Source organism: Oncorhynchus keta, chromosome 29 (assembly GCF_023373465.1).
Source record: "Oncorhynchus keta strain PuntledgeMale-10-30-2019 chromosome 29, Oket_V2, whole genome shotgun sequence".
NCBI lineage: Eukaryota > Metazoa > Chordata > Actinopteri > Salmoniformes > Salmonidae > Oncorhynchus > Oncorhynchus keta.
This window is the reverse complement of record NC_068449.1, coordinates 21,169,479-21,241,567: the sequence shown is the minus strand read 5'-3', so window position 1 is coordinate 21,241,567 and position 72,089 is coordinate 21,169,479. Positions and strand designations below refer to the sequence as shown.

General features: G+C 42.1%; 4 protein-coding genes across 6 annotated transcripts; 2 read left to right on the top strand and 2 right to left on the bottom strand.

The window, feature by feature from the left end:
• Window positions 1-19,084: 19,084 nt before the first annotated feature.
• On the bottom strand, window positions 19,085-44,559 carry acp7 (acid phosphatase 7, tartrate resistant (putative)). The gene is made up of 14 exons (XM_035742797.2): window positions 44,398-44,559; window positions 43,465-43,608; window positions 40,772-40,975; window positions 40,459-40,641; window positions 40,248-40,273; window positions 39,067-39,164; window positions 31,371-31,433; window positions 30,364-30,478; window positions 30,048-30,161; window positions 27,958-28,024; window positions 21,965-22,032; window positions 21,805-21,876; window positions 19,985-20,122; window positions 19,085-19,819 (listed from the first exon to the last, which is right to left on the bottom strand). The coding sequence occupies exons 2-14, from the start codon at window positions 43,574-43,576 to the stop codon at window positions 19,754-19,756; spliced, it is 1,326 nt and encodes a 441-aa protein (XP_035598690.1). The 5' UTR covers window positions 43,577-43,608; window positions 44,398-44,559; the 3' UTR covers window positions 19,085-19,753.
• On the top strand, window positions 44,445-48,330 carry LOC118362164 (KATNB1-like protein 1). 3 transcript variants are annotated; one of them, XM_052486187.1, is made up of 6 exons: window positions 44,445-44,578; window positions 45,766-46,030; window positions 46,152-46,235; window positions 46,326-46,339; window positions 46,456-46,551; window positions 46,632-48,330. In XM_052486187.1, exons 2-6 carry the CDS (start codon window positions 45,944-45,946, stop codon window positions 46,648-46,650), a joined length of 300 nt encoding a protein of 99 aa, XP_052342147.1. In that variant the 5' UTR covers window positions 44,445-44,578; window positions 45,766-45,943; the 3' UTR covers window positions 46,651-48,330. The 3 variants fall into 3 exon arrangements, with proteins under 3 accessions (XP_052342147.1, XP_052342148.1, XP_052342149.1); XM_052486188.1 differs by lacking the exon at window positions 44,445-44,578 and adding an exon at window positions 44,985-45,084; XM_052486189.1 differs by lacking the exon at window positions 44,445-44,578 and adding an exon at window positions 45,244-45,307.
• Window positions 48,331-48,766: 436 nt separating this feature from the next.
• Window positions 48,767-51,885, top strand: zgc:194887 (uncharacterized protein LOC571819 homolog). Its single transcript, XM_035742799.2, has 3 exons — window positions 48,767-48,906; window positions 49,113-49,271; window positions 49,885-51,885. The coding sequence occupies exons 2-3, from the start codon at window positions 49,130-49,132 to the stop codon at window positions 50,577-50,579; spliced, it is 837 nt and encodes a 278-aa protein (XP_035598692.1). The 5' UTR covers window positions 48,767-48,906; window positions 49,113-49,129; the 3' UTR covers window positions 50,580-51,885.
• Window positions 51,886-52,017: 132 nt separating this feature from the next.
• On the bottom strand, window positions 52,018-71,207 carry LOC118362455 (muscarinic acetylcholine receptor M5-like). Its single transcript, XM_035742796.2, has 2 exons — window positions 70,691-71,207; window positions 52,018-53,801 (listed from the first exon to the last, which is right to left on the bottom strand). The coding sequence occupies exon 2, from the start codon at window positions 53,706-53,708 to the stop codon at window positions 52,128-52,130; it is 1,581 nt and encodes a 526-aa protein (XP_035598689.1). The 5' UTR covers window positions 53,709-53,801; window positions 70,691-71,207; the 3' UTR covers window positions 52,018-52,127.
• Between the last annotated feature and the right edge of the window lie 882 nt (window positions 71,208-72,089).

The following is a 72,089-nucleotide window of genomic DNA, read 5'->3' as shown; positions in this document are numbered from 1 at the left end:
TATTGTGGATAGTCAGATTTATATAATAGTTTGATTCAAACGTTTACATGCTTTGCAAGAAGAACGATTTCCCAAATAATCCTGTTTTTCACACACATAGCTATGTGTAGCCTACTTGGACACCTCCCACTCTCCCACACCCAATAGTATGAAGCCACAGGGCTCTTCTTGCAGACTCTGAATGTTGCAAACCGTAGGTCGGGATTTTTTTTACAATGAAGACAGATTTTGGACTTCAATGATGACAGATCTGCAATTTGGGCCTGGGATTAGGATTAGTGCTAGGGTTAGGTCAGTGTCAGTGTCACTACGCTCTGTAAATCAAATACACTTACACAAGTGTAGTGCAGTGGACTTCTGTGCAGCACCCTCCATATGTTGCTGCTGGAGAAACCTCTGTAACACTTTACTGTAGGTTTCCTAATGTATGAATTAATAAAGCCTTTATAACACCTATAGACCACATGATAACATTTGTCATAAACTGTCATATTTAGTTTTAAATAGTTATGAGTAACAACATAAGATGTTATAAAACTAGTTATAATGGGTGTTATAAATGACTGTCCATCCTGTTGCCATAATGTCAACTGTTAATAACTACTTGTGTCAAATTTGTAGCAGTTTTACTTTAGTGCCTTATTGCAATCAGGATACATTTTTCTGAATATTTTTATTCCGTACAGGCTTCCTTCTTTTCACTGTGTAACGGTTCTATGTGTAGCTGGTGTAGGGAGTCAGGCACAGGACAGTAGATATGAGTAATTCAAGTACTTTACTCAAAAAATACAAAAGGCAACAATGATAGCCCACAAACACGGACCGAATTACCATAAACAATCACTCACGAACACAACATGGGGAACAGAGGGTTAAATAATAAGCAAGTATTTGGTTGAGTGAATCGTGCAGGTTGTCTTTCTGAGAAAACAATCCTGCAGGAATCATACAGAATATATGTCCTGCAGGAATAGGAAGTCCATCATCAATCTTAAATGGAAGAAGTTTGGAGCCACCAAGACTCTTCCTAGAGCTGGCCGCCCGGCCAAACTGAGCAATCTGGTGTGAAGGGCCTTGGTCAGGAAGGTGAGCAAGAACCCGATGGTCCATCTGACAGACCTCCAGAGCTCCTCTGTGGAGATGCGAGAACCTTTCAGAAGGACAACCATCTCTGCAGCACTACACCAATCAGGCATTTATGGTAGAGTGGCCAGACGAAAGTCACTCCTCAGTAAAAGGCAGATGACAGCCCGCTTGGAGTTTGCCAAAAGGCACCTAAAGACTCTCAGACCATGAGAATCAAGATTCTCTGGTCTGATGAAATCAACATTGAACTCTTTGGTCTGAATGCCAAGGAGGAAACCTGGCATCATTCATTAGGTGAAGCATGGTGGTGGCAGTATTATGCTGGGGGGATGTTTTTCGATGGCAGGGACTGGGAGACTAGTCAGGATCGAGGCAAAGATGAAAAGTACAGGGAGATCCTTGATGAAAACCTGCTCCAGAGCGCTCAGGACCTCAGACTGGGGTGAAGGTTCACCTTCCAAAAGGACAACAACCCTAGGCAAACAGCCAAGACAACATAGGAGTGGCTTCAGGACAAGTCTCTGAACGTCCTTGAGTGTCTGAGCCAGAGCCCGGACTTGAACCCGATCAAACATCTCTGGAGAGGCCTGAAAATAGCTGTGCAGCAACGCTCCCCATCCAACCTGACAGATCTTGAGAGAATCTGCAGAGAAGAATTGGACAAACTCCCCAAATACAGGTGTTCCAAGCTTGTAATGTTCCAGCTTGTAGCATCATACCCAAGAAGACTCGATGCTATAATCGCTGCCAAAGGTGCTTCAACAAAGTACTGAGTAATGGGTCTGAATACTTATGTAAATGTGATATTTTTTTATTTTTTTAAATGAGCAAACAATTCTATGAACCTGTTTTTGATTTGTCATTATGGGGTATTGTGTGTAGATTGAGGGAAAAAAACGATTTAATACATTTTTGAATAAGGCGGTCTGAATACTTTCCGAAGGCACTGTATTTAGTAACAGAGAGTAATGGTGACATCACATGAACAGCTTAGTGTTGGTGAGAAGGGAAACGTCTGTCTGCAATTGTAAACTTGGTGACAGTTGGTTTTTAATATGGCTGGTACACCAACAACATTTGTGAGTATGCATGTGCGTTAGGCTTTGTTTTAAAGGGAGAAATGAGAGACTGAAACTGTGTGTGGTGTTACCTTTGCCTGCATGGCTGTCTAGTGCTGCCTTCTGTGGTAGTTATTCTCAGTTTTGTTTACAGGCTCTGTCTTAACTGAGGAGAACAGGAGAGAGATGAGAGGGAAAAAGTTCTGAATATAACTGCAAAATATTTGTGTGTTACATGAAAAACAGCGACAAATTAGTTCAAATTATATATTGTAGTAGTAAAAGACAACCTACTCACCTTTTACCGTAGCTCCAAATGAGACAAAACATCTGAAAAAGATGAATTAGTACATGTATTGTTTTCTCATGCACTTACCAACTCTAATGTGGTGTGTTGGTATTCTGCTAAACTGTTAGAAATATAAGGTAAAGAATTACAGTGAAATACTGTGTGTGTGTGTGTGTGTGTGTGTGTGTGTGTGTGTGTGTGTGTGTGTGTGTGTGTGTGTGTGTGTGTGTGTGTGTGTGTGTGTGTGTGTGTGTGTGTGTGTGTGTGTGTGTGTTTGTTTCCTGTGCTTCCTATAGTCTAAGCTGTAAGGGAAAACAAGAAAACTCACATGGTGGTGGTAGTGGTGAAACTGTCTGAGCAAGCTAAAAGTAAAAGACAAAGTCATGGTAAAATGATCAATTACTATTTAAATCAAACTATTTGTAAATTAAATTGAGACCTAATATATTTCAGTGAAAATAATGTAATATTTCATAGATAAACGCTCCAAATTGCATATGTTTACTATCTAGAGTCAACTGTCATTTTTCAAGTGGGATTCCAAACCTAAGAAGGTGAAACAGCTAGTACGCTACATGACCAATAGTATGTGGACACCTGCTCATCGAACATCTCATTCCAAAATCATGGGTATTAATATAGAGTTGGTCCCCGCACTCCATGAGGGGCTCCACTAGCTGCTGGCCACCATGCCTCTGAACGTGGCACCCCAAGCCGTCAGAGAGGCATAAACGCACACCAGCGCTCTGCGGTGGACTCTAATCAGGCTCACCCCCAGGAAGGAGCGAGATAGCCACTTCGATAGGGTCCTCAAACATGAACTAATCACCAACAATTGACGGTGTCTGAGAACTCCCTCCCCATAGTAAACGAAAACTGGTAAAGATTTTGTATTGCCTGTGTCTGTGAAAAGTACGTGTCCGTCGCACCAGCAGGGCACAACACACAGGGGTAAGCCCCTAGTTCACCTGCTACATGGAGAGGGGCGTATGTGGACAACTATAATGGCCGGTCAATGTGTCTGTCAGACAGAACCCTTGGCCAGAATGAGGGGTTAGGATGTAAGTCGGCAGTCCTTTCATCTCTTTCTGAAACATTCAGTCAACCAGGATGTCAACACTAAAAGACGTAGCCTTCCATCACTGTATTCAGTACCCATGAGGTACCCATGGGGACTCTACCGCCTCGCTCAGTTTGGCGTTTGGGCCTGTGAGAAGCTGCTAATGCCGGCGGCACCTGACTGCGGAGTGCCACCCTTCTTAGAGGTTCGCTGACTGTGGGCAGGGACACCTTGCATTTCCCAAGGTGAAACACCATACTGGAAATGGTAGTTTATCTCTGTGGGAAGAAGAGAAGGGTAGTGTATACCCTGCAGTGTAACATCCCCAGCTACACACTGCATAAGACAAGCAGTGTAATCTAGCTGTTATGTGAGTTTCTAAGGGAAGCTAGGATAGATACTATCTGTACTGTAAAGTAGTATAACATGATTATAGTAAACCCAGCTATACCCTGAACCCTTCAGTGTAATAGAGTTGAGTTGTGAGTTTCCAAAGGAAACTAGCTATGATAGTTACTCTTTGTACTGTAAAGTAGTGTAACAGAAAATCTATCGAGCACTAACCCAGCAACACACTGTGAAAAACAGCAGTGAAATAGAGCTGTAATGTGAGTTTCCAAAGGAAACTAGTATAGTTACTGTCTGTACTGTAAAGTAGTGCAACAGAACTATAGTAAACACAACTACATACGGAAACCCTCAGTGTTTTAGAGCTGAGACGTGAGTTTCCAAGGGAAACTAAGATAGTTACTGTTTTCCTGTAAAGTAGTTCAGCAGAAAACAATAGTAAACCCAGCTACACACTGTGTGAAAACAGCAGTGTAATAGAGCTGTAATGTGAGTTTCCAGGAGAAACTAGGATAGTCACTGTCTTAACTGTAAGTACAACAGAAAAATAGTGACCTCGGCTACACACTGTGCAAAGTGACTTTCCAAAGGAAAACTAGGATAGCCAATGGAAACTAGCATAGTTACTGTATGTAGCCTAGTAGTGCAACAGAAAAAACATAGTAAACCCAGCCACAAACTGTGTGAAAAAAACAGTAGTGTAATAGAGCTGTCAGTTTCCAATTAAGGGAGAGTTATTGTCTGTACAGTAAAGTAGTGCAACAGTTTAGAGTGTGACTGTTTGAGGTTGTGGACAGGGGTCTTTTATACTGATAACAAGTTCAAACAGGTGCCATTAATACAGGTAACGAGTGGAAGATAGAGGAGCCTCTTAAAGAAGTTACAAGTCTGTGAGTGCCAGAAATCTTGCAGTCCAAACATGTTATTTCTATCCCCTCAGCCATTGAGCTAGCCTCTTTCCCTCGGGGATGCAGCTTGATTGCCAGCTTAAGTGAAGATCCAATTCACTATTGTTGCCTCCTCGGCCCTCAAATTAGCTCGAGGGAGCAAGTGAACATCTTTGGTTACTTCCAGGGTCAAATTTAATCAACAAGGCTGCATTATCTGTAATTATCTGTAATATGTACTATCTGTAAAACTGTAATATCTTATGCTTCCCGGAGTCGTGGCTGAACGACGACACTATCAACATACAGCTGTCTGGTTATACGCTGTACTGGCAGGATAAAACAGTGGCATCTATTGCTCGCCTGAGGTAGAGTATCTCAGGATAAGCAAAAGACTACAATATCTACCTAGAGAGTGTTCATCTGTATTCATCTGTTCGTAGCTGTTTACATACCACCACAGACTGAGGCTGGCACAAAGATCACATTGAATGAGCTGTATTCCGTCATAAGCAAACAAGGAAACGCTCACACAGAGGCGGCGCTCCTAGTAGCCAGGGACATTAATGCAGGGAAACTTAAATCCGTTTAACCAAATTTCTATCAGCATGTTAAATATGCAACCAGAGGGGAAAAAACCTCTGGGCCACCGTTACTCCACACAGATACGTGTACAAAGCTCTCTTTCGCACTCCATTTGGCAAATCTAACCATAATTCTATCCTCCTGATTCCTACTAACAAGCAAAAACTAAGCAGTAAAACCAGTGATTTGATTAATAAAAAAGTGGTCAGATAAAGCAGATGCTAAGCTCCAGGACTGTTTTGCTAGCACAGACTGGAATATGTTCCGGGATTCCTCCAATGGAATTGAGGAGTACACCACATTAGTCACTGGCTTCATCAATAAGTGCATCGATGACATCTTCCCCACAGTGACTGTACGTACATACCCCAACCAGAAGCCATGCATCACAGGCAACATCCACACTGAGCTAAAGGTTACAAGCTGCCACTTTCAAGGTGCAGGACTCTAACCCGGAAGGTTATAAGAAATCCCGCTATGCCCTCTGACGAACCATCAAACAGGCAAAGCGTCAATACAGGACTAAGATCAAATCGTATCAAACCGGCTCTGATGCTCGTCAGATGTGGCAAGGCTTGCAAACCATTACAGACTACAAAGGGAAGCACACCCAAGAGCTGCCCAGTGACACAAGCTTACCAGACGAGCGAAATAACTTATATGCTCGCTTCGAGGCAAATAACACAGAAACATGCATGTTCACTGAAACAGCTGTTCCCGAAAGACTGTGTGATCATGCTCTCCGCAGCCGATGTGAGTAAGACCTTTAAACAGGTCAACATTCACAAGGCCACAGGGCCAGACGGATTACCAGGACGTGTACTGCGAGCATGGGGTGACCAACTGGCAAGTGTCTTCAATGACATTTTCAACCTCTCCCTGTCCGAGTCTGTAATACAACCATAATTTACAAATAAATTCATTAAAAATGTGATTTTCTGGATTTTTTTTCTCATTTTGTCCATCATAGTTGAAGTGTACCTATGATGAAAATGACAGGCCTCTCTCATCTTTTTAAGTGGGAGAAGTTACACAATTGGTGCCTGACTAAATACTTTTTTGACCCACTGTATATACTGTATTCTATACTATTCTACTGTATCTTAGTCTATGCCGCTCTGACATTGCTCGTCCATACATTTATATATTCTTAATTACATTCCTTTACTCTGATTTTTGTGTAATTGGGTATATGTTGTGAAATTGTTAGATATTACTTGGTAGATATTACTGCACTGTCGGAGCTAGAAACACAAGCATTTCGCGACACCCGCAATAACATCTGCTAAACACATGTATGTGACGAATAACATTTGATTTGATCCATTTTTTGTTTCACCCCTTTATATTAATTTATTCATGCATGCATATATACACCCAGTGGATATATCCAAATGAGGGACATCGAATGGAAGGCACTGTGATGCCGAAATGTTTGTGGTTTACTCAGTAAATTACTGGAAGCTTATATGTAGAGTGTGCAATTCTCTCTATTTCAATAGCAGCTCATGCTTTTCACTAGACTGAATAAACCTCAGCCAGAGAAATTGATGAAGGCTTCAACACAGGACTCCTCAGTCCAAACTTTGGATTCGCTTTCCCTATTTTAATCAAGAAATGGGAACATCCCGTACCCCAGCATAACATATAATGAATGGGTGGCGAAACAATTATGTGCAAGACCTGAAAAAAAATCACTTGTTTTTGTAAAGTGGAAAGGTGATTTGTGTCTTCAGATTTGAAGGGTTTATTAATGCAGTTTAACGTTCTGTTTTCTTGTGCTGGAGTCAAATCCAAAATAACTTTGACACAAAGTTTATGCACACAAACAAATGAAATAATCTCCATTATTTATTACAATAATATCTGAAATAATACCATCAACTACACCTATTTATGTTTGAACTGGGATCATAATTGTTTTATGAGGATGTGTCATGCATGGAAATATTTCATTCCTTTTACGCTTTGATTCATAACATTAACAACCTGTTGTCAAGAAAAGTCTAGGTGACGAATAGTTTTAATGCTCCATAGAAATAAGAAAATGTGTTTGGTTAAAGCATGAACAACAGATGTGAGGTCATGAGGGAGGGAGTTACAGTAACTGACTAGCAGTCCCCCTGACCCTCTGCACTGCTTCGGCCTGGTCCTGTTGTGTGCGATCAAAACACAGCACCAGACCAGATCCAGTCTCTATCAGATAAAGTATCCCGGGCCAGCTGGAGAACATTCCAGAGGTGCTGTTCCCTTAATGATCAACACGTGGGCTCTTTAGAGAAAGAGCTGCATGGAAACGCCTGCATGGGGAGAGCTGCGTTGGACTGATAATAAGATTTACCCAGAGGGCTCCTGGGCAGGCCAGTGGAACCTCTCTAGCTCAGGCCACATCCGGCCTGGCCAGGACAATCCCAATCTATCCCTCCCATGGCATGCCATCAGGATGCCATCAATATCTGATAAGCTGTACAAATATATTGATTTGATAAGAAAGGTATTTGGTTGGATTCATTAGAGGCGTGATATTGCATATTGTTAGGTCCGGAAGGTATTTCAGTTCTGTTTCTTTTTACCCTGGTCAGCAGCAGCCAATCCATTGTCCTTTACCGTAGCCAAAGAAGTCTATCAAGCCAGTATTGGTGTATTCATAATAACTGCTCTGGAGTTCCTCCTGTCCATTTGTATGAAGCTCAGGTAGTCTTCCAACTCAGGTGGTCAGCACATGTACAATAACGCTTGTTACTCTTGGAGGGGCAAATACGTCAAACTTGCAAATGAATTCCCCCAAAATAATTCTAGTAATTTCAGGCCCAGCTCTTGATTGTACGGTATCTGCTCTCCCACACAGAATTGAGATGATATGAGAGAAAACAAGCACAGGTTGAGGTGACAGAGAAAACACTTCTACGTGCATACCTGTTGGTTTTGGTTTACTGGTAGAACAAGTAGTGAAGTTTGGTACTGTCCTTTAGAGCCATCTTACAGACCCCCTTTCTGCTAGTCCTGAGCTTCAATAAGCAACGGGCAGCCACAAAATTCCCCCTCCACTCTGCCCAGCAGGACCCGTCTAATCGTTGGATAAATGTGCTTATTGTGAAGTGCAAAAACACCCCGAGATATGATTATGTAGGGTTCTCTCCCTCTCATGGTGAAACAGGTGAGAAACTACAAACACCTGTTCCTCTTATCATGAGAAGGGCCTAATAGGTGAGCCGTTTTTCTGGGGTTTCATGAATTCTGTAAGATTAGAATATGGTTACATAATGAATGTTTATTGGTGTAACAATTTATGGTTACATAGTTTATTCATTGGAGATAACTAATAGTAAGGGCTCTCTTCAAACTTTAAAGCTGAAGAATTGCAGATTCCGCGCTAGAAATTTAAAGGTAACTTCCAATTGAGCCGGCATAAGCAGTGTTACCGTGAATGCAGTCTCCTGTAAAGCAGGAACATTGCCTTTAAATTTCAATCACGCTGTAAAGCTGAATTTCCACAATGTGGATTGAATAGAGCCTGAAGACTCACACATTATTTGGGACAAATAATAACTAATAGAAATAACTAAACATTTGGTATTTTTGTCAGCTGTCATTAATACATTTTTTAAGGTTTTGAGACGTTTCAGTAGACAGATCCAATGTCAGCAGTACAGGTCTAGACAGACAGAGAGCGAGCGGACAGCAGCATACCACCAGACCTGTCTGTGTCTGGTCCTTACTATGTCACAAGGCCAAGGACATCAGGTACTGTAATGACAAAAACGCCTGCTGTTGCTCAACATATTTTTCAAATACTTATTCAGTCGTGGCACATCTGTGTTTTTGCAGTTAGAGCGGGCTGGTGAGGGCTATTTGAGGTCCCTCAGAGGGAGACAGTGGGAAACACAAAACCACAACTAAATATCCTTTTCCAGTAGAATATTACCTTAGAAGCCCCAACTGTGGCATGGAAGTTTAGAAGGCAATTCAATCCAGCCTATAGGCCTCAGACTCCCCTGTGAACTGTGAGAAGCTGCCAGGCCTACAGAGCCAACACAGCCCTCTCTATGTAAGTGTCACTCTGAGTGCTCATCACCATAATCTCCAACCAGCAGAGAGCAGCCCTGTAGACATGGTCAGTTGTCAATGGGTTTGAGATGACAGACAGTGTAATGTGACCTCAGGGGGAACGGTGGGGGCTTAGAGCAGCTAATAGCTCTCCTGTTTGACATGGCAGTGCCGCTGTGCGCCAAGAGTGATCCCTCTGAGAGTCTGAAGCTGCCAGAGAATGGGCCCAGTCATATTCCCCCCATGAGGAATAAGGTGTTGAAACACTCTTTAATGTCTGCTTAACAGGCTGGTGTCATGTTGTTTCTTGTCATAACATTCCCATGGTACTAAGCGGTTTCTAGCCCATTTAGCAAAAGATGAGTACACTGTCAGATGCAGGCAGGCAGGAAGCAGAGCTTCACTACTAAATCCCAAACAGCACAGGGCCTGTGGTTTCTTTTAACCACTAAATGCCCCACAAGGGTTCTCTATGTATAACTCTTTTACAGTATAGTGTCAATTAAGACTGTTTATAGAGTCCATCCTATCTAGATAGTTTTAAAATGGGAGACTTACAAGGCTCCTCATGTTACCCTGTATCACTGTGTAAACCTCACAGGGGCCTTTAGATGGGGAATGTTCAGATATGAAATGGAGTTAAAGTGAGGTTTTATACCTGACACCTCAGCAGTGGACCGTTCACCTCCACATAGCCCTGTACTCTACGACAGTAATGCCCAATCTGACTGTGACAAGTATCAACAGCCTTATTGTCCTGTTTGTAAGGGTTTTCCCCATTAAAAGTTATCGCTGATGCCTTAAGCCCTATGTGGGAACATTACCTCAACCAATGGTACGGGAGACGGAGTGACTGCCTGGCATGGAGAAACCGGGACAGGGAGAAGGCATAAGAAGCTGGGCATTGTTCTCCGTGGCAGTTTTCTGTGAACGCACTGGTCAGCTGTGCCAAACCTAGAGTTGTGCCAGCCATGCCATGCTGTTTCTCTTACTGATGTTCATATTACAGTGTCTGACACAGCACTGAAAAGAGTAGCAGTAGAATGAATAGGCGAGCTGTCTCCAGCATCGATTGTACATTTCGCTGGGTTGGAGAAGAACATCAGGCACAGACTACTCTTACTGGAAATGAGAAGGCTGTTAAACAAGAATCGTTTGGAGTTAAATGGACCCAAATGGAGACCTCTTATGCCAAAAGGCATGCCCCAGTACTGTCTGCCAACAACAGCCAGTTTTCTAGTATACCCTGTTGTCACACAGCCCCCTATGCCTTTTAGTGTCGAGGCTCAAAGTTAATAAATTGAATCCATGCTCCTTGGCACAAGCACTCTCTTCCTGTCGGCTCTTGGTGTATTCTCAGACCTGCACCTCATTAATCTGTGATTTTAGTTCCAAATTAAATTGTATTGGTCACATACACAGATTTAGCATATGTTGTTACAGGTGTAGCGAAATGCTTGTGTTCCTAGCTCCAACACTGCAGTAGTATCTAACAATTCACAACAATACACACAAGTCTAAAAGTAAAATAATTGAAATAAGAAATATATAAATATTAGGATGAGCCAGGGGTGCAACTTTGGTTTTAGAAGTGGGGGGGGGCAAAATTCTAATAATACTGTGCCAGTAGTTTAGACAGACAGCTCCCGTGCATTCAACATGTCAATACCTCTCATAAATAAAAGTAGTTTTGTATCAATCTCTCCTCCACTTTCAGCCAGGAGAGATTGACATGCATATTACTAATATTACCACTCTGTGTACATTCAAGTGCCAGCCGTGCTGCCCTGTTCTGTTTTTTTGTGGCATCTGACCACACAACTGAACAGTAGTCAAGATGCGACGAAACTAGGGCCTGTAGGACCTGCCTTGTTGATAGTGTTGTTAAGGCAGAGTATCGCTTTATTATAGACAAGACTTCTGTTTTGACCATGACAGTTTACAATATAGGGTTACTCCAAGCAGTTTAGTCATCTCAACTTGCACAATTTCCACATGATTTATTACAAGATTTAGTTGAGGTTTGGGGTTTAGTGAGTGTTTTGTTCCAAATACAATGCTGGTTGTCTCGTCATGCTAGGCTGTCTCGTCATTGTTGGTAATCAGGCCTACTACTGTTGAGTTTGAGGTGTGCATGGCCATGCAATCATGGGTGAACTGGGAGTATAGGAGGGGGCTGAGCACACACCCTTGTGGGGCCCCTGTGTTGAGGATCAGCGTAGTGGATGTGTTGTTTCCTACCTTCACCACCTGGGTGCAGCCCGTCAGGAAATCCAGGACCCAGCTGCACAGGGCGGGTTCAGACCTAGGGCCCAGAACTTAAGGTCTCGAACAGTATAAAGTTTGACCTTTGTGGCCAATATTGGGCCCTTTGTGGTCTCTATATCAGAGGAGAACAAGGGGAATAGGAGTCAGAGACTTCAAAATGAGAGGGCCATCCCCTTACTGTGTTAAATTGCCTGTAAGCAAATTATAATTTGGCTGTACTAATTGTTCTTGACGCATGGGTTGAATCTTATTGTCCAACAATTAAACTAATGTCTCACTGATCCATCACTGAACAGGGGAAATAATTACACCAGTACTGCCTCTCAGATTGTTGCAGATTTCATTGTCAAAGCTCAGAGAAGCCGGCTCTTGCCGTTGTCTAAACTCCATGAAATGTCTATTTTTATTTCACCTTTATTTAACCAGGCAGGCTAGTTAAGAACAAGTTCTCATTTGCAACTGCGACCTGGCCAAGATAAAGCATAGCAATTCGACACATACAACAACATAGAGTTACACATGGAATAAACAAAATATAGTCAATAATACAGTAGAACAAAAGAAAACAAAACGTCTATATACAGTGAGTGCAAATGAGGCAAGATAAGGGAGTTAAGGCAATAAATAGGCCATGGTGGCGAAGTAATTAGAATATAGCAATTAAACACTGGAATGGTAGATGTGCAGAAGATGAATGACCAAGTAGAGATACTGGGGTGCAAGATAAATAAATAAATACAGTATGGGGATGATGTAGGTAGATAGATGGGCTGTTTACAGATGGGCTATGTACAGGTGCAGTGATCTGTGAGCTGCTCTGACAGCTGATTTTTGCAGTTCGTTCTAGTCATTGGCAGCAGAGAACTGGAAGGAAAGGTGGAATTGGCTTTGGGGGTGACCAGTGAGATATACCTGCTGGAGAACGTACTACGGGTGGGTGCTGCTATGGTGACCAGTGAACTGAGACAAGGCGGGGCTTTACCTAGCAGAGACTTGAAGATGACCTGTAGCCAGTGGGTTTGGCAACGAGTATGAAGCGAGGGCCAACAAACGAGAGCGTACAGGTCACAATGGTGGCTAGTGTATGGGGCTTTGGTGACAAAACGGATGGCTCTGTGATAGACTGCATCCAGTTTGTTGAGTAGAGTGTCAGAGGCTATTTTATAGATGACATCACCGAAGTCAAGGATCGGTAGGATGGTCAGTTTTACGAGGGTATGTTTGGCAGCATGAATGAAGGATGCTTTGGCACACCCATAGAGACTGCCAGATGTCCGGACAACAGGCCCTCTGATTTGACACACTGAACTCTATCAGAGAAGTAGTTGGTAAACCAGGCGAGGCAATAATTTGAGAAAACAAGGCTGCAGAGTCTACAAATAAGAATGTGGTGATTGACAGAGTCGAAAGCCTTGGCCAGGTCGATGAAGGCGGCTGCACAGTAATGTTTCTTATCGATGGCGGTTATGATGTCGTTTAGGACCTTGAGCGTGGCTGAGGTGCACTTTTCTGTTTGAAAAAGCTAGCCTTAGCCTGTTTATATTTGTTCCTAACTTCCCTGAAAAGTTGCATATCACGGGGGCTATTCGATGCTAATGCAGAACGCCACAGGATGTTTTTGTGCTGGTCAAGGGCAGACAGGTTTGGAGTGAACCAAGGACTATATCTATTCCTAGTTCTAAATGTTTTGAATGGGGCATGCTTATTTAAGATGGCGAGGAAGGCATTTTTAAAGAATAGCCAGGCATCATCTACTGACGGGATGAGGTCAATGTCATTCCAGGATACCCCGGCGAGGTCGATTAGAAAGGCCTGCTCACAGAAGTTTTTAAAGGAGCGTTTGACAGTGATGAGGGGTAGTCGTTTGGTCGCAGGCCCATTACGGATGCAGGCAATGAGGCAGTGATCACTGAGATCTTGATTGAAAACAGCAGAGGTGTATTTGGAGGGCGAGTTAGTTCGGATGACATCTATGAGGGTGCCCGTGTTTACGGATTTGGAGTTGTACCTGGTAGGTTCATTGATAATTTGTGTGAGATTGAGCGCATCAAGCTTGGATTGTAGGATGGCCGGGGTGTTAAGCATGTCCCAGTTTAGGTCACCTAGTAGCACGAGCTCAGAAGATAGATGGGGGGCAATCAATTCACATATGGTATCGAGGGCACAGCTAGGGGCAGAGGGAGGTCTATAGCAAGCGGCAACAGTGAGAGACTTGTTTCTGGAAAGGAGAATTTTTAGAAGTTGAAGCTCGAATTGTTTGGGTACAGACTTGGATAGCCTGCAGAGTTCTGTATTACTATCTTTGCAGTAGATTGCAACACCGCCCCCTTTGGCAGTTCTATCTTGGCGGAAAATTGTATAGTTAGCGATGGAGATTTCAGGGTTGTTGGTGGTTTTCCTAAGCCAGGATTCAGACATGGCTAAGAAATCCAGGTTGGCAGAGTGTGCTAAAGCAGTGAATAAAGCAAACTCAGAGAGTAGGTTTCTAATGTTAACATGCATGAAACCAAGGTTTTTACGGTTACAGAAGTCAACAAATGAGAGCACCTAGGGAGTGGGAGTGGAGCTAGGCACTGCAGGACCTGGATTAACCTCTACATCACCAGAGGAACAGAGGAGGAATAGGATAAGGGTACGGCTAAATGCTATACAAACTGGCCGTCTAGCACGTTCGGAACAGAGAGTTAAAGGAGCAGGTTTCTGGGCACGATAGTATAGATTCAAGCCATAGTGTACAGACAAAGGTAAGGTAGGATGTGAATACATTGGAGGTAAACCTAGGCATTGAGTAATGATGAGAGATATATAGTCTCTAGAGACGCTTAAACCAGGTGATGTCATCGCATATGTAGGAGGTGGGACAACATGGTTGGTTAAGGCATATTGAGCAGGGCCAGAGGCTCTACCGTGAAATAAGACAGTAATCACTAACCAGGACAGTAATGGACAAGGCATATTGATATTAGAGAGGCATGCGTAGCCAAGTGAACATATGGGTCCAGTGAGTGGTTGGGCTGACTGGGTACACGGCGATTCAGACAGTTAGCAGGCCGATGCTAACACGCTAACAGTTAGTAGGCCGGGGCTAAACAAGCTAGCAGTTAGCAGACCGGGGCATGCAAGCTAGCGGTTAGCAGTTAGCAATCTGCAAGGGATCATACACAGTACATGTGTATTATGTGTTCCGGTCTTGCCAACATGTGTGTTTACAACAAAGGTCAATTCTAATATATGCATGGTCTCATTTGGTATGAAATAGCTCAGCAGTAAGCTATGGTAGTCCCTTTTCAGTTAAAATGAGGTGTATTAGTGTATTGACATTGATTCCATCTTAATTGTACACACACTCAAGGTATCTTTCAGTGTAAACAGGGACCTCTACAATGAATTCTGGTGGTGGTAACTACTTATAGTACATGTGTATACAGCAATCGATCAAAGGAGGTCACCTTTTGAAATTGTCCATCTGACACCCCATTCTGATGATGTGAGTTGCAACCAGACAATCTGAGCCCATGTGCTGGAATATGACAATGTGACACTTTGCTTACACATGTTGTGGGAGACGAAAAAACACAGGACTGCCATAGCGTTTTTCCAGCTCTGAGCCCTGTGTTGTGTTTGTTTCAGATTTACTATGGAGGTTCGCTTTTCGTGCTGCACTCCTCCTGTTGACACCACATTCTTGGGTCCTGTAAATCAGTGGTATTGTTATTAAGAGAAGATCTACAGCAGGAATGTGGGGAGATGTGCAGCGCTGCATACCAGCCTGGGCTCTTTATAAGGGGCAGAGGGAAAATATCATACAGATATAGGATCTTAATTTGAGCCAGTTTGCTACAGAAACAGAAAATAATCCTGCAGCAACAGGAAATGTGAATTATGATGTGGATTCTTTGTTGGGGTTGATACAATAACTTCTTTGTAGGGCAAATCAAGTCTTACATTTTAAAGTCAAAATTACAAACTTTAGAAACCTTTTTAAACATTGAATATACTACAAGTTTGCATTTCCTGCTGTGGAGTAAAATTCTCAGCAACAAAAGAGTGATCAAATTAAGATCCTACATCTGTATCTCTTGCATTGTGGTTGTGGAAGCACACTGAGTGTTCTGATTTGATTACATTTCTTCACGGAACATCTGAGAGCTTGAATTCATTAAAAATGTTCAAGTCCAAGTCCACAGAGAGGATGGCAGCAGGCTATCCTTGGATCAAGCAGCTCTCCTCTTGATCTCCTGTGGAGCAAAAATACCACACAGACGTTGACTCTGGAGGGGGAATTTGATGTTGAAGGGACTACTTTACTCTTTTGGAAATAGATAAACAGTGAGGACTAACCGCAGTGCCATTCTGAGGAGAGTTTAGAGTGTTCTACCAGGGATTCTTGACGGCTGTTTTGAATAGAAGATGTTTTCTTTCCATTCTCACGTGAGTCTCTACGTGGTCATCACTCTGGAGACTATTAAACCCATCAGCCTCCAGAGGACAACTATTTGGGTATAGATGTGTCATTACTAATGACCTTGTAGTGGTAAAATGAGTGATGATGGAAGTAGATATGTTACCTTGAAGACTCCAGGAAGGTCATGACCTGGATGGTACAATGGAGGTACTACATCCTGTGCTATATCATCATAACCCAGAGCAAGGCCTGTTAATAGTTCCCAGGGCCATGCAATCTGATTAGGACGAACAAGGTGAATTCCATTGTGTTCATTTGAGACAAGCCAAAGAGCAGGGTCAACCTCTACTTCCTATAGGCTACGTGGAACCGTCAGCCTATCTAGGAAAGGCACTAGGTCTCCTTGACTTCTTACACTGCAGGGCAAAGGAAACAGCAACTTTACTAACACACTATACTAACATGGACTAGGAGTGGTGGATTTAAAAGTGTCTTTAGTGTCTGATCAAAGATTCTGTTATGCCAAACCAGCTTGCTTTTATTTTGCCAAGTAAAAGTGCACATTCCACCAATTTAAAATTATGGCCAGACACACAAGAAAATAACATCTCTGTTCAAGATACAGAAATAATTACTTCGGTCAACAAAGGACTTTTAACCGCAAACCTGCTATCTCTGCCATAGACATTAATAAGCACATCGTATTTCACAAATAGGCATGCGATCTGAAGTGACATGTTATTTTCTCCTTGCTAGTTTTTTCCTAGAAAGGGATACATTTTTCACAAAAACACATGAAGTCAACAACAGACAAACGTGAATACCATGTGATACACTCATTAACAGCATGAACTTTGTGCTTACAAAGCAGCCCCCTCTGCTGAAATGAGATCTATGTATTGTCCTCTCATGTAATATACATTACGGTTAGATGATTGAGAGGGAAAACAGCAGAGCTTTCTAGGATTATAAATGGTGGTCATCAATCATAGTAAACAAACACAATGTCTCAAGATATACATTTACAGCAAGTCAACCAGTCCCCCTCCACCCGACAAATTGTACCCTGTGCACCTCAGCACACACAACAGGGTCTCTGCAATATACTGGATAAAGGGTCAAAGGACAGGAACACAGTGGCATAGGGGTCTTTTATCTTCAGAGTATCTTAAATAATCCCACAGCACCCCCTCAATATATATATGTTTTAACACCTTTACCTTTTGTTAACTAACATGCACACTTATTTTCTTTTCTTACTAGCACTGACTTAAACTAATAGCTACTTTATTGAGGTAAAATGTACTTACTATGACTGAAATACGCTACATTACCAAAAGTATGTGGACACCTGCTCTTCAAACATTCATTAATATGGAGTTTTTACCCCCTATTGTTATAACAGCCTCCACTCTTCTGATAAGGATTTCCACATTGCTGCGGGGACTTGCTTCCATTCAGCCACGAGCATTAGTGAGGTCAGGCACTGATGTTGGGCGATTAGGTCTGGCTCGCAGTCGGTGTTCCAATTCATCCCAAAGGTGTTCGATGGGGTTGAGGTCAGGGTTCTGTGCAGGCCAGTCAAATTATTCCACAGCGATCTTGACAAACCATTTCTGTATGAACTTTGCTTTGTGCAAGGGGGCATTGTCATGTTGAAACAGGAAAGGCCCTTCCACAAACTTTTGGCACAAAGTTGGAAGCACAGAATCATCTAGAATGTCATTGTATGCTGTAATGTTAAGATTTCCCTTCACTGGAACTAAGGGGCCTAGCCCGAACCATGAAAAATATTCCCAGACCATTATTCCTCCTCCACCAAACTTTATGCATTGGGGCAGGAGGCATTCTCCTGGCATCCACCAAATCCAGATTCGTCCATTGAACTGCTAGATAGTGAAGCGTGATTCATCAATCCGGCAGGGTAGCCTAGTGGTTAGAGCGTTGGACTAGTAACCGGAAGGTTGCAAGTTCAAAATTGTACAAATCTGTCATTCTGCCCTTGAACAAGCAGTTAACCCACTGTTCCTAGGCAGTCATTGAAAATAAGAATTTGTTCTTAACTGACTTGCCTAGTTAAATAAAGGTTAAAAAAAATATAATCCAGAGAACACGTTTCCACTGCACGAGTCCAATGGCGGCGAGCTTTACACCACTCCAGCCGACGCTGGGCGATCTTAGGCTTGTGTGCTGCTTGGCCCTATCAGCCCATTTCATGAAGCTCCCGACAAACAGTGCTTCCAGAGGCCGTATGGAACTCGGTAGTGACTGTTGCAACCAAAGACAGATAATGTAAGGCAATTAACAGGAGGCATGCGCGCTAGGCTAGGAAATGGGCACGTACTGTTAAATGACCCAGGCCTCAGACGACCTCTAACTCTCTGAGCTACTGTTAGGCTCAGTAAATTAACAACCTCCTACGTGTACTGACTTCATTAGTGACTGAATACCACCAGTAACGCAGCAGCCACTGCATGTGTGTAATGGGTAACTTCAACTTCCTGTGTAGCTACCTTTTAAAGCCCCATACTGTGATGTTAGCGGCTTCCTTTTTTTAACATTTGGATATTGATCCAGGTGACGAGTTGTAAAACCTTTTTAATTTACAGGGACTTTATTTATTCACTTGGCAGAATGGTTATGTACGGGATATGATACAGTACCTATTTTGTCGTATACTGCATTTTAACAGCTGGAGTCTGTTAGCTCAAACACACATTGAGTTGGGCTAGTGGGCTGCCAGTAACCATCCTAGTCAGCATGCAGCTCCTGACTGTTGTTGTGTTGGACAAGTCAACGGAGGCTGCAGCGTTTTAGATTCGCCAAGTAAGGATCAGTCATCTTGATGGAATGATGAGAGACTTGATCTTTTAAACATATTTCCAGTTCTTGGCCAGTGGAAAACGTGCTTGGTGCAGCAGATAGGATATGGCCTGGTGGTACTATCCCTTAGTGTGCCTGTGAGGACTCAGGGCAGGTTGAGTTAAAGAAGCCAATTTGTTTGAGGTCGCCTGCCAGGTGCCTGCTACTTCTGGAGAAACTGACATACACTTGAAAAGACAGGATTTATTGATATAGTTAAGTCTGATGCCTTGTTTTACAGTACCATTCTTAACAAGACAGTAAAATGAGACGATTTACATTGAATCATAGCATTTTTCTATTGGTGCTTTAAACAACCGTTTGTTTGTTCCTTTCTCACTAACAATATACATTTTTTTATGTTAAACATTTAACAGATACATACAAATCTAGGTAGCAATATGAGTAGACTGTTATAAAATGTAGGCCCCTTACAACCATTTATCATGGGAAACTAACCACATTGTGCCCATTTGAATGAAACTAAGATGTACAGAGATATGATTGTGATCTACTGTATAAAATAACTGTCACCTCAGGTTTGGGCCTCTCTCAATGTGCTCAGCTAATTCACTGATTTCATCTTGATTCTTGAATAACCAACAGAAGACAGCATAAATATGAGCAGACAGTTTGAAATCTGAAGATTCGCTTTTCCTCCCATTCTGAAACATGTGTCTAATCCCTAATGGTCCTCCACGGATGGGCCTGTGTGCAAAGATATCCATTATTTGGAAAATAATAATTTTCCTATGATTGGTTTGATAGCAGTCAACAGTGCAGTTCACCATGATTAGGTTTCAAAGTGCATTTCCTGAGAAGAGATGTTGATTTGATTGGCTGGGTTTCTTGGGGTCTTCAGAACCAGGCTGAGAATCCGTGTTTTTCCTTCACCACCCAGATGCTGTCGATCACCTTACCATACTGAACGACAAAGAGGCATTCTCCTTTATCACTGAGCCAACAAAACTGAATGAACAGGGCAATGACTTGTTTTTTTCCCCATGAAGTGTATTACATATCAGTAAGAGATTGGAGAAGATCATTCACTTCATAGTTATAGAACTGAGGACTTCCCTCTCTGCTCACCTGGTCATCGGAGACCTGCTCCAGGTACAGATGGGTGGTGTTGTGCACCTGCATGCGGGTGTATCCATAATCTGTACTGCGGAAGGCACTCCAGTCCCTCGGATTAGGGACGAACGGATCATGATTCTCACGGCAGCCCTGAAAAGACCATAGATATCTACAGGCCATCCTACAGTGCCTAGTGAAAGTCTAAACACCCCTTGCACAGCATAGATTTGGCTGACTTGAAGTTAAAAATAAAAATAAAATAAAAAAAGGGATTACATATCATTTTCTTCCCCCTAAAGAACATTTTCTACAGTAAAACCACATTGTCCAGCAGGGTTAGATATTTATAAGGTTCTCCTCTAACTTTTTACCCGGGCTTTGCTACTTTCATATTTATTTTGATCATGACAAACTCAGTCCCTCCTGGTGACAAGCATACCCATAACATGATGCTGCCACCACAATAGTTGAAAATACAGAGGGTTTCACTCTGATATGTTATATTGGATTTGGCCTCTACGGGATCGGTTTGAGCTAACGTAGGCTAATATGATTAGCATGAGGTAGTAAGTAACAAAAAAATCCCAGGACAGACATATCTCATATGGGCAGAAAGCTTAAATTCTTGTTAATCTAACTGCACTTTCCAATTAACAGTAGCTATTAGTGAAAGAATACTATGCTATTGTTTGAGAAGAGTGCACAGTTCTGAATTTGAAAATGTATTAATAAACCAATTAGGCACATTTGGGCAGTCTTGATACAACATTATGAACAGATATGTAATGGTTCATTGGATAAGTCTAAAACTTTGCACATACACTGCTGCCATCTAGTGGCCAAAATCTAAATGGCACCGGGGCTGGAATAATACATTATGGCCTCTTGCATTCCAAAGATGGTACACAAAAAATGCTTGTTTTTTTTCCCTCTTTGTACTATCTTTTACCAGATTTAATGTGTTATTCTCCTACATTAATTTCACATTTCCACAAACTTCAAAGTATTTATTTTCAAATGGTATCAAGAATATGCATATCCTTGCTTCAGGTCCTGAGCTACATACAGGCAGTTAGATTTGCGTATGTCATTTTAGGTGAAAAATGAAAAAAAAGGGCCCGATCCTTTTAATCCAAACCTGAAGGTTTTAAATTAAGGCCAAAAAGTTATTGGAATCATTTCTTATCCTCCCCTGATCTATTCCTGTTTAAAAATGTATCCCAGACATGCTTTTAAATCTCATTGGTGGCTTTGCGGTTGAATTGTTAGACATTCAACCAAGGGAACTTAGACACAAGAACTAAAATCATGAGAACCACTACTTTTGCAAACAGATAGACCTCATTCAACAAATATGATTTTGTATGAAAATATTTTCTCCTAAACTTATTTAGATGTACCTCAGCAAGGGGTGTGAAGACCTTTGCAATTAAGACTTGTTATTTCTGAAGAAGTATTTTACTTGGAAAATGTGGAGGTTGTGCAGATCAGTGAAGAAATCCAGATAGAAATTTTAGATAGCAAAATATTAAAACTGCAAGGCTGTGTAGACTTTCACTAAGCACTGTATGCTACTTCACAGTCCTTTGATAGTCTATAGTGTCCCATTTTCAGTCAAAGGTTCATGTTGTTTCTGGAGAGCCACATGCCTCCCTAAAGCTCATCCTCAGGCATCTGACATTTGGAACAGGACTGAGGCTCTGGTGCGGTCCTGACACCACTCTTATATGGGGATGACCAACTCATGTGTGCATTTATTCATGTGTATTTATACACCACAGCACACCCCCCATTGACTGAAAAAGGAGTGGTCAAAGCAGTGGTCTACTTACAGCAGAGCCTGTGATGATATGTACTGGGGCTTTGGGGTTTACATAAGGCTGTTCGATGCTCCCATTGAAGACCTGGAAGAGGAACATTAAAGGCTCTTCAGACAAAACACTGATGACATGGAGAGTGTGTGATGTAGTGATTATTCACATGGGAACTGACCTTGTAGCCATAGACAGGCCACAACCTCTCATATGTGTGTTCATGGGCCCACAGCTCCAGGTCCACTCCTGGAAAAAGACATCGCATTAGTTGATATGACAAATTTGATGCAGTACTTACCTAGTATAAGCCTGGGCAATATACATATGGCATGATTTTCAATACTGAAAAAATACAAATACCACAGGAGTCCTCCCTAATTCAGTTGCCGGAGAGGAAGGAAACCACTTAGGGATTTCACCTTGAGGTCAAGGGTGACTTTAAAACAGTTAGATTTTAATGGCTGTGATAGGAGAAAACTGAGGATGGATCAACATTGTAGTTACTCTACAAAACTAACCTAATTGACAGAGTGAAAGGAAACCTGTATAGAATCAATTATTTCATTAAAACATGCATCCTTGTCACAACAATGCACTAAAGTAGTACCGCAAAGAAAATGTGGCAAAGCAATTCCCTTTTTGTCCTGAATACAAACTGTTATGTTTGGGGCAAATCCAATACATTACCGAGTACCACTCTATATGTTCAAGCATAGTGGTGGCTGCATCATGTTATGGGTATGCTTGTAATTGTTAAGGACTGGGGAGTTGTTCCAGGCAAAAATCCTACAAGAAAAGTAGACTAAACCAGGTTTCCACCAGACACGGGGAGATGAATTCACCTTTCAGCAGGAAAATAACCTAAAACAAGGCCAAATCTAAACTGGAGTTGCTCACCAAGAGTGAAGATAATTTTTAAGTAAAAAAAAAAAAAGGTATTAGGTGAACAATAGATAAGTAAAGAAATAAAAACAACAGTAAAGACAGTGAAAAATAACAGTAGCGTGGCAATATACAGGCACCAGTTAGTCAGGCTGATTGAGGTAGTATGTACATGTAGGCACGGTTAAAGTGACTACACATATATGATAAACAAAGAGTAGCAGTAGCGTAAAAGAGGGGTTGGCGGGAGGTGGGTGGCAGGACACAATGCAGATAGTCCGGGTAGCCAATGTGCAGGGGCACCGGTTAGTCGGGCCAATTGAGGGAGTATGTACATGAATGTATAGTTAAAGTGACCATGCATATATGATAAACAGAGAGAAGCAGCAGCGTAAAAGAGGGGTTGGGGGGAGGCACACAATGCAAATTGTCCAGGTAGCCATTTTATTACCTGTTCAGGAGTCATATGGCTTGGGAAGCTGTTGAGAAACATTTTGGTCCTAGACTTGGCACTCTGGTACTGCTTGCCATGCGGTAGTAGAGCGAACAGTCTATGACTGGGGTCTTTGACAATTTTTAGGACCTTCCTCTGACACTGCCTGGGGTAGAGGTCCTGGATGGCAGGCAGCTTAGCCCCAGTGATGTACTGGGACGTACGCACTACACTCTGTAGTGCCTTGCTGTCAGAGGCCGAGCAGTTGCCATACCAGGCAGTGATAAAACCAGTCAGGATGCTCTCGATGGTGCAGCTGTAGAACATTTTGAGGATCTGAGAACCCATGCCAAATCTTTTTAGTTTCCTGAGGGGGAATAGGCTTTGACGTGCCCTCTTCACAACAGTCTTGGTGTGTTTGGACCGTTCTAGTTAGTTGGTGATGTGGACACCAAGGAACTTGAAGCTTTCAACTTACTCCACTACAACTCCGTCGATTATAATGGGGGCGTGCTCGGTCCTCCTTTTCCTGTAGTCCACAATCATCTCCTTAGTCTTGGTTAAGTTGAGGGATAGGTTGTCTCGTTGTCGTTGACCAGGCCTAGCACTGTTGTGTCGTCTGCAAACTTAATGATGGTGTTGGAGTCGTGCCTGGCCACGCAATCGTGGGTGAACAGGGAGTACAGGAGGGGACTGAGCACGCACCCCTGAGGGGCTCCAGTGTTGAGGATCAGCGTGGCAGATGTGTTGCTACCTACCCTCACCACCTGGGGGCTGCCCGTCAGGAAGTCCAGGATCCAGTTGCAGAGGGAGGTGTTCAGTCCCAGGATCCTTAGCTTAGTGATGAGTTTTGAGGGTACTTTGGTGTTGAACGCTGAGCTGTAGTCAATGAATAGCATTCTCACGTAGGTGTTCCTTTTGTCCAGGTGGGAAAGGGCAGTGTGGAGTGCAATAGAGATTGCATCATCTGTGGATCTGTTGGGGAGGTATGCAAATTGGAGTGGGTCTATGGTTTCTGGGATAATGGTGTAGATGTGAGCAATTACCAGCCTTTCAAAGCACTTCATGGCTACGGACGTGATTGCCACAAGTCTGTAGCCATTTAGGTAGGTTGCCTTAGTGTTCTTGGGCACAGGGACTATGGTGGTCTGCTTGAAACATTTTGGTATTACAAACTCAATCAGGGACATGTTGAAAATGTCAGTGACACCTGCCAGTTTGTCAGCAAATGCCCGGAGCACAAATCCTGGTAATCCATCTGGTTCTGCAGCCTTGTGAATGTTGACCTATTTAAAGGTCTACTCACGTTGGCGACGGAGAGCGTGATAACACAGTCGTCCGGAACAGCTGATGCTCTCATGTATGCCTCAGTGTTGCTTGACTCGAAGCGAGCACAGAAGCAATTTAGCTCATCTGGTAGACTTGTGTCACTGGGCAGCTCGCGGATGTGCTTCCCTTTGTCATCTGTAATGGTTTGCAAGCCCTGCCACATAAAACGAGCGTCGGAGCCAGTGTAGTACGATTCAATATTAGTCCTGTATTGACGCTTTGCCTGATTGATGGTTCGTTGGAGGGCATAGTGAGATTTCTTATAAGCTTCCGTGTTAGAGTCCCACACCTTGAAAGCGACAGCTCTACCCTTTAGCTCAGTGCGAATGTTGCCTGTAATCCATGGCTTCTGGTTGGATTATGTGCGTACAGTCACTGTGGGGACGACGTCCTCGATGCGCTTATTGAAAAAGCCAGTGACTGATGTGGTGTACTCCTCAATGCCATCGGAAGAATCCCGGAACATGTTCCAGTCTGTGCAGTTTAGCATCTGCTTCATCTGACCACTTTTTTATAGACCGAGTCACTGGTGCTTCCTGCATTAATTTGAGCTTGTAAGCAGGAATCAGGAGGATAGAATTGTGGTCAGATTGCCAAAATGGAGGGCGAGGGAGAGCTTTGTACGCGTCTCTGTGTGTGGAGTACAGATGATCTAGAATGTTTTCCCCTCTTGTTGCATATTTAACATGCTGATAGAAATGAGGTAGAACTGATTTAAGTTTTGCTGCATTAATGTCTCCGGCCACTAGGAGCTCAGCCCCTGGGTGAGTGGTTTCCTGATTTCCTTAAAACAGCTGACTGAGTGCGGTCTTAGTGCCAGCATCCATCTGTGGTGGTAAATAAACAGCCACTAAAAGTATAGATGAGAACTCTCTTGGCAAATAGTCTGGTCTTCAGTTGATCATAAGATACTTGAGGCGAGCAAAATCCTGAGACTTTCTTAGATTTTGTGCACCAGCTGTCGTTTATAAATATGCAAAGACCCCCCCCTCCCATCGTGTTACCGGAGTGTGCTGTTCTATCAAGCCGGTGCAGTATATATCCCGCTAGATGAATAGCCATGTCATCATTCAGCCACGATTCTGTGAAACAGAAGATGTTACAGTTTTTGATGACCCGTTGGTAGGATATTCGTGATCGTACCTCGTCTAATTTACTGTCCAATGATTGTACATTGGCGAGTAATATTGACGGTAACGTCAGCTTTCCCACTCGCCTTCTGCGGATCCTTACGAGGTACCCCGCTCTGTGTCCTCTGTACCTGTGTCTCTTCCTCTTGCCAATAACTGGGATGTTGGCATTGTCGGGTGTTCGGAGCATGTCCTGTGCGTCCTGCTTGTTGAAGACAAAATCTTTGTCTAATCCGAGGTGAGTGATCGCTGTCCTGATATCCAGAAGCTCTTTTTTTACCGTAAAATATGGTGGCAGAAACATTGTGTACAAAATAAGTTACAAATAATGAGAAAAAAACCCACATCATAGCACAATTGGTTACCGCCCGTAAAACTGCTGCCATTTCTTCCGGCGCCATTTTTTCAACAACCAATTTGACAGAGCATGAAGCATAAAAAAAGCAAATGTTGAACAATCCAGGTATGGAAAACTCTTAGGTACTTGCCCAGAAAAATCCACAGCAGCAATCACTGCCAACGGTGATTCTAACATGCATTGACTCACAGGGTTGAATACTTATCTAATAATACACACAGTACCAGCCAAACGTTTGGACACACCTACTCATTCATGGGTTTCTTTAGTTTTACTATTGTTCTACTATGAAATAACACATATGGAATCATGTAGTAACTAAAATGTTAAATAAAAATATATTTTATATTTGAGATTCTTCAAAGTAGCCACCCTTTGCCCTGATGACAGATTCTCTAAACCAGATTCACCTGGAATGCTTTTCCAACAGTCTTGAAGGAGTTCCCACACATGCTGAGCACTTGTTGGCTACTTTTCCTTCACTCTGCGGTCCAACTCATCCCAAACCATCTAAATTGGGTTGAGGTTGGGTGATTGTGGAGGCCAGGTCATCTGATGAACACTCCATCTCTCCTTGGTCAAATAGCCATTACACAGCCTGGAGGCGTGTTGGGTCACTGTCCGGTTTAAAAACAAATGATAGTCCCATTAAGCGCAAACCAGTTGGGATGGCGTATTGCTGTGCTAGCCATGCTGGTTAAGTGTGCCTTGAATACTATTTAAAATCACAAACAATGTCACCAGCAAAGCAACCCCACACCAATACACCTCCAAAGGACAGATTTCCACCAGTCTAATCTCCATTGCTTGTGTTTCTTTGCCCAAGCAAGTCTCTTCTTATTGGTGTCCTTTAGTAGTGGTTTCTTTGCAGCAATTCAAACATGAAGGCCTGAGTCACTGAACAGTTGATGTCGAGATGTTTCTTACTTGATCTCTGTGAAGCATTTATTTGGGCTGCAAGTTGAGGTGCAGCTAACTAATGAACTTATCTCTGCAGTAGAGGTTACTCTGGGTCATCCTCTCCTGTGGCTGTCGTCATGAGAGCCAGTTTTAGTTAGATAGATTATAGATTGATGGTTTTTACGACTGCACTTGAAGAAACTTTCAAAGTTCTTGAAATTGTCCGGATTGACTGACCATGTTTTAAAGTAATGATGGACTGTCATTTGTCTTTGCTTATTTGAGCTGTTCTTGGTTTTTTACCAAATAGGGCTATCTTCTGTATACCAAACCTACCTTGTCACAAAACAACTGATTGGCTCAAAGAAATTCCACAAATTAACTTTTAACAAGGCACACCTGTTAATTGAAATGCATTCCAGGTGACTACCTCATGAAGCTAGTTGAGAGAATAGCAAGAGTGTGGAAAGCTGTCATCAAGGCAAAGGGTGGCTACTTTCAAGAATCTCAAATACATTTTTTGGTTACTACATGATTCCATATGTGTTATTTCATAGTTTTGATGTCTTCACTATTATGCTACAATGTAGAAAATAGGATAAATAAATAAAAACCCTTAGGTGTCCAAACTTTTGACTGGTACTGTATACATTTTTAAATAGCACCCCTTGTGTGCACATTCAGTAATACCATATACTTCAGCATGGTACAGAAACGGTCTGAAAATCTGGATACCACCCAAGCCTATCTACAAAGACTATTGACAGCAACACAAAGGACTATGAGCAACTGCGGGATCCTCAGGCTTTTTCATTGCATTATACAATATAGCCATGAAAAGGTGCATTATGACCATTTTAATTAATGAACCCCATAGAACATATGTTTTATCTATTTACTCACGTTTGCTATTCAAAGAGCACTAAATATAAGGGTTCCACTCAAGAAACACAACCAACAAGCGAGAGAAATGTAACATTGAAAAACATTTGGATAATGGTCAGCTTTTGTAATAAAGGAAAAGTTTCTGGATTACTCTGTTCAAGCCGAGTGCTGGGACGTTTGTCTGTCTGAGAGGACAGATTTGTGACGGTAACAACTTTAGAGCACAGTTCTGTTGTGTAAGATGGAGACCATACCGTATAGATATAATAGATCCTCCAGACCTGGCGCTGGCGGTTTTGTGTCATTCCGTCCGAGGCGGACCTGAAACAGAGCAGAGACAGACAGAGCATGCTGGGATTAGGATCAGAAATGTCATCAGATATCACCCTCATGTCCATGCCAGGCTGTCACTCCTTACCCATGCCAAGTGCTGAATGCAACAGGTCTGAATGGAAACTGTGCTTCAGGGATTAATGTAGCCAGACGTTGACAGTTTTAGTCAGACACGGCAACTAATGTCTCCAACAACAGCGCAGAAAACAAATCCTGTAAATGTTTGTATTTAACATAGAATAGTTCTCTGGGATACAGCCTACCTGTTCTTTATATATCTGCCAATGCCATGTCAAGTAAATCAGGGCCAAGTGTTATAAAGCATATTAACAGAGTGATAGAGCCTACTTGGTCAGAAAATAACAGCAATCAACATGTCATGAGTAAATAGTTGCACTGATGGGGAGCAGGGAGTTACTTCTGCTTGTAAAACTTCACTTATGATCAGTACAGGGGATGTTTGGCCAGTCAGCTAGTTGCTCAGATTTGGTCAGAGACTAAAACCCCTGTGCATATTAACACTAGTTGCTGTAAAACTTCACTTATGATCAGTACAGGTGATGTTTGGCCAGTCAGCTAGTTGCTCAGATTTGGTCAGAGACTAAAACCCCTGTGCATATTAACACTAGTTGCTGTGGAAGTTCACGTATGATCAGTACAGGGGATGTTTGGCCAGTCAGCTAGTTGCTCAGATTTGGTCAGAGACTAAAACCCCTGTGCATATTAACACTAGTTGCTGTGGAAGTTCACTTATGATCAGTACAGGGGATGTTTGGCCAGTCAGCTAGTTGCTCAGATTTGGTCAGAGACTAAAACCCCTGTGCATATTAACACTAGTTGCTGTGGAAGTTCACTTATGATCAGTACAGGGGATGTTTGGCCAGTCAGCTAGTTGCTCAGATTTGGTCAGAGACTAAAACCCCTGTGCATATTAACACTAGTTGCTGTGGAAGTTCACTTCAGTACAGGTGATGTTTGGCCAGTCAGCTACAGGTCAGAGACTAAAACCCCTGTGCATATTAACACTAGTTGCTGTGGAAGTTCAATCAGTACTAGTTGCTCAGATTTGGTCAGAGACTAAAACCCCTGTGCATATTAACACTAGTTGCTAGTTCAGGGGATGTTTGGCCAGTCAGTTGCTCAGATTTGGTCATGATGTGGAAGTTCACTTATGATCAGTACAGGGGATGTTTGGCCAGTCAGCTAGTTGCTCAGATTTGGTCAGAGACTAAAACCCCTGTGCATATTAACACTAGTTGCTGTGGAAGTTCACTTATGATCAGTACAGGGGATGTTTGGCCAGTCAGCTAGTTGCTCAGATTTGGTCAGAGACTAAAACCCCTGTGCATATTAACACTAGTTGCTGTGGAAGTTCACTTATGATCAGTACAGGTGATGTTTGGCCAGTCAGCTAGTTGCTCAGATTTGGTCAGAGACTAAAACCCCTGTGCATATTAACACTAGTTGCTGTGGAAAATGATCAGTACAGGGGATGTTTGGCAGTCAGCTAGTTGCTCAGATTTGGTCAGAGACTAAAACCCTGTGCATATTAACACTAGTTGCTGTGGAAGTTCAGATCAGTACAGATGTTTGGCCAGTCAGCTAGTTGCTCAGATTTGGTCAGAGACTAAAACCCCTGTGCATATTAACACTAGTTGCTGTGGAAGTTCACTTATGATCAGTACAGGTGATGTTTGGCCAGTCAGCTAGTTGCTCAGATTTGGTCAGAGACTAAAACCCCTGTGCATATTAACACTAGTTGCTGTGGAAGTTCACTTATGATCAGTACAGGTGATGTTTGGCCAGTCAGCTAGTTGCTCAGATTTGGTCAGAGACTAAAACCCCTGTGCATATTAACACTAGTTGCTGTGGAAGTTCACTTGCTGAAAGCAAATTGTACATTAATTAATTCTTACATCCAAGAACACTATTAAATATCACAACTAATACAGAGTGTATAATCATCCACCCCTCTCTCTCTAATCAGTGAGGTGTTTTGTGCCATACATACATAACTCTCAAACTGGGTGCAGTCGTCTTTGTCGTTGTTAGAGCAGTACATGGGTCTGTGTCCCATAGTGATGATCCAGGGGCGCTCTGCTCGGTTCTCTGGCTTGTTGGCCTCCTGAGAGAGGATCAGACAAGAGAAGGAGTCACATCGCTGTGTGTGTGCACGCACATGTGTGTGTTTGTACTGTTTAGGACAGCAAAGTTTATTACTCAAGAAATACTACTAAAAAGGGCATTACTGTCACTGCCAGGTTCAGTTTTCCAGAGATGCGACAAATGGCTTCACTAATACTGGGACTGTAAATGAAGTACTTTACCTCAAGGTCCTTTTTAAGCCACTCGTACTGCTTGAAGATGAGGTCCACACCATAATCAAGAAAGAAGTAGATCTCAGTGGAGAGAGAAATGATATGGGCTGATCCTACATTCCAGCTGTGGACAGAGCATACAAACGATCAAAAGCCTTGACCATCCAAAGTAAACAAACTACTGATAGGGACACATACTTAGTCTATAGTGAAATACTTTCCCCAAAGGAACATTTGCAAAGGAGCGTGTGAAAGATTACAATTTAACTAACTTGCATTATGTAATAGGCTACATGGCATGCATTTTACCTTTTGATACATTGCACAAAGAAAATAGTGCTGTGTCATCACTGCTATTTTACAGTACAATCTCTCAAACATTACTAGCTATCTTGTTTTCCAATGGAAGGGATGTTGGTAGTGACCGTGAGAGCCCTATGATTGCACGGTGCTTGGCAGAGTGGGGGAACAGGAGAGAGCCATTCTGTATGTGGCTAGCTCACTGCTAAATTGGACAAGATTTAGTGCGGGGATGGGCAACTTTAATCGGGGTGGGGGGCAAAGAATCTGAGCTCATCAAGGGGGGTCGCAGTGGCTTGCGGGTTGGCGTGGCCAAAGTCTTTTGCGGATCCTTAGCAACATTTGTGTCCCTCATGTACATGTCTGTCTCCTCAGTCATCACCCCAGTCCTGCATGCTGTGCAGGTGCTGGAAAGAAGGGGCCTCATCCATTCTTTAGCCTGAGCCAGGGGAGTGAGGGGCAGGTCTGTGGTCTAGGAGGTATTATCTTACTGCCTCAGAGAATGCCATGTGTGTTATGAGCCTGCCACAGATCGGATGTATGGCTCCTTTGTGCCGTCAGCCCCTTCACTCAGACTGAACCAAAGTGTTCCAAAGGGGATGCTAGCTAGAGCTCCCCTCTCTTTGGCCAAATCATTTGGGGGGTGAGTTTACTTTCATCAATGACCACTTCTATACAGTAGAGGGTAAGTGTGTGTGTGGTAGATGCTCCCTTACCTGTACCATAGACTCTCAGTCTGTCCTGGCATGCTGAAGCGGTTCCTGTAGTTGGAAAAGTTGCTGTGAAAACAGAACGGGTTCGGCTAATGAGATGCATGGACTTTAGTGTTCCATCTAGGTGCCTTAAATACCTCAGGTGAGATATTTAGTGCCAGAAACCTTAGTTCTATCATCATGTGGTTCCCTTGTCCGCCCACAGGACACCTGACACCTAATTGACTGAAATTATTACTTTGCATTGGTTTGAACAAAAAGTAGATAATTTATTTGGCTAAATTACTTGAATCAGAAACTTAAATAAATTGAACTTGATGTATATTGGAAATCTAAAGTGTATTTTTTGTAAAACTATGCATTGACAAAGTTAAACTGGAATCAAACAACCCCATTGTCTGGTCTTTCACACCACCTGCTCAACCCAGATCTTAGAACCTGTTACTTTGCACTTTGTGACATAAACAAGGCTAATCTTAGACAGCTATTCAGAATACATACTACAGAAAGATTCATTACACAATGACACTGCCATTTTTTGTAGTTGCTAGCCAATCGTGGTCGTTACCTCTCCCACACTCACAATAGCTTTGAGTCACATTCCTCATGGAGATGACCTATCTAGCCAGCTTTGACTACAGAAGTAAAGCATCTGCTTTAAACCTGCATGGAATACAGCCATTTATTACACTAGTCCACTGCTACAGCCAAGGTCTGTAAGTGGTCACCTCTAGAGACAGGACAGGATACGACCAGACGGTATTTCCTACAACGCCACCCCCTCTACCACTGGTCATTTATCAATATTATAGTGCCAAAACCACCAGATCCGGACACACACAGACCGAACCGGTTCCCCTAATGACACCCAAACCGAGACTTGTGCCTTGGAGAGCACCAGTCGCAGGCGTGCTATCCACCCACCCAAACACGTGCCATTTCCTAAATATTTCAATGGGCCAAACCTGTGTTAACAAGCGGCATGCAGAAAGGAAAAGCCTTTCTAGGAAGACGTTCACTAACGACGGCAGGCCAAGCCAAGAGCTAGCTGTCTTTAGGGGTTTACAGATTTGAATTTCACATATAAAACTGGGAGCCAATCTTCCTTCCAGTTAAAGCAGAAGAGACATTCCACAAAATGACTGTCTTTTGCATCCCTTTGATACTTTAAGTAGAAATTGTGCACCAATATTTCATTTTAAAAGCCTGTTAAAGTATATTAAATAAAGTGCCCTTTAATATAGACAGCATGGAGAATAAAATTAGATTTTTTATTTTTATAATGAATAAAGACTTGCTCAAGTTTTTTATTTCCCTCCGTCAACACTATCTTCTAGGAAGATTTTAACCCACTTAACCCCAGCATTTCTCCCTATTTTCACCATTGTAAAAGCCCTTGCTACTTTGATGCTTTGACAAAGTCATTTCTGAAGATGAATATTTATTTATTGTGATTAGTGATTCATTTACATCTGTCCCTCATTTTATGGTCAACCCTTTCACGTGAACTGAACTCTCGTTTGAATAAAAATAAACATTGAATATGTAGTCAAATCACAGTGTAAAAGCATATGACTTTTTTGGGCATTTTACTGGTGTTTTGTGATGGAAAACTGAGTGTGTCAAGCATAACACATTAACAGGCTAGAAATGTTTTAACAATTTCATTTTTTTGTGTGAAACTTGCATTAAAATGCCCATCCCTGGTTGCACACATGGGGATTTATGACTGATTTAAGATGAAATCGTCAACCCTGTTACGGTCAACCATGCTACTTTATTTGTCATTTAATAGGCACTTACTATAGTCCTTTTTTTATTTAACCTCTTGAGATGGGAAAACATGTTTTTTATTAAGTTGAATATATGCTCTTTATGACAGGACGTTAAAATTAGGTGAAATCCAAAGTTTTTTTTAAACCAACTTACACTTCTCAAAAGGCACCGAATTGGTGGAACGACCCAGTAAGGTATGTGGTGAAGTGATGGGGGAGTCTGATAGCTCTCCTGGCTTATGTAAGAGGCAGACAGGGACAGAGCGGCCCACCTGAGTGAGTATGGATGCTGGAGGTCAGATGACAGGGTTAATGCAAAGTTAGGTAACCAGAGACAGTTCTGATCAGAGATTTAAAGGAAAGATCAGGATCATAGAGAATCTCTAGTTAACGGGATAAGTCGACATTGGGGTCAAGATTACATGGTCAAATTCAAAGGTAATAATAACTCAATAATTGAACGGTCTGTAACAATTGACCAGTCCACCATTTGCAACAGAGATTCTGACATAATCCTTTTCATGCTGTAACATACTTTATCCCAAACCATTCTGGGTGGTTGAGAAAGGAAGCCACAGTGTTGTCCTGCCGTATGCAGAACTGGGAGACGCTGTGAGCAGCAGCATGTCTGAGTCAAAGCTACTTAGTCTGGAGCAGTCATGGGTTCATTCCCCCATCTTGTGGTGGCTAGGCAGGGAAGCAGCTGACTGTTTGTTGGATGGACACGAGACGCAAGGTCTCCTTATGGGCGGACACCTCTTACCTCATACATAAAACAATATACATTTTAAGAGACCCTGGACAATGAAAATAGAACAGGGGTAATAAAAGCACTTCTATTTGGTCCAATAATATATGACCTTGTTTTGGTATACTGAATGATATATGTGCATGTCTAAAGGGGAATCATTACAACTTCCTAAAACAGCCGCTCAGAAGTTTTTTTCTCCTCTACAGTGGAAAAACTGATCAGCTCAATTGAAAATGCTTATTTGTGTCATTCATTTACATTGTGTCCCCGCATTGCCCCCACCCTCTTCTACGCTGTTTCTACTCTGTTATTATCTATGCAGTCACTTTAATAGCTCTACCTACATGTACATAATTACCTCGACACCGGTGCCCCCCCGCACATTGACCCTGTACCGGTACCCCCTGTATATCGCCCCGCTATCGTTATTTACTGCTGCTCTTTAATTATTTGTTATTATTATCTCTTACTTTTTTAGGGATTTTCTTAACCGAATCGTTGGTTAAGGGCTTGTAAGTTAGCATTTCACTGTAAGGTCTACTACACCTGTTGTATTCGGCGCATGTGACAAATACAATCAGTTATAGTTTGTAACTAGAAAGGCTGTTTCCCTTGTGTGATTTATTTTCCCCTAAAATAATATGATACACATTTGAAGGGAAATGATCCAGCTTAAACCTTGTCAAATGCAACGTGGATGGACTGATTCATAATCCTAATCAACAGGACTTTCCCCTGCAAGTAAACTGTTTAGAAACCACACATACTAACAAATCAGATCAGCCCTGTCATTTCACTGATGAGTCTGAGCTACAAGATGCCAACCTAATCCTGGCTTTTTGAAACCTTAAAAGGAACAATTGCTGTCTGAACATCAATTCACGTCATGGCTCATTGTTTGAAATGGCAACAGTCACTTCCTATTGCCTCAGATGGGTCATTGAACTATAGATTGTGCGGGGGAACAAAGGCGCTCTTGACTGGGGCCTTAGCATCTAATGTGGACATGCTGGCCTCATGCAGCTGGAATGCTGAGGACTCGTGGTCAGCCCGGCTCAATTGCTTTTATCAGGGGTGAAAGTAAACCAGTACGGTCCCATACGGAGTCTTGGCAAAATAAATATTGGGGGTACGGTGTACCGATAAAATCTGAGCCTATAACAATAATTAAAATGTAAAGAAAAATGTTTTAAAAGCCTACAGTTATCTTGATGTCAGCTGCATGAAAAATGATCAAAATCCCTTGAAAACGTGTGGTATACAGTGAACACTCCAACGCTGTGTGGTTCGAGGAGAACACTGACATTTTTCCAAGGCAGAGATGAATGGCCCGAGACTGACGCACACAGACAGCAGTAGACTCATCAATTCAGTAAAAAAATGTAGGCATAATGACAATCATTGAAACTTACTTTACATTCATCAAATGGCAGGTGCAAATAGCTGGAATTAATTTGTGAGTGTGAGAACGTGCAAAGGTACCCTACATGAGCCTTTGATTATTTGACAATCAGATGAAAACACCCTGAATGGTTGTGTTTATGCCACATTAAAAAGGCAATACATTTTTGTTAAGTTAAATGACAAATCTTTACTACGAGGCCCACAGAGATTCTATATGAAATTCTATGATTAGGCCCATAAAAACAAATGTGTGCACGTGCTTAGTAGATCCCGTACAGGGAATAAAAATCTACTTTCACCCCTGCTTTTACTGGGTTTAGAAAATAGAAATAAAAAGCAGAAGCAACTGCTGAAAATCTTGGTTCTTAAATATTATATACTTTTTTATCTAAACAATAAAACATACACATACAAACGACAACATCATACAAACATCATCTACATCACACACCGTCCAAACCCACTAGCACACACCCCCATCGCCAGCATCACTTTCCTCAACATGGCCTGAAACTGCACCATTTTGTTTCTCTCCGTAGCCCACGCACTTTCAATATCTAAATAATAAATCATTTGATTGGTTCTGACAAGCACCACTGAATAAAACAGTGTATCTGATTGAGGGGGACGGTAGGCTTTAGGCTATGTTCGAGGGTACTGCTTTTTGATATCAGGTTCTGATGTCAGGTGACAAGGCCAAGAAAAACAGGCTACTGTTAGCAGCTCCTTAAATTAGGCCAGGCAGTAGGCAGACTAGGCACATTCCACCAGGGAAGAGGAGACCAGGCCTGGCCTGGGGATACATGAAGCATAATCATTATGATGCATGATTAACGTAGATGTTTAACATTCAATCACTTCCTCATGCTAACACACTCACACCTGAAAGCACATTGTCTGCACATCGACTCTGTACGGGTACTTCCTGTATATAGCCATGTTATTTTTACTCGTCATTGTTATTCGCTATTCACTGTGTATTTATTCATCATGTCACACAGACACAGTACATACATATATACAGTACCAGTCAAAAGTTTGGACACACCTTCTCATTCAAGGGTTTTTCTTTAGTTTTCTATTTTCTACATTGTAGAATAATAGTAAAGACTTCATAACTATGACATAACACATACGGAATGATGTAGTAACCAAAAAAGTGTTAAACAAATCAAAGTATATTTTATATTTGAGATTCTTCAAAGTAGCCACCCTTTGCTTTGATGACAGCTTCACACAGTCTTGGCATTCTCTCAACCAGCTTCACCTGGAATGCTTTTCCAACAGTCTTGAAGGAGTTCCCATATATGCTGAGCATTTGTTGGCTGCTTTTCTTTCACTCTGTGGTCCAACTTATCCCAAACCATCTCAATTGGGTTGAGGTCAGGTGATTGTGGAGGCCAGGTCATCTGATGCAGCACTCCATCACTCTTATTCTTGGCCAAATAGCCCTTACAAAGCCTGGAGGTGTGTTGGGTCATTGTCCTGTTGAAAACAAATGATAGTCCCACTGAGCGCAAACCAGATGGGATGGCGTATTGCTGCAGAATGCTGTGGTAGCCATGCTGGTTAATTGTGCCTATAATTCTAAATAAATTACAGTGTCACCAGAAAAGCACCCCCATACCATCACATCTCCTCCTCCATGCTTCACGGTTTGAAGCACACATGCGGAGATCATCCGTTCACCTACTCAGCGTCTCACAAAAACACAGCGGTTGGAACCAAAAACCTAAAATTTGAACTCATCAGACCAAAGGACAGATATCCACTGGTCTAATGTCCATTACTCATGCTTCTTGGCCTAAGCAAGTCTCTTCTTCTTATTGTTGTCCTTTAGTAGTGGTTTCTTTGCAGCAATTCGACCATGAAGGCCTGATTCACGCAGTCTCCTCTGAACAATTGATGTTGAGATGTGTCTGTTACATGAACTCTGTGAAGCATTTATTTGCACTGGTAACTCTAATGAACTTATCCTCTGCAGCAGAGGTAACTCTGGGTCTTCCTTTCCTGTGGCGGTCCTCATGAGAGCCAGTTTTATCATAGCGCTTGATGATTCTTGCGACTGCACTTGAAGAAACTTTAAACTTTCCAAATTGACTGACCTTCATATCTTCAAGTAATGATGGACAGTAATTTATCTTTGCTTAGCTGTTCTTGCACTAATATGAACTTGCTATTTTACCAAATAGGGCTATCTTCTGTATACCACCCCTATCTTGTCACAACACAACTGATTGACTCAAATTCTTTAAGGAAAGAAATTCCACTATTTAACTTTTAACTTGGCACACCTGTTAATTGAAATGCATTCCAGGTGACTACCTCATGAAGCTGGTTGAGAGAATGCCAAGAGTGTGCAAAGCTCTCATTAAGGCAAAGGGTGGCTACATTGAAGAATCTGAAATATAAAATATATTTAGATTTGTTTAACACTTTTGGTCACGACATGATTCCATGTGTTAATTCATAGTTTTGATGTCTTCACTATTATTCTACAATGAAGAAAAACCCTGTAATGAGTAGGTGTGTCCAAATGTTGGTACTGTATTATCTTTATCTCTGCATTGTTGGGAAGGGCCTGTAAGTAAGCATTTCACTGTTAGTCTACACCTGTTGTTTACGAAGCACGTGACAACTACAATTGTATTTGAAACAGACACGCACACACGGTACAGGATATGACACTAAATGGCTGAGACTGTAAATCGCTGACCTTTTAGTGCAGCCCTCTCACTGAGCTGATAGCCTAGACCAAGATCCCCAGGACTAAAGCTCTGGTATTCACCCCAATAACCAGGGGGCAACAAGGTTGTCCATCAAGGACAGGGTTGTACTGAGCATGATGAGAGTGGAGTATTTAAACTAAACTTGGTCAATAATATACAGTAGCCTGTTTTTTCTGAGCTGCACAGAAATAACATTACAGACCAGTAGACTTTGTCTGAGAGTCATTGTGTCGTAAATAAACAAAAACAACATTTCAGTGAGTTTCTGTCAGTAGTTTCTGTTGGCCTAGATGCAAGATAGGAAACTGATGTCTCAGTCAGTGTTTATTTTGGACAAGGTTTACTTGTTTAGTTATCGGTGGTTCTTGAAACACCTCCAGACCTTAGAAGAAGAAATAGTTCCCATCTGTTCCAATGGCACAGCGGAGTTGACCAAAGTGTTTTCTATAGTGGAAAAGCTATGGTTGCTCCACTCTGACCAAAAAGTTGTTTTTCGGAGCTTCTACCCTTGCCTCACAGTACAGTACATTATGGATATCAAGTCTGGGGAGGTCTGGCAGTCTGTCTCACCAATATGAAATACAGCATGTACCGAGTTTTTTTCCCAAACCATTTAATAATAGCATTGATTAGATGTGACCTGTACAGAATGCACCAAAATATGTACCAGGAGCAGAAAACATTGGCTAATGGTGAGCAGAAAACATTGGCTAATGGTGAGCAGAAAACATTGGCTAATGGTGAGCAGAAAATAAGCCGACTGCTACCATGTTGACTCACTGTTTATGAAGATTATAAACTGTTCATAACACTGTCAGTTTTAATCATCAGTTTAACACTAAATGACTGGTGCATGTGTGTGTGTGTGTGTGTGCATGTGCGTGGGTGTGAAAGAGAGAGAGAAACAGAGAGAAGTAAATAATTAAAGGGGGTCATAAGGTTCTACTCATGACAGACAAGCAGAGAGCGAGAGAGAGAGAGAGAGAGAGAGAGAGGAGTAAGTAAATAAGTAAAGGGGGTCATGATAAGGTCCTACTCACTATTCAGCCTCGTGGTTCCCAGGACAGGTCATATAGGGCACGTAGGCAGCTATGGACTGGATCTGACGCATGAACTCATCTCCAATCCTGCCGTTGTCCTGAAACAATTAGATTTAGTCATTTACCACAGCATAACAAACCGTTTCAGTGGTAATTAAACCTGATATAATAAGGCTGACAGGATACAAGTAAAAAGCACATTAAACGATCTAAAGCCAAAGTATTGTAAATCAATTTTCCAGACAGCTTCAGGAATGTTCCATTTGCATACCAAACAAAACCCCAATGAAACTAGAACCATTGATTTCACAACTATTCTAATGGTGGCAATTGAGCTTATGAACACACTGTGGTGGATGGCATGGTAATCTTCTGATTTTCAGTTGCCATTGCCCTTAATGAGCTTTCAGAAAGAATTTCTATTTATAATATCAAGGAAGCCGCTGAACAGAGTTCGACATTCCAGCTCAAACTCAGCATGAATTACGGAGATTCATTTTTATGGTTGTCTGCTCATAATGTCCAGCATTTTTCTCCATATTTGAGAAAAGTATGAAAGGAACAACATAACCAACATTGCTATATCATTTTTGGGAAACAGCAGCAGCTGATGTATGCCATTGGTGATTAATAGATGTCATAGTATTTATGAAGGGCACTGTGAGACTGGCCAGTTAGGTTTGGGGAAACATGGCCTCTTGTCTACATTAGCTAGTTGTCTCGGCTGAAAAGAGCCCTGCTGTTGTACTTCATGGGTTACTTGAGTGTTATGCCCCTAATTCCAGTCTTTCAGCACAGGATTAAGGCATTTCACAGCTATGCAGCTCATTACAGCAGTGTGTCTTAACCATGGCCCAGGCATGATCTGCTGATGAATAGTAATGGGATAAGACTGAGCAGGGTTAGAGTAGCTCTATCTCATCTGTCATCATGGATCTAGCCAGACACCCAGATGGGCTTAAGAGGTCTAGCCTCATGCTGACATAATCCACTTTCATATCTTACCCTGAGGGCACCATAAACTTTGAGTGTGCCCCCTTATGCCCATAGTTTAACTTCATGAAAATATCATGAAAAAGTCCTTAACATAAATGGTATGTGTATCATTCTACCAGCTGACCAGTGATGGATGTTGTAACGTGTGTGTGTGTGCAGGAAACAAAAATATGTAGATATTTTACCTCATGCATGTCATATGCAAAGTCCCCTAGAAAACACAAAACCACATATTGGTCATGCATTACCTCTCCAAAATGTGCTCCATGTTACACCCAAAGTAAAACACAATGTTATACCACTGTGATTCAAGTTATTATGTAGTTAGGATCAACAATTGTCAACATTGATAAGGTTATTCACTTAAGACAATCAGTTGGGAGTTTAACCACTTACCAACGTGTAGGATGACATCATACATCCCGACCTGGGTCTCCTTTTGCAGTCTGGCCAGAGACTGAGGGTTCTCATTGCCCATGTCCCCATAGACGGCAAACCTGGGACTCCAGCTAGTGTTCTCATTCAGAGCAGTAAAGGAGAATACATCACTCCAGCCAGCCTCACTGCCACAGTGGTACACTGCAGTCAACACAGGGAAGAAATCACTCCCCTATAAATACTATGATGATGACAGGCCACAGACTGAATGTGACAGGCAACAGACATATCCTAAATACATCATGCTAGTTCTATTAACATGGAAACCTACCATAAGCAGAGGCAGGTCTCAGATCAGTCAGAGTGACCCTGTGGATGTACATCTTCCTCCCCTCTGATCCTCCATCCACAAACAGAGTAGCTTTGCCCTTGGCTGTAAGCTCAAACAGCCGTCCGCCCCACAGGCCGTACTCCACGGTGCTCTCCTCCGTCTCATTGAATGTGGTCCAGGTGATCTCCATAGAGCCAGGGAACCCTAGGGAGAAAAGCCCCATAGTTATCCAGCCAGATCAGGCTACTCACCTTGCCCACCTGGAGAGAGTTACAGCCCTGGATACTTACTGATCCACTTACGTAAGCTGGGAGAAACTAGCTCAAAAGGCTGATTGTTCAATAGCTCACAGAGCTTGACATTATATATTTTTTTTACCACTTGTTCAAAAGCTCACGTCACTTGTCCCCCCAAAAAAAAAAAAAAAGTCTAACACCATTTTTATATCATTGTATGATGCAAGGAACCACTTTACAAAATAAAATGAATTACTATCTTTTTTTACCATAGACAAAAATGAAGGCTACACTCTACCTATTGGCTTCTTTGCATATTCAAACCTCAAAATACAACACTGCTCCTTTAAGGCTCTCATATGGAGGATGGTTGGCCACCCTTGGTAGCCTATAAAATATTGCAATATTACAATTACAACCAAATAGTTTTTAATATTTTTATAAAATAATGATCTCCAGTGCTCGAAATGAAGGGTGTTCCGTTGTCCCTGGGATGATCAAATATATGTCTGCAGTTCAAAACAGACTCTGGGACAGTTCTGGGACGACAGATGCAAAATTCATACAACCACAGCAGATTACATGTTTTATTTATTTTTAAGTAATGAGGCTGATGAAACAGATTAGACCGTTGATAAAGTTTTATTACTTCATATTATAAGCTCAACACTGCTCACATGGCTTTAAGTTACATGCCAATGTACCAAAATGCAGTTCGTGGGAAAACACTGTTCTCAGAAGTGTAACACGCGCATGAGCGCTTTCATGTGATATAGATTAAAATATCAGTACAAAATGAAGAGAGAGGGGAGATCTAAAGATGCATCAACCAGGCAGGGTTACTAACATCACTAGGATTATGCCTTTGGCTGCTGGACAATAAAATAAAGTTGATTTGAAAACCAACAGAACTTGAGAAAAATGCTGGTTTCAATGTCATATTAAGTGTTTATAAAATAATTTTCTCAACATTTCTATGGTCATATTTTGGTTGGGCTACTTTGAAACAAGGTAAGACAACCATAAAATGGCATAAAACGTCCAGATTTTAACAATTACGTTTATGGTTAAATAGCTTCTGCTCAGATTCAAGGTGGGTGATGTGCGGTACGCAACAGGCTCTGTCTGCCCTTCACTCTCCGCTCTCTTGATAATTTGATCTGAATGAACCATGACTCGAGTATGTCGACAGAATCAAGCCTTTAGACCGGGAATTAGCAACTTTGTGTGTGGGACACAAAAAAATCTGAATTCATACACCGCCCCCCAGGTACCACATTCATACACCGCCCCCAGGTACCACATTCATACACCACCCCCCCAGGTACCACATTCATACACCGCCCCCCAGGTACCACATTCATACACCGCCCCCCAGATACCACACTCATACACCGCCCCCCCCAGGTACCACATTCATACACCACCCCCAGGTACCACATTCATACACCGCCCCCAGGTACCACATTCATACACCGCCCCCAGGTACCACATTCATACACCGCCCCCAGGTACCACATTCATACACCGCCCCCCAGGTACCACATTCATACACCGCCCCCCCCCCCCCAGGTACCACATTCATACACCCCCCAGGTACCACATTCATACACCCCCCCAGATACCACATTCATACACCCCCCCCCCAGGTACCACATTCATACACCGCCCCCCCAGGTACCACATTCATACACCGCCCCCCAGGTACCACATTCATACACCGCCCCCAGGTACCACATTCATACACCGCCCCCAGGTACCACATTCATACACCGCCCCCAGGTACCACATTCATACACCGCCCCCCCAGGTACCACATTCATACACCGCCCCCACCACATTCATACCCCCCCCAGGTACCACATTCATACACCGCCCCCAGATACCACATTCATACACCGCCCCCAGGTACCACATTCATACACCACCCCCAGGTACCACATTCATACACCGCCCCCAGATACCACATTCATACACCGCCCCCAGGTACCACATTCATACACCGCCCCCCAGATACCACATTCATACACCGCCCCCAGGTACCACATTCATACACCGCCCCCAGGTACCACATTCATACACCGCCCCCAGGTACCACATTCATACACCGCCCCCAGGTACCACATTCATACACCGCCCCCAGGTACCACATTCATACACCGCCCCCAGGTACCACATTCATACACCGCCCCCAGGTACCACATTTACCACATTCATACACCGCCCCCCAGGTACCACATTCATACACCGCCCCCCAGATACCACATTCATACACCACCCCCCAGGTACCACATTCATACACCGCCCCCAGGTACCACATTCATACACCGCCCCCAGGTACCACATTCATACACCGCCCCCCAGGTACCACATTCATACACCGCCCCCCAGGTTAAAGCCTGGACATATATATAGATTTTTATATTAAAGATGAATGGAAACAGATCAAAGACCTACCTGCATAGGAAATGTGCACCTGCTCAGGCTGGGTCCCAATGGGAGGAACACTAAGCACTAGCAGGGGTGCCAAGCTCAACGCAACGAACACAGCACCAACAACAGACACCATCTTTGCTCTGTCTGGTCTACTTCTGCACAGTCCTGAGGGGAAAGGAGAGGTGCAATTCACACAGTAGGAAGTGGATACCGGTAATATACTAATATACTGCTGTGTCTGCAGTCCCATGACTTTTGTTGCCCTCTCATACAATGTCACATGATGTCATAAAAAACATGTAGGCTAGTTAAACTCAATAGACTCTGCTTCCCTTAAATGAAACCCCAGCCTTTCAGGATACAAATAGTCTCAATTAGGCTACAGAAAACTGTGCCAGATACATGTTCTTCTACAGTTGTGCTAGTGTACTGCACAGTCAGCCAGTCAGTCAGCCAGTCAGTCAGTGTGTCTCTGATGAGGAAATCAGAATCAGTTGACCAAACTGATGAAACAGCAGCCAAACCTGTGAAGTCAGCAAATGCAGTGTGGCAAGGCATGATGAGTCAATAAAAGCAGTTGATGTTGTTTGCGATTGTTGATGTGTGCTCATTTAAAGGACAAGTCATTCGCTTTGAGTTAATCTATTCTTGTATTGGCTTTCTAACTGATGAGAACTGAATCACTTTATGATTGCCTCCCCCATAAAATTATACAAGCCTTAACATGTTATTAAAAACGTCAACTATGATTCTCTTTCAAAACAGCATGTTAGAGAGAAGCAGTGAAAGATCCAATCTACTATGAGAACAAGATAAACCTAAAAGTTATCGAAAATAGATGATTCATTCTGTATTTAAAGCAATTAAGATTTATATTTTGAAATCGAATGCACTGAGCACATTGAACACTAGGGGGTCGACAACAATAATCCAGTATGCCTATTGTACATTTACCGCATTTATGAATCCCAATAACGTCCACCAGCCAATCTGAGCCTGGGGACGAGGTTAATGAATCCCCAACAAAGTCTCTGGTCACAGTTCAGGAAAGGAACCGGGGCTTCGTTTGGGTTCAGAAACCAAGCTCATTAGATCGGAATATATGACTTCTTAGAAAGTACATCAACACTGACAGGTAACGTTAGGTGATTGCAGCATTAGCAAGGTAGCTAACTAGTAGAGTAGGTTAAATCGAGGAAGTGTTAGTACAAGCCACGTTATATGTGCTCATCGTCTGTAGCTATCCTTCAACATTATACTGCTGCCTCGAGCTCTTTGCTGTGCTGCTGCTGTTAACAGCTAACGCAACTAGCGGACAGCAGCCAATGCTAACTGCAATGCTGGGTTCACTGGATGATAACTGTAAAACAGATATGTATCGTGATAATTGCAAGTGTAAAGTAGCTTCCTATAAATTGAAATGCGCAAAATAACCAAACGTGGCAAAAATACATTAGCTAGACAGACAAAGTTGCCCTCACCTTTTCTGGCTACGTCATTATTCAAAATAACAACAATGTGCCCGCGAAGAATTGTGGGTAAAAAAACAGTTTACCCAGCTTGTGTGAGATCATTACTTCAAATAGTTGCAAAATGTTGCGTTTTGCAACGAAAATGTGCGTTTATGTTGGACAGATTCAGGTAGTTCCCTCCCTGTTTGCTGAACCTGTCTAATAGATAACAGTTTGGAGTAATGATTACACTGCTGCTTTCCCTATATAGTGTATGTAGGGCCACAGACAAACCTAGGAATAATTTAGCTTTAAATGTATGTGTATGTTCAATGTGGTGTGATTCAGGTTCCCACTCGACCGTCAGCCCTTCAATCCGTTATTGTACAGACAGCTGTACTTTCTCTCTCACTGTGGGTATTCCCAGAGCCATTTACAGTGCTTTGTGTGTGTGTGAGGAGTTTTGATGTACATTGATTGAAAAGAATGTGTACTTTTTTGCCTCATGAGCATAGTTCAACTGTTGTACACCAACAGAACCAACCAACCAACCATTGTATTACTCCCGTGTTTGTAAACAAAGTAAATGTAAACAAATACTATATAGCCTCAACACATGGTTAAAACTGATATCATAGATGGATCCACAGCTCTGCCTATGAATTTGAGAGTGATTACATTTCTCCAGCCCCATCCTTCAGCTTTTCTACTGATACAGAGGCTGGGAGCTGGCTTTGTTATTGTTAACTGCTGATTGCCACTTTAATGAAATCTTGAACTGGAACAACCCTCATACCTTTTGTCATTGCTTCATATAACTGATGATTGAATATATTATGTCTGAGTATTCAACCATGTCTTTGTTTCATAGACGTCTGGCAGGTCGTTCAAGGAACAACCCTGGAAGACTGAAGGGAGTCGTGTCGTGTAAGAAGACCCACCATCTCACTATCATTCGGAGGAAGCAGCGATCCACAGGGAGGACTTATGATGTGGCCAACAAGGAGAACGAAATGGCCTGTGTGCAGAGCATGTAAGAGATCGTCTACATGGACCCATGGGAGTTTCCACCCACTGCCCATCATACTAACAAGACTGACGAGGCTGGTTCAAAAGACAATGACTACTTCACAGAGGTGTGAAATATCAGTAGTCTGTTTGCCTGAAGGGTTGATTGTCTCGTCATCGTGATATGCTTGGTGTCACAAATATTTGAATGTATTCCACCTCCGGTGTTCTGCTTTCCACATTTCAAAGCTGCTCTTTGGAAGAAATCTGACTAAATCTAGCCTTGACCCTGTGACGAAGAAATGTTGGAGAACTGCTTACATATTTTTTAAGGTACAGTAGAACTTGTCATGATTGAAATATCGGAGGTTTTATTGGTCCAAAGTTTTGATTCTATAATAGCATAGCTCTTTTGTCCTACAGGATCAAAGACACTTGTAAGTAATAACAAAAAGTTACATTTCTAATGTTTTTTTTCCTGGTAAAAAAAACAATGATTATAATTGACGTTTAATGCCATTTATGTATTATTTATCTAATCTTTCCCTGATAGTCTTGACGATGAGTCAGAGTCATCCAGTGTTTCCATTGGCTGTTGTGTTGACCTTTTCCCTCTAGTGAAAAAGGTCCTCACTAGTCCATATGAAGAGTGAGTACCACTGTTAATGACACACTATCCATTACAAATTCTTGATAATCCAACCAAACTGATCCCATGTTGTCTTGCAGCTACCTGGTAGTTGATTAACGATGGGTACAATCAGTGTTGAAACATTGGTGGCCAGAGCTCTCAACAAGTCGAGGTACTAACGCTCAATCTATGGATGGTAGGTTTTAACAGAAAATATATGGCAATCTATCGTAAATTTGGTAATTTACCCTTGAATAACTTTTAAAAAATGTATTCATATACAGTATTAATTTATTATGTCTGTGTCCATATTTTCCATGAGTTTAGTAGATAGACCATACATAGTTCAAGAGAAAATAGCCTAATTAATGAAAAAAGCATCTAATCAAACAATTACATTATTTTCAATCAACTCTGCAACTCTTCCAACATTTACTTTTTTCCAAACTGCCACCAGTTTGATGCCAAAACAGTTCCTAGTTATATACCCTCCCTTTGCAACACTATTTAAAATACATGATCATTTGAACATAAGTACAAATAGTGTTTGTGATGTATGTGACATTTGTTCCTGTTTTTCAGGCTATAGACTCTTACCTGTTTCAGTTGCCATGCTTGCAATGGTGGCCCATGTCAAGCTCAAGTCCTGATGACTTTGTTTCCAAATTCCCATTGTGAAACAACTCACAAGAACCAAATGGACTTGTGACTCAATGAACTGCACTACTTGAAGTGTTATGCTTGGAAAAACATAACCTAGTTCATTTGAGGGCTGCTAAAGAGTGTCTATCTGACTCAGAGAGACACTCCAGACAATGATTGTGCCTAATTCTTGTTAATGGCACAGTGCAGTCAAACAGGATTTCCCTGTGTTTTATCTACTGTATATTTCCACGCTATGAGGTTGGAATAATAATGTGAAATTGTGGAAATTATAATAATTCCCTTTCAGTGTAAGAGCTGTTTGAAAAGACTGACATTTCTGACTTTCAGTGGGATGGGGTTTTGGTCTTCCATGGTACTATCACCATGCGGTACATTAGTTAATAGACCAATGAGAAAGAGAATTCCAAACATCTCTGCCAATGACAGCTAATTTCCACTCCAACCACTCCCAGAAAGTCCGAGCAAAGTTCTTGATGGAAGTAATTGCTCTTTGCTAAGAAGCTATTTTTGTTTCTTTTTGACCATTTTAATTGAAAACAATCACAGTAAAAGTACTTAGTTGTTACCCATAAGTGATTTGATATTGAGCTAAAAATGGCTGCATTGGATCTTTAAAGCCTTTTCATTGAATTAGAATTTGATATGACCACAATGCTATCATGATTTCATCTCAACGGCACAACATTGATCCAAAGGATGAAAGCGCATAGAACTGTCTGGTTACAGTAGTGAACCATTTGAAGTTGTATTTAGTTCATTAAAATGGTACTTAAACTTGTTTTTATTGTAAACAAATAAATGGCGAATAGTCTGGGTAGCCATTTGACTAGATGTTCAGGAGTCTTATGGCTTGGGGGTAGAAGCTGTTTTAGAAGCCTCTTGGACCTATACTTGGCGCTCCGGTTAATAGCAACCGCCACTGCTGAAGGTTTCATTTTTGTTTAGTCAAGCTATTGAAATATTCCAAGCCCTAGTTAGAGCCCATAACAAGGACCCAGCGTATAAATAATGCCTGGAGTTTTTCTTGGTCAGGTCACATGTTAGAAAATATTCCTGGCCCTATTCATAAGGTACATCTACAATATGTGTTGTGTTAGTGCACAGGTCCTCCAGACATAGTTTAAATTCACTGTTTGAATCATCATGAAGATAAGTTGTTTCGGCCTTATCATTTATGGTGCTTTGTTTATGACTCTCTTTGTATATGAAAACAAATAGCTGTAAAATACCTCTTTGCATAACAGGGACATGGTGATACAGTATTTGTGAGGATTGGGGGAACACATTTAGGGGATGCCAGTTTTAAAAGTTGTCTTGTTTGTTGTTCTACTTGATCAGCTAAAACAAACTGACATTGCAACACCAAGACAAAGGTTACAATCGCTTCTTCCCAGCAGTGGAGGAAGTGTTCAGAAGGTGAGATATTAGGCAACCATCCCACTTGACACAGATACGTTGAAGGTTGCTTTAACCCATGGTGTTTCCTATTGTGACGTGAAGCTGAGGCTGAAGTCCAGTCATGACTGGCCTGTAGAGGCTGTTTGGAAGGGACTGCACCTCAGTGGACTGGTTGGCAGTCTGGGTGGCCTTGTTTGTTCTCTCTCCCCCCCCCCCCATATAGTGCTATCAAAGTACAATGTGTGTATAACGGTTTATGGTCACAGAGCGCAGCACACAAACACACACAGTGGAACAGTAGCAGTGAAGGTAAGTGTTCATTCTTTACAACATTTGAGTAAGGTTCTTAAAGTACATGTTCTATACATAGTATTCAAAAATGACAGATTTTTGTCCAAGTATGAATTTGTCAAATACATGTATCTCTTGAATGGGCGTAACACAATTGTTAGAGAAGTTGCATTACCACTCTGTATGTATGGTCAATTGAATCCACATGTCTGTTTACCCTGAAGGAAGTTCCCGTTAGAAGATGCAGAGTTTTGGGACATGGACAGTAGCAGCAGCACTGGTGATCAGTCTGATGGGAGTACACACTAAACACCTGGTAGCTGAGAACACCCATCTCCTGACCTCTGAAGAGCACGAGATGGTCCTCAACCAGGGAATGAAAGGTAGGGATTACCAACATAATGTAGAAATGGATTCTACAGTAGGACCTATGGCTGTTTCTGTAGTTGTCATGTGTCGTTTCAGTGGGATTTAATTTCGGCTATCTTTGCTGATAGACAAACCCGTTTGTTTTGAGTCTCTGTAATTCTGGAGGTAGTTCAAATGCAAAAGCCTAGACCAAATTACTTACTGACCCTTCTATACTTCATACTTGACAACTGTGTTCCTTATAAACTTCTTTCACATTTCTTACCTGCTGCTGAGAACAGTAGTGTATTGTAGTGACACACTTTTGTCAGACTAAACAGCAGAGATGCTACGTTAGAGCATCAAGGTTTGACTATGCTTGTCATGGACACGGTGAAATCCCATTGGATTATGAAACTGCCAACAGTCATGAAGATTAGCCCATTGATGATAAGACAGGGAGTGGCAGGTTAATCATCGTGGTCCGTCATCATACAATACCTTGAATAGGTGTACACAATGATTAGAAAAATAAATCCAGATTATCTGCTTTGATTTAATCAACTTGATCTCACGTTACTCGTCAACTCTTTGTGCAATTTGCGTATTGTGGGTGTTAATTCAGTTTGTTGCTCTTTCACCCTTCAGAGTACCCCAGGGACTGCTATGAGATGTTGATGGGTTCAGGGGGTCAGGCCAGAGATGGAGTGTACTTGATTCAGCCAGCTGACTACCCCATCCTGGCCTACTGTGCCATGCAAGATGGTGGTTGGACCGTAGTACAGCACATCACGGTTAACAGCAGCGTGGACTTCGACCGCACCTGGGTCGAATACAAGCAGGGTTTTGGGTTGCTGAATGGTGACCACTGGCTGGGGAACGAACACCTCCACCATCTCACCCGAGGGCCAGGACGCTACAAGCTGGGGGTCAAGCTGGTGGACAAAGATGCCGTCGCCAAGATTGGCGAGTATGACCCTTTCATGGTGGAGGACGAGCGGTCTGGGTTCAGGCTGCGTCTTGGTCTGTTCCAGGGCTCTGCCTTAGACGCTCTCACCCAGGACACAGAGAACTACCTGCATGACAACCAGAGGTTTACCACCAAGGACCGAGACAATGACAACTACTTCCAAAACTGTGCTAAGCTGGAGTTCCAGGGTGTGGCGGGAGGGGGCTGGTGGTACGACGCCTGTGCTGGGGCCAACCTCAACCGCAGGAACGTGATCTACTGGCAGAAGGACTGCAACAAAGAGCACCTGTGTAAATACGCCTGGATGATGGTAAAGCCCTCAGACACAGTAAAGGTGGTCCACACTGGGGACTGTAAGAAGGATGAACTGTGAGTCTGTTGTCTGGAGATTAGGTTGATCCATGCCATCTGTGGTTATTCTAACGCAGTGCTTCTCAAAACATTGTTTACGTAATAGAGACAATAGTTCAACACATTTAATTCAGAAATACATAGAGACATATGATCACTAAATGCTGTAAAGGAAACAGTTCAGTATCAACTGATTTGTCACGCATTTTTTTTAAGTAATAAAAAAAAGCTATAGTTATTTTGGGGTCTTCATACACTTAAATCTCCCCCTCTACCTTTCCCCCAGAACTGTATGTCTAAATGATCACAGACCACATTTTGTGGTCAATATATCATAGCTTATTACACATGTAAAACCACTTTTGCTGTATTTATTTACTCACCTAATATCACTGAATGAATGTGTTGGTTGTTGGCACAAAAAACAAGATATACTGGATCAAAATAAGATTCAATCCAGTAAGTTTACACTAGATTTTTTGATGACACATTTGATTAAATAACTCGATTTTAACGTTTTTTGATTGTTCTGGTCAATTGAAATTCTGTAAATGTAATGTCTAGCAATGGGGACATGAGAATTATACAGCACAGAATGACCAAAACAAAAGCCTGTCTCCTGAGTACAGACAGATGTTAAACACATTCTAATGAATACATGACACAGAACAGTGCATGAATCAAAGCCTACGGTCTCCCACTCAGTATGGATGTAAATGTTGAGAGCTGTCACTGTACTGAGTGACTTATAGTGACCCTGGACAGATTAAATCACTCCCTGATATGATCCCATGCTTAGGCCTGAACTGAACCCACTATGATTGATTAAAGGCTAATCCTTATCTGACAAGTCATTTGTCAGGTGTATACTTTATGCGGAAGTGTCCCATAAACTATTGCATGAAATTACGTGTTTTACACAGTTTATGTGCAGATTAAAGCTGCTGAGTTGAGAGTAAGACTAATGGTTAAATAGAATTTGATATCGCAAACTCAGCATTTACTTTAATCAAATCTCTTCCCCTCTGTTTCTGTGGTGTCTGGATTCATTTGGATTGAGGGATGAATACATTTGTACTGTATATGTGTTTGTGCTTGTGTATTGGTGGAAAGATTGGCTGTTGAATGTTTGATTATTAGTATCTGACAAAAGTCAATGGTACATGTGAACAAGGCTTTGATGATCAGAGTGTACAATCATTTGTTATCCAGCTCACTCTGAAATCAAGTCAAGAACTGTGATAGCCCTTAAAATAAACACAATGTAGTCTAACATAATGCCTAGAAAACATTCAGAACATGTTTTTCGATTAAATATCTCTAACTTTTTTGTGCATGTTGGGTTATTATGTTGGCAAGATTATCAAACACTTCTGAATTCCTTGTGAGCAGTGATCAAGGTATTGATTAAAGAACAATACCATTGACAAACTAGAGTCTTGTCTCTAACCTTTGCACTTTTGACACACCCTACGTGTAGACATAACTCAAATACTGACAGAAATATTTCCACATCTATCGAGTCATATAGTCTTCATACTCGTTCCTCTGAAAGGAAGGTGTGAATGGCTCATGTTAGCTTGCTGCTCACTACAGGGTTTTGACCGTACCAGTAAAGTTTCTCTTCCACTCTCTTCTTCTTCCACTGACAGAGCAGCAGCATGCGGAAGGTCTTCTGGAAGGTCTTGTTACAGAGGGCGTAGCACATTGGGTTGACTGTACTGTTGACATAGCACAGCCAGTAGCCCAGGTGCCAGAGAGACACAGGGATGCAGTCAGAGCAGAAGGTGGAGATGAGCACCATGATGTTGTATGGTGTCCACGTCAGGATAAAGGCCAGCAGGATAGCACTGAGAGTCTGGGCAGCCTTCCTCTCCTTAATCAGCACCATCCTCTTCCTCTTGGTCAGCTGGATCTTCAGAGTGGTGTCTATTGGCTTGGAGGAGGAGGTGGAGGGTGGGGCACTCATAGAGTCAGCTGAAGAGAAAGATGATGGGGCCATGTTAGTGTCCCCATTCTTGCTTTGCTGGGCACCGCTGCTAGTGTCTTTGGGAACTGGTTTAAACTTGTAGGACACACACTTCTTGCTCTTCTGGGAGTTGGTCTTTGGTGGCGTGTGGAAGAAGTTGTTCTCCTCATAACTGCTGAGCTGTTCTTTATCACAGCCCTCTGCACCCGTGCTCTGCCTACACTCCTGGCAGGTGGGCTGAAAGGCCCCCGGGGACACGGGCCGCTCCTCGTCCTCCGAGGAGGCATAGCTATTGAAGGTGGTCAGCTGGTCAGTCTTGGACCACTCGTCGTTGGTGGCTGCTGCTGATTTGGCTGCATTGCTCCTGTTGGAGGAGGACCAGGAGGCCTGGGTTCTGTCCCGGGAGGCAGAGCTGAGCTGCTTGCAGTTGAAGCAGGATCTAATGATGGTTTTCTGGGGCTTGGTGACACCAGTGTCTGTGGAACTGTTGATGCCCTGGAGCTCAGCGAGGTCCTTGGTGCGACGTTCCGTCTCCTTGTAGATCCGACAGTACAGGATGGTCATGATTGACACTGGGATGTAAAACGCAGCAATGGCTGTCCCAAATGTTATCACTGGCTCCGAGAAGAACTGGATCTGACACTGCCTTTCAGGGACTGTCCTTTTCCCCACAAAATACTGCCAACACAGTATGGGAGGGGCCCACAGGATGAGGGACACCAGCCAGGCCATGCCTATCATGACCCCAGCCCGTTTGGGGGTGCGCTTGGCTCTGTAGGTCAGGGGTCTGGTGATGGAGAAGTACCGGTCAAAACTGATGACCAGCAGGTTCATCACTGACGCATTACTGGCCACGTAGTCCAAAGCCAACCAGAGGTCACAAGCCACACTCCCCAGTGCCCAGTATCCCATCAGTATGTAGGAGGTGTAGAGGTTCATAGAGAACACACCTATAATGAGGTCAGCTACAGCCAAACTCAGCAGGTAGTAGTTGTTGACTGTCTTCAGCTGGCTGTTTACCTTAAACGACAGCATCACCAGGACGTTCCCCACTATCGTAATCAGGCTCACGATGGCCGACACAGTTGCTATGGTTATGACCTCCCATAGACTGTGTGTGACAGGGTGGATGTCTGATGCATTGCCATTTATGGATAAGTTCTGTATTCCCCCACCTTCCATGTTGTTTCTCTAACGTTGTCCTTATTGTGGTATGAGTGGAATGGCTATGAGAGAGTAATCTGTTGGGTATGATGACATCTTGAGTAGGCTATCCTAGAAAGAAGAACAAATAAAGTGAGTTAATAAAATAACAAATGCAGTTTACAAGTGGTCTTTTCATGCAAAGGCAAACTCCATGTACAGTATATAAAATAAAGGGTAGTGCCATAAATAGTCACTAGATGGCAGTAATAATCAACAATCATCCCCATGTGAGTCTAGTAGTAAGTAGGGCAGCAATGCTCACACTGGCCAAATATGGGGTCCATTCACCTTGCAAAACATATTGTCAAGACAGTTTAAGACCTCAATGTAAATAAAGTGATAACAGCACCTAAAAAGTATGCATGTTTGTGCTGTGTCATATTAAAGTCTATTCTATTTTTGCTGCAAAAAAACTCAGGTAGAGCTGTGTCACACATGAATGTCTGTATGAACATTTTAGGGCCATTAGGTCATATAAGCACTCAGGTGTCTTTTGCTATAGTTCTTGTGTGGTCATCTAGTATGTAAAGATATGTGTGTCTGTATTGAGGTCTCTCACAGACAGTTTGTTACACTACAGAGGTACATTAGCAGACAAAGAGGCTTAGCAGATTGACACATGGGTCATTATAGGCAGTCTAGCCAAATGACACTTTTTAAATCCAGGTCATTAAAATAACTAGTCCGTTGCTCATCAATACCAGCAAGCATGTTTCTTGTCTGTATTAGATGGATATAGATGTCACAGTATTATCTCAGTGGCTCTCTGTAACCAGGGTGACGATGAAGTGATTGCTTCTGATTCTGAATGACAAACACTGATATCAGTGGAGCTAAATAAAATGTGCTTAAGCTTTGTACTGATAGAACAATCAACAAACAGACAAAAGATGACCATGACATTTCTGTCCCAGAGGTTGTTTGAATTGTCTGGCGAGGCGGTGGTTTTATCAGGGGTTTTCTCTGCCTCCTGGCTGAGTTTACCCAGCTGAAGAAGAGCAGGATCCCAGTTCTTGGGACACGTAGTGCGCCATGTGTACTGACCGGGATTGATAAAACACAATTAAACCTGGGCCTTTGCAGTTTCTCCACACACCTTTATGAGATGAATCCACCTCCGATCACTATGGCAGTGCTAAATCCCAAGGTCTTGGTCTCTATTTTTCTATCTGTTTTCCTGGCTTCAGCCTCTCCGCTCCTCTTCTGAATGGGCTGACTGGGATGTTTTATTTCAATGTCAAGACTGTTATGGTTTGTGATTAAGTAGATTGTAGATTAGCAACAAAATACAGGCTACCAGGCTACTGGAATTGTCCTTTACACTTAACACTTTTTCTCCAAAGTGACCTACAGATTCTGAAGTGTCATATGTCAAATGGCCTCCATGGTAATTGAACATGCAACCTTGGATTCGATTCTAACCAATTGGGTTAAAACAGAGGCCTATATACATCTAGCCCTGGAGACAGGAACTTCAAGTGCTCATTTCAGCGTTGCCCATTTCTTCCCGGCAGGTTATTCAGTGTAATGATCATGAACTCAGGCATTATGTCAATGGAACAGCAGCACCCTTAGAGACTGCGGAATGAAATAATGATTGGAGTGATTGGTATCATTTATTCTTCCTGTGTTTCTCTGTCACATCTGACAGCAATCGTTTCTCCTTTCATTTCATTTTGTTCTTGACAATACTGTAGGGAGGAAAAGAAAACCACATCTCTAATAATATTGAGATGAAGAAATGGTGTTGTTAAGAGAGATGTGAGCAACATTTAGTGAGTCATACTTGATCTAAACTGAGTATACCAAACATTAGGAACACCTTCCAGTTGAGTGTGAAAAACACACCAACGTTGCAGTTCTTGACACAAACCGGTGTGCCTGGCACCTACTACCATACCCCGTTCAAAGGCACTTCAATCTTTTGTCTCGCCCATTCACCCTCTGAATGGCACACATACACAATCCATGTCTCAATTGTTTCCAGGCTTAAAAATCATTGTTTAACCTGTCTCCTCCCCTCCATCTGTTTGAAGTTACATCAAGAAGGATCATAGCTTTCACCTGGATTCACCTGGTCAGTCTATGTAATGAAAAGAGCAGGTGTTCTTAGTGTTTGTATACTCAGTGTATAGGGTTGACTGTGTCTACTACCATACATCTAATAGGAGATGAGGATGGTAGCGTTTTTAGCATGTGCCATTGCCAACCTGTTCCTATGTTTGAAACCTGTGTCTATGTGTTACCATGAGCCTAAGTATGCAATGTCCCAGGTCATCTGCTAACCCAGTGTTTCTGGAGAACTTCCGACATGGGTAATGTCCATTTTGTTGAGAGGGGTTGAAGGTGGCATCACAGATGCTGAGTTTAGGGCCTTGTTAAATGGATATGCACTGTACACCTTGTCCATGATACTTAGGATCAATGGGATCACTCAGTAATGGAAGGATTCCCTTTATCATCCATAAAGTCGACACTTGCTTAGTCGTTCCCTTCCTCAAAACATCTGCATCATCAGTCTAGTGAGAGATCTTTGTGTCATACACCAGAAGGTCTTCAAATACATTTTGAGTCCTGCCGTAAGTTGTAACAATGGAAACATTGACAGTTCATTACATAAGACGCAGTATGGTGTGCAATATCTTGCTTAACTTGCTGTCTCAATTTTAGCTTTGCTGTCTCAGTATAACTATTATGATAGACTATCACATCCTCCATTTCTGGTCCTGGACACCTGAAAAACTCATATGTTATCCTCTCAGCCTTGGAAGATGAATCTATACTTTGTCAGTTCATCTACCAGTATTATTTTGACCCTATCGGGACCTATACTTCGGGTTAACTTCTCCACTCATTGGTATTCTGTTTCCACACAGTGGCAGCCTGAGGTCCACACAAATGACATTCCACTCACCACAGGGAGGCTCAGCGAGCCCTTGGATCGCCCTTCAGCTTATTACTGTGACATTTTATATCACTCACATAATCAACATCACAGCACTGGAGAGCCCAGGTATCACTTGACAGCTGTTTTTCTTCTTCTGTACTGTCCCTTTAGATGATGAACTAATCTGTCTCCCTCTCTGTATTTCTCCTTCAATCTATCTCTCTCTCTCTCTCCCTCTTATTATTTCTCCTTCAATCTATCACTCTCTCTCTTTCCCTCTCTTTATTTCTCCTTGAATCTATCAGTCTCTCTCTTTCCCTCTCTGTATTTCTCCTTCAATCTATCACTCTCTCTCTCTCCCTCTTATTATTTCTCCTTCAATCTATCACTCTCTCTCTTTCCCTCTCTTTATTTCTCCTTGAATCTATCAGTCTCTCTCTTTCCCTCTGTATTTCTCCTTCAATCTATCAGTCTCTCTCTCTCTCCCTCTTATTATTTCTCCTTCAATCTATCAGTCTCTCTCTCTCCCTCTCTTTATTTCTCCTTCAATCTATCAGTTTCTCTGTCTCCCTCTTATTATTTCTCCTTCAATCTATCAGTCTCTCTCTCTCTCCTCCTCCTTCAATCTATCAGTCTTCTCTCTTCAATTTCTCCTTCAATCTATCAGTCTCTCTCTCTCTCCTCTCTTTTATTTCTCCTTCAATCTATCAGTCTCTCTCTCTCCCTCTCTTTATTTCTCCTTCAATCTATCAGTCTCTCTCTCTCCCTCTCTTTATTTCTCCTTCAATCTATCAGTCTCTCTCTCTCCCTCTCTTTATTTCTCCTTCAATCTATCAGTCTCTCTCTCTCCCTCTCTTTATTTCTCCTTCAATCTATCAGTCTCTCTCTCTCTCTCTTTATTTCTCCTTCAATCTATCAGTCTCTCTCTCTCCCTCTCTTTATTTCTCCTTCAATCTATCAGTCTCTTCAAATCTATCAGTCTCTCTCTCTTTATTTCTCCTTCAATCTATCAGTCTCTCTCTCTCCCCCTCTCTTTATTTCTCCTTCAATCTATCAGTCTCTCTCTCTCTTTATTTCTCCTTCTCTTCAGTCTCTCTTTCCCTCTCTTTATTTCTCCTTCAATCTATCAGTCTCTCTCTCTTCCCTCTCTTTATTTCTCCTTCAATCTATCAGTCTCTCTCTCTCTCCTCTTATTATTTCTCCTTCAATCTATCAGTCTCTCTCTCTCTCTCTCTTTTATTTCTCCTTCAATCTATCAGTCTCTCTCTCTCTCCCTCTCTTTATTTCTCCTTCAATCTATCAGTCTCTCTCTCCCTCTCTTTATTTCTCCTTCAATCTATCAGTCTCTCTGTCTCCTTTATTTCTCCTTCAATCTTCTTATTTCTCCTTCAATCTATCAGTCTCTCTCTGTCCCTCTCTTTATTTCTCCTTCAATCTATCAGTCTCTCTCTCTCTCTCTCTTTATTTCTCCTTCAATCTATCAGTCTCTCTCTCTCTTTATTTCTCCTTCAATCTATCAGTCTCTCTCTCTCTCCCTCTCTTTATTTCTCCTTCAATCTATCAGTCTCTCTATCTCCCTCTCTTTATTTCTCCTTCAATCTATCAGTCTCTCTTTCCCTCTCTTTATTTCTCCTTCAATCTATCAGTCTCTCTTTCCCTCTCTTTATTTCTCCTTCAATCTATCAGTCTCTCTTTCCCTCTCTTGATTTCTCCTTCAATCTATCAGTCTCTCTCTCTCTCCCTCTCTTTATTTCTCCTTCAATCTATCAGTCTCTCTCTCTCTCTCTCTCTCTCTCTCTCTCTCTCTCTCTCTCTCTCTCTCTCTCTCTCTCTCTCTTTCTCCTTCAATCTGTCAGTCTCTCTCTCCCTCTCTTTATTTATCCTTCAATCTATCAGTCTCTCTCTCTCTTGATTTCTCCTTCAATCTATCAGTCTCTCTTTCCCTCTCTTTATTTCTCCTTCAATCTATCAGTCTCTCTCTCTCTCTCTCTTTATTCTCCTTCTCTCTCTCTCTTTATTTCTCCTTCAATCTATCAGTCTCTCTTTCCCTCTCTTTATTTCTCCTTCAATCTATCAGTCTCTCTCTTTCCCTCTCTTTATTTCTCCTTCAATCTATCAGTCTCTCTCTTTCCTCTCTCTTTATTTCTCCTTCAATCTATCAGTCTCTCTCTCCCTCTCTTTTTATTTCTCCTTCAATCTATCAGTCTCTCTCTCTCTCTTTATTTCTCTTTATTTCTCCTTCAATCTATCAGTCTCTCTCTCTCTCTTTATTTCTCCTTCAAACTATTTCTCCTTCAAACTATCAGTCTCTCTCTTTCCCTCTCTTTATTTCTCCTTCAATCTATCAGTCTCTCTCTTTCCCTCTCTTTATTTCTCCTTCAATCTATCAGTCTCTCTCTCCCTCTCTTTATTTCTCCTTCAATCTATCAGTCTCTCTCTCTCCCTCTCTTTATTTCTCCTTCAATCTATCAGTCTCTCTCTCTCCTCTCTCTTTATTTCTCCTTCAATCTATCAGTCTCTCTCTCTCTCCTCTCTTTATTTCTCCTTCAATCTATCAGTCTCTCTCTCTCTCTCCTCTCTTTATTTCTCCTTCAATCTATCAGTCTCTCTCTCTCCCCCTCTCTTTATTTCTCCTTCAATCTATCAGTCTCTCTCTCTCTCCCCTCTCTTTATTTCTCCTTCAATCTATCAGTCTCTCTCTCTCTCCCTCTCTTTATTTCTCCTTCAATCTATCAGTCTCTCTCTCTCCCTCCTTTATTTCTCCTCTCTTTATTTCTCCTTCAATCTATCAGTCTCTCTCTCTCCCTCTCTTTATTTCTCCTTCAATCTATCAGTCTCTCTCTCTCCTCTCTCTTTATTTCTCCTTCAATCTATCAGTCTCTCTCTCCCTCTCTTTATTTCTCCTTCAATCTATCAGTCTCTCTCTCCCTCTCTTTATTTCTCCTTCAATCTATCAGTCTCTCTTTCCCTCTCTTTATTTCTCCTTCAATCTATCAGTCTCTCTCTCCCTCTCTTTATTTCTCCTTCAATCTATCAGTCTCTCTTTCCCTCTCTTTATTTCTCCTTCAATCTATCAGTCTCTCTTTCCCTCTCTTTATTTCTCCTTCAATCTATCAGTCTCTCCCTCTCTTTATTTCTCCTTCAATCTATCAGTCTTCTCTCTCCCTCTCTTTATTTCTCCTTCAATCTATCAGTCTCTCTCTCTCTCCCTCTCTTTATTTCTCCTTCAATCTATCAGTCTCTCTCTCTCTCCAACCCTCTCATTCGCCATGAACTGCTTGCTCTGGAAGAAACACACTTTTATTTGATCATAAGGCAAAATTGCAGAAATGATCAAGTTCAAAGTAGCCTAACTGGCCTCACTCAAAAATATTGCTTCTGGTTGGCACCTGTCTCCATTTCCCACACCTGACGAAAGGGAATATGTGTGCTTGAGGTGTAAGCCCTTGTCTAGTAGACTGAGGGTCTCCAGAAAAAGCTTGTTCTCCTCTAAGGGCTGGAGACATAGGCCAGGCCACTCTCTCAGTCAGCGAGTTCCATGCCAGGAAGTGGAGTAATTCATTATGACTACTTTGCATGGACACTTGAGCGACAAGGCGTTCTCGAGTTCAGTCTCTGACTCACCAATGACTGTCTCTCGTGCCTAAATATACACACATGCACTCAGGCAAAAATGCATGCACGTACTATATCCAGGTACACATAAGCACACGGCACACGAGACTCAACGTATTAGGGCCAAAGAAAAGCATTGTTCCATTCCACAAATATTGTGTAAGCAATCGAGGAGGAAGAGCAGCTTGAGGGGATTGAACAAGGCAAGCACACAACTTCCATTTCCCCCTAGTCTCTCGTGGACAGACTACGCAAACATAAATGGTACTGTAGATCTGTCATGATACAACAGGATGCGTGAAATAACGAGGACCATTACTTCCAGTGCTTTAGACAAATCAGGATTTCGCAGGTGTTAGCATCTTTCGAATTTCGGAACAGGAGGTGACATTTGGCCCATAGACTTGTCCGTAACTTGCAAAGAGAGAGGGTGGGGCTCTCTGTTCCGGTTCTGATCCTCATTCTATCTCTTCTCTTTACACGATGAACCCAGCACTTAATCGAGCATCTGAACAATTACGTGAGACTTTAGTTCTGGGTTAACCAAGATTCATTTTCACCCAAAATGGCACAAAACATGAGTTATTATGGTCAGACTAACACCAGCAGTTCAAAGCTTGGGGACAGTTCACAATGCTCTAGCAAACACTAAGAATACTATGAATACTGATGATACATATGCGCGTTGTTGTCATTTATTTTGTTCTAAGCCTTCCCAAAACCATAGCCTTAACCTTAAAGGGGAATTTTAAATGTTTTCAATTTCATATTAATCATCTCCAGCGCCACCGTAACATCAACATACAGTATGTGAAAATTGCACTTTTCTGTGTTTTATAGGAAAAAAAAAACAGAGGGAGATGTGTTTCCATTGACATCATCGGCATACATCATATGATTTTACCAATTATGAATAGGCGGTGTCTAATTGTCTACTAATTGTCTACTAATTGTCTACTAATTGCCTAATAATTGTCTACTAATTGCCTACTAATTGCCTAATAATTGTCTACTAATTGTCTACCAATTGTCTACCAATTGTCTACTAATTGCCTACTAATTGCATACTAATTGTCTACTAATTGTCTAATAATTGTCTACTAATTGTCTACTAATTGCCTACTAATTGCCTACCAATTGTCTACTAATTGCCTACCAATTGTCTACTAATTGTCTACTAATTGCCTACTAATTGCATACTATTTGTCTACTAATTGCCTACTAATTGCCTACTAATTGACTACTAATTGACTACTAATTGACTACTAATTGCCTACTATTTGTCTACTAATTGTCTACTAATTGTCTACTAATTGCCTACTAATTGCCTACTAATTGGTTTAGGATATTATTGGAAACATCTTCTTCTATATTTCTTACTGCAAAATATAGAAACGAGCCATTTTAACATATGTTGGGGTGATGAATATGAAGTTTTAAAAAAGCAATGAAATGTCTAAACTGTTAACCTTTGAGTTGATTCTGTTTTAACCCTGTTAAAATTAACCCTCTTCCTCCATGAGTCAAAGGGCCAGATTCAAACCCATGCCGTGTCAGCGTGCATTGCGTCCGGCCCGCCACAGGAGTCGCTAGTACCAGATTGGACAAGAACATCCCTACCGGCCAAACCCTCCCCTAACCCGGACAACGCTGGGCCAATTGTGCGCCACCCCATGGGTCTCCCAGGTCACGGACGGCTGCGACAGAGCCTGGACTCGAACCAGGATCTCTAGCGGCACAGCTAGCACTGTGATGCAGTGCCTTAGACCGCTGCACAACTTGGGAGGCCTGACTACATATATTTCTACTGTATACAGTATTTGTGTATTTTTTATGGATTTGGCTGCCTTCTTTATCTTTGCATTAGTGTGTATGCATTTTAGCTCAACTACAATCACAATAAAAACCAGAAAGTGAGATGGATTCTAAGGGCTAGATTCAATCCGAAGCGTAAATTGAAATGAAATGGTCATTTTAGATTGAGCCGATTTATACAGCAATTATCATGAATCATGAATCGTCGCCAATGCAAGAACATTGCCTTAAATTTCAATCCTGCTGTAGTGCGGATCTTCTCTTTTTATTTGAGGTATTTTCCTATCTGCACCTCATTACATTGGTCAGGTGTGCGGTCAGGTGTTTATCAATGAACGGTATCTATGGCAGCGCTCAGAGTAGATCTCATGCTCATTACCCAAGTCCATTGGCAGTCAGCCATCAGCCTTCCACTGCCATGGCTTCTCTGTCCACCAGTCTCCACACGCACTGGCACTGACCACTCCTCAGAGTCACGTTTCCCTGCACTGCAGCTCTGCTTATGTTTGTGTGCTTGGGTAAAGCTAAAAGTGAATGGGGATGAGGGTGAGGGTGTGTTTGTGTGTGTGAGAGAGAGAGACAGAGGGAGAGACAGGGGGAGAGAGAGTGCACGTGTATGTTGTTCTGTGTGAGTGCTCTGGAGAGCGGTAGTGTAGTGGGTAGAGGGGGATTATATGCGCAAAGAGACAAATATCAGGTACAGTTTTCTGGATTATTAACCTCATGCTTAAGATAAATCAGTCCTCTAAAGCCATCTACACTCTGTGATGGTACATACAACTGGAGCTGGTTAACATGGTTTTCATCAATCTTTTCACATTTGTTTCATACCAATCATTTATAGCTTTTATGCATTATCTATCTCCTAATGTACCATTGAATTACCTTCAGTGGGTGCTAATTTTCTCCTTCAGCACACTAAGTGTCTTTTTACAACTGTGATGACAAACTTTGTAATGGCATTTCCATTCAGACGAGAGATGTAGTATTATTATTTCATTCATTTTATAATCAGTTTGATGGATATGACAATAGCTGTCTGCTGATGATACTCATGACCATACTGACTGTCTGCTGATGATACTCATGACCATACTGACTGTCTGCTGATGATACTCATGACCATACTGACTGTCTGTTGAAGATACTAATGACCATACTGACTGTCTGTTGAAGATACTAATGACCATACTGACTGTCTGCTGATGATACTCATGACCATACTGACTGTCTGCTGATGATACTCATGACCATACTGACTGTCTGCTGATGATACTCATGACCATACTGACTGTCTGCTGATGATACTCATGACCATACTGACTGTCTGCTGATGATACTCATGACCATACTGACTGTCTGCTGATGATACTCATGACCATACTGACTGTCTGCTGATGATACTCATGACCATACTGACTGTCTGCTGATGATACTCATGACCATACTGACTGTCTGCTGGTGATACTCATGACCATACTGACTGTCTGCTGATGATACTCATGACCATACTGACTGTCTGCTGATGATACTCATGACCATACTGACTGTCTGCTGATGATACTCATGACCATACTGACTGTCTGCTGATGATACTCATGACCATACTGACTGTCTGCTGATGATACTCATGACCATACTGACTGTCTGCTGATGATACTCATGACCATACTGACTGTCTGCTGATGATACTCATGACCATACTGACTGTCTGCTGATGTCTGCTGAATATACTCATGACCATACTGATACTCATGACCATACTGACTGTCTGCTGATGATACTCATGACCATACTGACTGTCTGACTGATGATACTCATGACCATACTGACTGTCTGCTGGTGATACTCATGACCATACTGACTGTCTGCTGATGATACTCATGACCATACTGACTGTCTGCTGATGATACTCATGACCATACTGACTGTCTGCTGATGATACTCATGACCATACTGACTGTCTGCTGATGATACTCATGACCATACTGACTGTCTGCTGATGATACTCATGACCATACTGACTGTCTGCTGAATATACTCATGACCATACTGACTGTCTGCTGATGATACTCATGACCATACTGACTGTCTGCTGAATATACTCATGACCATACTGACTGTCTGCTGATGATACTCATGACCATACTGACTGTCTGCTGATGATACTCATGACCATACTGACTGTCTGTTGAAGATACTCATGACCATACTGACTGTCTGCTGATGATACTCATGACCATACTGACTGTCTGCTGATGATACTCATGACCATACTGACTGATATACTCATGACCATACTGACTACCGTCTGCTGATGTCTGCTGAATATACTCATGACCATACTGACTGTCTGCTGATGATACTCATGACCATACTGACTGTCTGCTGATGATACTCATGACCATACTGACTGTCTGCTGATGATACTCATGACCATACTGACTGTCTGCTGAATATACTCATGACCATACTGACTGTCTGCTGATGATACTCATGACCATACTGACTGTCTGCTGATGATACTCATGACCATACTGACTGTCTGTTGAAGATACTCATGACCATACTGACTGTCTGCTGATGATACTCATGACCATACTGACTGTCTGCTGAATATACTCATGACCATACTGACTGTCTGCTGATGATACTCATGACCATACTGACTGTCTGCTGATGATACTCATGACCATACTGACTGTCTGCTGATGATACTCATGACCATACTGACTGTCTGCTGATGATACTCATGACCATACTGACTGTCTGCTGATGATACTCATGACCATACTGACAGTCTGCTGATGATACTCATGACCATACTGACTGTCTGCTGATGATACTCATGACCATACTGACTGTCTGCTGATGATACTCATGACCATACTGACTGTCTGCTGATGATACTCATGACCATACTGACTGTCTGCTGATGATACTCATGACCATACTGACTGTCTGCTGATGATACTCATGACCATACTGACTGTCTGCTGATGATACTCATGACCATACTGACTGTCTGCTGATGATACTCATGACCATACTGACTGTCTGCTGATGATACTCATGACCATACTGACTGTCTGCTGATGATACTCATGACCATACTGACTGTCTGCTGATGATACTCATACTGACCATACTGACTGTCTGCTGATGATACTCATGACCATACTGACTGTCTGTTGATGATACTCATGACCATACTGACTGTCTGCTGATGATACTCATGACCATACTGACTGTCTGCTGATGATACTCTGCTGATGACCATACTGACTGTCTGTTGATGATACTCATGACCATACTGACTGTCTGCTGATGATACTCATGACCATACTGTCTGCTGATGATACTGTACTGACTGTCTGCTGGATGATACTCTGCTGATGACCATACCATGACTGTCTGCTGATGATACTCATGACCATACTGACTGTCTGCTGATGATACTCATGACCATACTGACTGTCTGCTGATGATACTCATGACCATACTGACTGTCTGCTGATGATACTCATGACCATACTGACTGTCTGCTGATGATACTCATGACCATACTGACTGTCTGCTGATGATACTCATGACCATACTGACTGTCTGCTGATGATACTCATGACCATACTGACTGTCTGCTGGTGATACTCATGACCATACTGACTGTCTGCTGATGATACTCATGCCCATAACTATCTGCCTCTGAGGATCCATATTTTCTATCACCACTGGAACATTGTGTTACTGCTACGTCTCTACGTTGCATTCTTATTGTTGTCTGACTGTTGGGCTTATTTGATGGAACCTGGCTATTATAAATTATCCTCAATGTGTCATGACTCTCTCACACACAGCACTATCTCTTCCAAGGCCTGCATGGAAAGGACTTAGAGACTTTGTCAATACATTCAGGTGGACAACATACTCACAGTTTGCATCTACTGACCTTATTGTTGATGTATGAAACATGGGTAGGTAGGTATGCCCAAACACGCTACAGTCCAGCTTAAACGAAAAAGGGGCAATCAGGTGCTCGGCTGAGGGACTTGAAAATCCCAGAAGACATTCCTTACCCCAGGATACTTCTACTGGTGACTATCATCCATTACCCCAGGATACTTCTACTGGTGACTATCATCCATTACCCCAGGATACTTCTACTGGTGACTATCATCCATTAACCCAGGATACTTCTACTGGTGACTATCATCCATTACCCCAGGATACTTCTACTGGTGACTATCATCCATTACCCCAGGATACTTCTACTGGTGACTATCATCCATTAACCCAGGATACTTCTACTGGTGACTATCATCCATTACCCCAGGATAATTCTACTGGTGACTATCATCCATTACCCCAGGATACTTCTACTGTTGACTATCATCCATTACCCCAGGATAATTCTACTGGTGACTATCATCCATTACCCCAGGATACTTCTACTGGTGACTATCCAGGAGAATGAAGAAAAGGAGTGCTCTGTTGCTGCATAACCCTGGACAAACAAACAATAGGTTTATGTTTCGGCATGAATTACCTTCATCAGAGACTTCAATAGGAAAAGGTTGGGAGGCACCTATATACCCTTACAGGGGAGTGTCCCGCTCTTCATATCACTCAAACATGTCAATACTGTCAGTAGTAGTAGCAACTATACCGGTCATTCAAACAAGAGTATGATCATCATTCAAGATTCCTACACATACATTCCACTTGAATTACAAAAGACATAGAAATAAACAAAGAAGAACGTATTTACAAAAAAGATAGCTGTTCATTCAGGCCATTTGGCTCTATGCAATCTAAGCAGTCGATCCATAGTTCCTCTCTGTAACAATTTCCTCGCAAAATTATTGCACCCTTATTCCCCAGAATTTCAAGGCAGAGGCAGAGTTTGAAATATCCAATAAATGTCGTTCCACTTCATGATTGTGTCCCACTTGTTGTTGATTCTTCACCAAAAAATACAGTTTTATATCTTTATGTTTGAAGCCTGAAATGTGGCAAAAGGTCGCAAAGTTCAAGGGGGCCGAATACTAATATGTGCCACATGACAATATTAGAAAAGAATGGGTTAGATACAGCATTATTAGTGAATTTTTCTTCCCATAAACCTATAAATAAAGGAGCATAATTTGACGCTCCCATCGCTGTTCACTGGCATTGGAGGTAGAAAGAGCCAGCCATTTCCGTTCATGTCAAATCAAAACCAGAAGGGGGCAGTAGACCTTCAAGGGTGTGTATCTAAAGTGGGATAGGCCTTCTTTTTACATTCGGCATCAATCCATCAAGCGAAGTATAGTATTCTTTCTAACAGATATATCTAAATATATTTCAGGATGCTATGTATCCCTGGAAATAATCCAAATTCATGTAAACATTACCATTTTGAAAACACGGTAACACTTTATTTAGATAGTCTGTAGAGCATCTACAGATGGACTATTTACAGACTATCAGTAACATTTCAACTATCTACTAGTTCTAGCCCTAACCTTAACCTTAACCCATATCCTAAACCTAACCCTAACCCCTAACCCTAACCCTAACCCTACCACCAACCCTAACTTTAACCCTAACCCGTTATTCTAAACCTAACCCTAACCTTAACCTTAGTAAGCAGTTGCTTATCAACGGGTAGTTTATTGATAGTATGACCGTCTGTAAAGCATCTACAGATGGACTATCTGGACTATCAAAATAAAGTGTGACCGAAAACATAGCTTGTGCAAAAAAAGTTCTAAGCTAACATGTAGAATTGTTTTAAAATGGTCATACCAAGGATCATTTAGCTATTCGATTTTGAATTTTAAGACCTCCAAAGGTATCAACATTTTTTATATTTTTGGGGGGGAATGAAACATTGAATTTGGCATTATTGCTATTAGCCAATAGAAATGCATTGAATTCACTACAGATTCACTACATGCAACAACAGATAGTTCCCCAAAAATCTAAAAGAAGTCTGTTCTGAAGTTTCTGTCCTCTACATCTGAGAGATGTATGAAATTTCAGGAAAATATATATATATTGTTTTTATATGTACTGTATTCATCACCTTAATTTCCACAGAGGGGTCATATTAGTGTGTAGCCCAAACCGTTCAGACACTACAGACAGAAGTTGTCAGATGAGGCTGTACAGACTTCAGATGAGTCTTGTGGGACATCCTGGAGCAAAATGAAGAACACTATCTTATTTGTGAGAGTCCCATCTCTCAATGGAGTGGCCATAATAGTTTATAGGTCAAACCTTTCTGACGCTAGAGACGTTTTCATGAGAAGACCGATTTTCTGGATGTCTCATGGTCTGACAAACATAACTCTCGCTCTGCCACCTTTAACTGCAAATGCGGAAAGGCGATATCGGTGGATGAGGTGGATTGAGATGTAGCCCAGCAAAAACACATATCTCTGGCTTAAACAGACCGTTTTATTACGTTAATTAGATAACCTAGGGGCTGCAGAAATAGTAGGCCAAGGGTTAAGCATATTTTAAAACAGGCTTAACGCTTAACAAACACTTTGTATGTTTTTGTTTTAGACTTTTAACAGAGGCCCGGCCTAGTCGTTAACTCATATCCCAGCCAAAATGCCTTGCATTGCAAATGGGAAGAAAGCACTTACCATTGGCTCAACTTACCCTCATATTTAAGCTTATAGAGACCCCAACTGATATATAGAACAATTTTAAAATAATCTGCTTTGGTTTAGATATAAGCATCATGAATCCTCTAACACAATAAATGAATTTGACCTATGTTGCTTCGCACTGGGCACAGACGTCAGATCAATGTTTATTTTTGATTTACATTTGGTTGAGTTGTCAACTAATGTGAATTCAACATGAAATCAGCTAAACATTTCACCATGACATTGGATTTAGGTTAAAAGTTGGATGAAAAAGATACGAAATTCCACTACGTTGATTACTTTTAGCAAATCCAATCAGTTTTCCACGTTGATTCAATGTCATAGCATTGCATTTATTTGTTGAAATGTGGAAACATCATTGATTCAACCAGTTTCTTCCCAGTGGCTTACCACTTTTTCCATGTGGTTTCTTCCTTCACAGACTCAATGAAATGATGACCTCTTCCTAAATATTTGGTGAAATTATCCATTTTGTGTGTGGTTTCCTAGAAACATGGGTGGATTAACTTTCTCCTTTGGCTCAATTTTAACCCATTCTCCCCTATAGCAACTCTAGTGAACTCTGGTTCTGGTGATATACAGTCTATATATATATATATATATATATATATAAAGCCTTGACTTCTCCCCAGACACGATTCCTAATGGCCTCATAATAACATTGAGGTTCTTTTTGTTCCCATATGTGAGGCTCCAACGTCTTTAACACTACCACTGTCGCATTTGTCATGTCTCCAAGCTTGGCAGATCCTTCCTGTTTGTGGCAACCTATCCCTGAATATTTGATAGCCTTGTGCCTCAACACATTTCTTTAACACTCCACCAAGTTTGAGGGCTCTGCAAGGACTCGTTAAAATCACGCTCCACTGCTTAATCCTTTTTTGTCATTTTCATTCAGTCAAAGAGCAGAGCAGGGGATCGAGGGCTGGAAGGGTCACATAGCCCCTTCAATGGGTAAAATAAAGATTTATTGGGTTTGAGTGGTGGAGTTTGAGTGGTGGAGGAGTGTAACCTTAGGACGAGAGACAGCCGACAGTCAGTTAGTTGTACAGTAGCTAGATTTCTTGGGACCATTTGGAGACAAGTCCACTGTGTACTAAATTCAAATGAAATGCTATCATTGTTCTGTTGAGTTACAAGATAACAAGTTCTAGGGCTTTAGTGTTATTCTCTTTATTTGCCTTTTTTCTGCACCTGTCCCCTGCCTCCGGGGGAAAACGAGAGATAAAGAGAAGAGACACATGGAAAGGAGAGATAGGGGGAGGAGAGTTGGTTAATTAGAGGAGAATAAGAAAGCTACAAAGAGCCAGATGGATGTGAAAGGATGCAAGACTGGAGGAGGGAGGAAGATGAAGAAAATATGATAATAAGGAAAGGGAGAATAAGATTTTGAGAAAATATACAGAAGGATACATAGTGGGAGAGGTGTCAGGGATATATATATATATATGGGATGTACAGGGGGTGGAGTGCACAGTCTGCTGTCAGAGGAGAATATAGTGATGGAGGAAGAGGAAGATTAAAAGTGATGAATGGGGAGGAAAATGAAGTAAATGTACAGAAATGTGATGTGAGAGCAAGGTATAGAGACATACCGTGCATGTGCATAAACGTGACCTGAGATAGAGGTAGGACTTTTCCATGAGCTGCTACCTCCACAGGAAAGCTGTCTGTATGTAATTCATCAGTGATTCACTGTAGAAACCTAAATGTGTGTGCTGCTATGTGATACAGTTACCCTACGTGACTGCCTGTTCCTCTTCCACTGTAACTCTTTCTCTCTGTTTGAGCACCACCTAACTGTTCCTTTCATGAAGGTAAAAGGATGCATTAAATATACATGCTAAGACCTCTCAGACGTGCTCGCAGCAGTTTCCGCTCGCCTTTATAGAGGTCAAACTTCTGTGCATATAAAACCCCCAGAAGAATCACTTGTGTTCCTCTAGAAAAAGCAGAGCAAGCCACAGACACATACTCACAGTTGACTTTCACTATTCAAGCCCCGTTGCCTTCAGTGTGACAGCAGGATCTTCTTGATGTGTGAAGATAGATTCTCCCAGTTAATATTTAATCCCTTTGTTTTGCTCTGAACTCTCAAGGTTAATCTCAGGGCTGAAAAGTGTAATCACAACCCTGGGAAAGAGGATGAGGTCAGATATATAGAAGTCCAGATATATAGATCCCAGAGTGTAGAGTAATATTGTATGTCGGCAAGTAAAAGGCTTTAGTTGTCACCGTTGACAACAGAGGAGAGGACATCTCTTCAGAGAGAAAAAATGCCGAGAAATCAGTCAACTTAGCAGTCCAATGAAGAAAATGATCCACAAGTTGCATGGCATCCTTACTTTGTTATTTGTGAATTAACCAATGCTCTAGAGGAGTAGAGGAAGGTTTCTGATGAGGAGAGAGAGAGAGAAAGAGGAGGGATGAACTTTCCCCTGAACTGCTGTAGACTGGCTGGTGACGCTCACTCCTTTTCAGTGAAGTTGGATCTCAGTCAGTGTCTGTGGCAGAAAGGAAAAGAGATGATGCTTGATCCCTGCTAATACTACTGTCCTCCCTGACAGACACAGATGTAGCTGACGCGAGCTGGGAGGAGAAATTCCCATAGGGCTGATTGGTTCATCATGTTTCGGGACAGTGAGCATGCAGCCCAGCCACGGAGCCAAGAAGAGAGGGAGGAGAGAGGGGTGGATCTGAGGGGAGGTTTGGAAGGTGAGAGCAGAAGGGAGAGGAGGGGTGTGACTGGGCAGGAGGGGAGGTGGGGGGTGGTGGTGGGGGGGTGATGGTTTATCTGCATTTCTGTGAGTACGCACAGCACTAACGAGCAGAGCAGAACCGTCTCACACAGAGTGAGCCCGTTAATTAGCCTAAGGGCACAGCTATTGTCTCCTCCCCAAAGAGCAACAGGGAGACACAGCCCAGGTTATCAGCCATGATTGGTGTCTGTGTATTGAAACAGCTTTGGGTGAGCAGCGCCTATCACTGACTCCAACTGTAGATTTCTGTGCCGCTCCATAAATCCCACTGCTTTTCCCCTTTTTACAAGCAGCGTTGACCTGGACTGGCTAGATAAGGATGTTGCTGAGGCTACAGCGTTTCTCCATGGGACCTTTGTCTGTGTCTTTGTTCGCCCGCATGGCTGGCTTTTTAACTAGATGGGATACAGCTTATCTCAGAAATAAAATAGAAACTATTTTAGACGTCAATATGACATGAACTGTATTCCATCTAGCCATGACCCGGCTGCCGTGTGGAGAAGCATTTGTTGGGCATTATTAGTAGTGAAAGGCTAGGGCTGTGGCTGTGGCAGGGCTTTATCAGAATAAACCCCTTATGTCTTATAATCCTGACGATAGGTGCTGATCTGTCCCATGT

Coding starts and splice junctions, on each gene's coding strand:
- zgc:194887 (XM_035742799.2), top strand. CDS start 49,130: ATGCAGAGTTTTGGGACATGGACAGTAGCAGCAGCACTGGTGATCAGT. Junction 49,272..49,884: donor CCTCAACCAGGGAATGAAAG/GTAGGGATTACC, acceptor TTCACCCTTCAG/AGTACCCCAGGGACTGCTAT.
- LOC118362164 (XM_052486187.1), top strand. CDS start 45,944: ATGGACCCATGGGAGTTTCCACCCACTGCCCATCATACTAACAAGACT. Junction 46,031..46,151: donor ACAATGACTACTTCACAGAG/GTGTGAAATATC, acceptor CACATTTCAAAG/CTGCTCTTTGGAAGAAATCT.
- acp7 (XM_035742797.2), bottom strand. CDS start 43,576: ATGGTGTCTGTTGTTGGTGCTGTGTTCGTTGCGTTGAGCTTGGCACCC. Junction 40,976..43,464: donor GGTGCACATTTCCTATGCAG/GTAGGTCTTTGA, acceptor TTTTCTCCCTAG/GGTTCCCTGGCTCTATGGAG. Junction 19,820..19,984: donor AGCAGGTCTCCGATGACCAG/GTGAGCAGAGAG, acceptor TTTGTCGTTCAG/TATGGTAAGGTGATCGACAG.
- LOC118362455 (XM_035742796.2), bottom strand. CDS start 53,708: ATGGAAGGTGGGGGAATACAGAACTTATCCATAAATGGCAATGCATCA.